The sequence below is a fragment of the Panthera tigris genome, chromosome A1 (assembly GCF_018350195.1).
Source record: "Panthera tigris isolate Pti1 chromosome A1, P.tigris_Pti1_mat1.1, whole genome shotgun sequence".
NCBI lineage: Eukaryota > Metazoa > Chordata > Mammalia > Carnivora > Felidae > Panthera > Panthera tigris.
In genome coordinates, this window is record NC_056660.1 from 234,172,952 (window position 1) to 234,233,899 (window position 60,948).

At 51.8% G+C, this 60,948-nt stretch overlaps 1 protein-coding gene across 2 annotated transcripts; it reads right to left on the reverse strand.

The window, feature by feature from the left end:
* Window positions 1-4,132: 4,132 nt before the first annotated feature.
* Window positions 4,133-60,254, reverse strand: ICE1 (interactor of little elongation complex ELL subunit 1). Of its 2 annotated transcripts, XM_042997861.1 has the most exons (19): window positions 59,963-60,254; window positions 47,624-47,682; window positions 46,913-46,947; window positions 44,701-44,719; window positions 43,846-43,957; window positions 42,263-42,339; window positions 41,278-41,315; window positions 39,070-39,152; window positions 38,808-38,847; window positions 38,666-38,722; window positions 31,041-31,127; window positions 27,859-28,271; window positions 20,823-25,589; window positions 19,506-19,674; window positions 16,748-16,908; window positions 13,636-13,826; window positions 11,268-11,374; window positions 5,433-5,531; window positions 4,133-4,408 (listed from the first exon to the last, which is right to left on the reverse strand). In XM_042997861.1, the coding sequence occupies exons 1-19, from the start codon at window positions 60,044-60,046 to the stop codon at window positions 4,227-4,229; spliced, it is 6,780 nt and encodes a 2,259-aa protein (XP_042853795.1). In that variant the 5' UTR covers window positions 60,047-60,254; the 3' UTR covers window positions 4,133-4,226. The 2 variants fall into 2 exon arrangements, with proteins under 2 accessions (XP_042853795.1, XP_042853799.1); XM_042997865.1 differs by lacking the exons at window positions 4,133-4,408; window positions 5,433-5,531 and adding an exon at window positions 9,784-10,607.
* Window positions 60,255-60,948: the final 694 nt, after the last annotated feature.

Consider the following 60,948-nt stretch of genomic DNA (forward strand, 5'->3'; position numbering starts at 1 on the left):
AAAAGAATAAAAAAGAAAGAAAAGAATATTCCTAACGATGCACCAATGACTTAGAACAGACCGTGGTTCCCGATGGCGGGAGGTTACCGGCCCCTCCTCTCCCGCTTCCCCTGAAGGGAATGGGGGGGGCCGTGCCCCTCGCGGGAGGCCTCTTACCCACGGCCCCAGACCCCCCACTCTGGCACTCGTGGGCGCAGGGGGGAGGCCGGGCCCTCCGAGAACCAGGGGTGGGGGGATGGGCCCGACGGGCCCCTGGCCCCCGAGCACAGAGCCCCCAACAGGGCAGCACCAGCCGCCAGGTATGGGCACCAGGGGCCCCAAGTCCTCCCCCAAGAGCCGGCAGACGCGGTGGCTCTCCCAAAACCAAAGTCACACCCTCCGCGCCATGTGAGTGCGCCGAACACAGGACCCGGCTCAGGAACCGCTCCTCACTTCAGACAGACCCAAGAAAGTCAGTCTCCCTCAGAACTCTCTTCGGAGGTACGAAAAGGAACTTTCTGTGTGTCACAACCACGCGCAGAATTCCTCCCACCAAGTATCCGGCAAACGGAAGGAAAGAAGCGAGGAAAGTGTATTTCAGTTAATGGCTCGGCCCTCCTTCTGAAACGCTTTCCCCTACGTTTCTAGAACGTTCCACACCGAACCCCTTCTCTTCAGTCTCCGGCAGGTGGATTAAACTTACCAGTCTGAGCTCCACGTGCGCCACTGACCGCCTACACAATGGTCCTGCGCGAGAGGACGTGTGAGGGACGGCATCTGAACAGGACCCAGCGTGTTCGGGGCGGGCAGGGGGGTCTCACCGCCGTGCACACAGGACCGGCTCGTCGGGCGAGGGGCCCACAGCCTTCCCAGCCACTATCGCTACGGCCTAGGCACCTGGCCACCTTATGCGTGTATCCGTTCGTGTCCAAGCCCTTTGCTCCAGGGTCGTTAAAAAACATCCAGGAGAGAATCTAACAGGCAAAGCGTGTGCATTTGTGTCTGGCGGGAGGGGTAGATATGCTCTCAGGTACCGCTGAGCTTTCGTGTGACCCTTTCCAAACATTCTCCCCATTTGCTGCTGGGGAGAATGGGCCGAGGCAGGGGAATCTCACTCGGGAACCAGGTGTCCCGGGGTGAGAGGCTCTGTGAGTGTGCACTGTCCTCATCAGACACATCCCAGGCAGGTGCCCTCTGTGGCCTGGCGGGAGTTGCTCACGGGCGAGGCTGCAGCGCCCTCTAATGGCCACGGTGCAATTCTTCCCATTCCCAAATTAATCCAGGCTCCTAATTCTTGCAGAAGTTCAATCTGTGAGTTACGCCACCACGTCTTGAAAAACGAAGCAAGCAGTGACCGAGTGCCATCAGGGTGGAAAATGGCAGCCTGAAGGGCCGCATGCGGGCTGATTTTCGGAACGAAGAGTGGGGACTTCCTGAGCAGTCCCTCCAGACAGGGCTCGGCAGTGAGTGACGATCACGGCCACACGGCTCACCGCCCCTGCTCACCGCCACTGTCCCAGGGACAGCTCCTCATCCTGTGCCCTTAGCGTTAGGGGGCCCAGCCCAGAGTGCGTGGCCTGGCCTGCCCCGGGCTGTAATCCTAAACTGTGTGGGGCCCGGCTTGGGCTGCCCAGACCCTGTGTGGTTCCTGGGCGCACAGGACCCCGCTCTAGCCTAACGCCCCATCCAACCCCAGGTTCAACTGCACATTCCCTTTGTTGTTTATTCGTTTCCCCTAAGTGATAAAACCTGCAACGGTGTTCTGCCTGGAGGCCAGCATTCTCCACCAATGACACCTACCGAGGTCCAAAAGCCGTTCTGAAGCCTATGACCAGTCCATTTACCAGGCAGATTCTCCCACAAGCCTGTCCGCGGACCCACTCTTCTCTCTCCCTTAACGCCCTCTCCTTCGGGAAAGGATCAGGGAGTCCCCGCCACTTGCGGGGGGCAAAATGCATCACCTCACCTGACCTCGCGGCTCCAGCACAGAGAGACGGCCACCTGCCTGCCTCCCTGCCTTCTTAGCCTTGGCCAGGAGACAGCCGCCAAGGGGCCACCCCACTGTCCCCGGCCCACACAGCCTCAAATGTCAGGAGGTACCGAAGCTGGCAGGTTCTCCTTCCCCGTGATCACACACACAGCTTCAAACAGCCTCCCTACACCATCGACTCCCCAACTTCTGCCCGATCTCATCCACCCCCAGACTTCTGCCCGTAAAGGCTGCCCCCTCCACTGCCATGTCTCGTGGTCCCCACATCCCAGACGCACACCTAGGACCCGTGATTCCAACCACCAGCCTCTGCACCTGTCCTCAGTCCCGGTGCCCGACTCTGTGACCCGGGGATCCCGATTCCGACCTGCCCCTCCCGCAATGCATAGTTCAGCAGTGACCTTACTTCCAAGGGGGACTTGAAACCATCCCACCCTTCGCCCCCTGCACTGCCGCCCCGTGCTCTCCCCCGACTTCCCGACAGGTCTCTGCTTCCCTCTTGCCCTCCTCCCATCATTTGCCACAGTGGAAGGTGACTTCGTGGGACACCTCGGTCAAACCTCCCTCTAAGCACGAACGCGCCCGGGGCCCCCGGGTGCCGGCGACGGGCCCTTGCCTGTGTGACTGACTGAACAAACAGCACGCGCTCCCTTCCACAGCGTGTCCGGGCCACACCGGCCTCCTTCCTGCACGCAGCGGGTTCTTCCCTCTCAGAGCCAGCCGCCTGCCCGGGAGGGTCGCTCGTCTCCTTTCAAGGCTCGCTCCCTCCGCCCAGCTCCCAGCTTGCCGGCCACGGCCTCAGAGGGACCGCTGCAGACAGAGTCTCCCCTGCTGTTCCGGCGCAAACCTCCACGTTGACCTCACTGCACCTGCTCCAATTTCAGACGGCTGATTCACTGGGGGGCCGGGTTTTTCTCTCCCGGCAGCTCACAGGTCTTTGAGAACACAGCCCGGGCTGTCCGCTCCCCAGCTCCTCCCAGGGAGGCCCCAGCACGGAGCCCACGCTCAGTAAATACTGGTAGAAAGAACAACCCGCCAACAAAAAGCTTCCAAAGGGCAGCGCAGAGTTATTCATAAACGTCAATTATGTTTGTTATAACTGTTTTAAAAACACGAGGCAGGAGTGACAAAAGAGTTGTCGGATGTGATTTTTTAAAGGGCAGCAATATTCGTAAGTAAACAGAGAGGGGCCATCAGCACGTAATTACGCGGGATCCAGTGACGCCAAGAGCATCTCGGAGAACACGCACGACCGGCTTGATAGCAGCACGTGGCGTATTTCTGTTTTGGAGCGGCCGTCTTCCCTTTGGTTAGAGTGGAGAATTTTCCATCTGTGGTGATAACACCCAGGGTCACCCTTCGCGGATCAGAACAACCACGCGCGTGGCTTACTTTTTATTTTTTATTATAAAAAACACATACAAGAGTTTTAAGAAATGATGAATATAAGACAAATCGGAACCACGGTGAGTTATTAAACCCATCTTCTATGTACAAATACTACAATTCCGAAAGTGGAATATCATCAAATGTGAAACACATTATAGCACTGTCCATATGTACACGGCACACACAGAGACCCACCCGCGCTGGCCTCTGAATCGTTTAGATACACCTCGCGGACACGACCCTGCAAGTGACCTTTGCTCGGAGGCGCTCCTGGTCCTCCTAGAGTGACAGGGTTTTAAGGAACTGCAGAGACAGGAAGAAGACGCGCTACGACGGGGCCGAAGGCTCTCCCCGGGTTCCCTCTCACCCGTGGCGCCCCCACCTGGAGAAACAATGGAACAGTCCGTTGCCAGCTAAGACCGCGGAAGAGTCTTCTAGCTCCTTCTTGGCCGATTTATTTTTGCCTAGTCAACCATTCCGGCGCAAAGTCCAAAATTAGCTCAGGAACCAAATCAATGCTTTTATATTAAATTCATTATAAAACGCCACTCAATTTTAAAAAGCGACTAAAAGGACACTTTCTGCAGCAAAAAAGGGCTAAGTTCAAGTTTTTGTTGTTTGACCGAGACACAATAATACAACCCACATGTCATGGAATCACAACAGCCTTAAGTGAAATGTATGCGGTTTGGGGGAGGGCGGCCCGGCCCCTGCTGGCTCCGGTGTCCTCGCCAGTGACGGGCGCGCCTGGACATCCTCTCCTCTGCGACGACGTTCCGAAGCCTCAGTCGGGACTCTGCGAGCTGACTCAACTGTCCGGACTCGGACACGCGAAGGCACTTCTCTAGACGCAGGGGCGCACGGCTTCTTAGCCCACCTCCTCGGCACACAGGCAGCTGACTTCCTCCAGGCAGCTGAGCACCGCGGAGGGAACGCTGTGAGAGGTCTCTCTGCGCCAGGCTTCCAGGATGCGGGAGATCTCCGCTGGGTTGCTGGGACTCAGATCGCAAAGCGCGTACACAGCTGCTAGCTGTATGCCCCACGGTATATCTGCAAAGAATTTTCCTATCAGTCGCTACGCGAGAAAATGCCTGTTATTCAGAATCTGAATGCCGTAATCTGCGGAAACACTCTTCAAACCCAGGACACTTTCTGCCAGCAGTGGAAAGTATCAGAGAAGAAACCCACAGTGAAAAAATTAATGAAGACCCATCCACACGTGGCAAGAAACACAACGGCAAGAGAGCCGTGTGCAGGCCGGCACCCAGGGCACGGCCGGGGTGTCCGGGCAGGAGGCTCCGGAAGGATCACGCTCCACATTTATGTCGCGATGGAAGGTGGATCCCGGAGCACCCCTCAGGTAAATGATTCCATTACACAGCCACTGCAAGTGCTTGTAAAAGGGCTACTCTGAAAACGAACACAGACACGAGAGGAGAAGAAAAGCCCTCCCCGGGCCGCACTGCCACCCCCCCCCCCCCATGTGCCTGAGAGAGGCAGAGGAAGGTAGGTTACAGCGAGGTCACAGACCACGTGTGCTAGGCTTCTTTCTCATTGAGCTTAAGTTTATTTACAAGTCCTTTAATGAAAATTTAATTTAGCTGAATTTCAGTTAAAACTACAATTCAAAGAACACAACATAAAACCCACATGTGCTCAAACGTCAGTTCTGAAACATAGCTTTAAAAATCACTCACCCCTCAAATAAACATTTTAAAAAGGCGGTGGGGGGGGGGGGTGGTGGCGCCTGGGTGACTCAGTCTGTTGTGTGTCTGACTCTTGATTTCGGCTCAGGTCACGGTCCCAGGATCTTGGGATCGAGCCCGGTGGCGGGCTCTGGGCTGTGCGTGGAACCTGTCTGGGAGTCTCTCTCCCGCTCTCTGTGCCCCCCCTCCCCCTCACGCGCATGCCTTCTCTCGAAAATAGACACACATTTAAAAACATGAAAACCACGCATCTCCCCCAGCCGCCCGGCAGCGAGAGGTGCTCAGAGCAGGGCGCACAGTGGGAACTCACAAGAGGCTTAACGGGGCCGCGAGGGACTCAGAACAATCTCAGCGGACCCGGGTCCTACCTTCGTCCTGGGCGTGCTGAATAAACATGCCGATGACGGAGCTGATGCTTTTCACAGCAGACGGGAACCCTTCCTTCAAGCCCAACTGGCCCAACCGACCTGGGGGGAAACAAACCGAAACGTAAACGGTCTTTGGTTACATGACAACTCTTCCCGGGAATGTAAAATTCACGTTTTCTCTCTTCTGCCGTTCCGCACATTAAGGTGAAGGATCCTCAAGCCGAAACGTCTCCCTGTCCCCACCCGAGAGCGGGCGGAACAGGAAAGCATCGGGACGCCTAAAGCACCCCTTGTCCCGCTGGGGGGCGGGGGCAACGGGGGCCAGGATGACTAACCGTCCCTTCTTCCGGTCACACGAGGGCGGCACGCACGTGCGGCTTTCTCCGCCGAGGGAGCCGAGAGGGAGCTCAGCGGGGCGCGTGGTCTGGCAGGCTCCGCGCGACAGGGCTGACTTGTGCTGGGTCGGGAGGACCCAGGCGAGGCCGCGACGCCGGCAGCCAGGTTCTGGACCAGCACCCTTCCGAGCGGCGCAGCCCTGGCCGTGCCGCAGCCCGGGGCGGGGGGGGGGGGGGGGGGGGGGGGGGGGCGCGCGGGCGTGGTTTGCACGGTCCCCAGGGTCCAAATGATTTTCACAGCGGAACAACGCGGACTAGGAGGCGACCTGCCTCCTTCCCGATGCTGAGATAAGACCCAGGCTCAACACCAGCGCAGATCGGACGACTGGGTCCGCGGCACCAGTCACGGCAGCGGCTGCAAGGGGGCCACTGCTGCCACCAGGAGCTCCCGGTGAAAACAGCTACTTTCACGGAACGATGCCCCCTCCGAAGCACCAGCAGTTAGTCTTGCCGCGGCCAGCAGCCCGTAAGCTGCTGTGGGTGTGGGGGGCACACGGCACACGGGGGGCCTGGCCAGGCTCGGGCCGGGGAAACGCACCGCGGGGGCTGCCTGAACCCGGAGGGAGGCGGTGCTCTTCCGAGACACGCCCACATTTCTCTGCCGAATGACTGACAACCTACAGCTATTCGGACCCAGACAGACCTGTCCTCAAAAACGAATAAAGCGAGGAAATTTATCACTGCTGTCACTGATAAAATGTGCGCTCTTAAGCCAAATTAGAATTTCGGAAAAACCCACCAGCCATCCTGCGCCTGACAGCTTCGAAATTTAAGACTTCTCTGATGAGATCAGTGATGATATTAATGTCTGTTTTCTGGATGTTGTTGACGGCTGGAAGATCTGTGCAAATCAGTATTTTCCGAGGGAGCGAGCAGCGCGCCTTATAAAGTCGCCCTGGAGCCCTCAGGACCCGTGACCAGCGGGTGATGCGGCAGGAAGGCCCCCTGGTGACGGTTCAGACCCCACTCCATCCGTTTAGGGAGTCGGCACTTGTGAATTTTTACGTGGTGTCCCAGCATATCCACAATGATCTAAAAGGGCTATTAAAACACTCAGGAGCTCCGTACAAAGCTGGATTTTCTTTACACACTTCAACCAAAAAACCCACTGCAAGAGCCCGGTGCAGCGCGGACAGGCCCTCGGATCCTGGCAGAAAAGAGGATCTGCCCCAAGATAACCTTCTCCTCGAGGTCGGTTTTGTTTGGCAACCACTTTCCACGGAGAATGTCATTTATGTTAACACCGGTTTATCATCACTGGCTTTAAGTGCTAAGGGAAGCTCTCCCCCAGTCAGTAGGACCTGCAGTGACAAGCCCTGGGGGTCCTCACCGGGGGGGGGGGGGGGGGGGGGGGGGGGGGGCACATCCCGCTGACGGCGGAGGAAGCATGATGATGCCACGCGCCCAGCCCCGCCCACCCGGATCCCTCCTGTGTTCCGCGGTCCGTGGAGGTGGGCTTGCTTCGAGGTGGAACCCCGTTCCCTCCCTCCAGGCGCGGCCTCGTGGTCTCCGCCCCTCCTCTCTCACAGGAAGGGGATTCCGGACGAACTTGGGTGCCCTTTTATCCACGTCCTTTTCCTGAGTTTTTAGCACATCGCCCTGTAATCTCACTCTTCTGTGTCAGCGTTTTCTCAACTCTACACACACCCTCCGCTGTATCTATGTACGAACCCAGGCCACCAGCTTCGCTGCCATTTTGAACACGGAGAAACCGAGACCTAGGACACTGAAGGAACCTTCATCACTTAGCATTTCCTACAGGAACCAACTCAGTACTGGCTGCGTGCAGCCCAAATGCTGTCACAGACAGCTCGATAAATTCCTACTGATGGATGGATGCCTGGAAAATTTCGAATCCAGGATGAAACTATAGACATCTGGATAATTCCCGGGAAATCTCTCACCGAGGTTGAAAAGTAATGTACTTTAGAGATGAGGAATTTCAATCAGTGATCACTCAGTTATCTGCTTCCAATTAGATCAAACTGCTGTCTGCCCCCATCTGTCCTCTGAGACAATCTACTAGGGGTGCTCAACATACACGCGACAGCTGAGCAGGGGAAGGGCGTGTGCCAAACACAGACACGGGCTCGCTCAGCCCAGGATGCGCATGTCTTCCCAGATAATATAATGGCCCCTTTTCTTTAAATTAAAAGTGCTTACTGAACTGGATTTTATAAGCTCTTTAAATTAATGGAACTTTCAAGGATCAAATGATCAGTAATCATGAGTCGGAGGTAGGTGGCTTGGGGGAAAGACCTTAATGCACGAGAACAAAGATGAGAGACAAATCTGCCCTACAGACGGGAGAAACGGTCCCCCCAGAAGGAACCTGAGTCCAGGGGATTCGGCCCCGTGAAAACACAGGTAAGAAACACGGAGTTCACCTCGCTGTCAAAGGTAACAACCCCCAGCACTCAGGGAAGCATAAGGGAGGCAGCTGGGGGCCTGCGGGGAAGGTGACCGAGTAGCCCCCAGGGTTCCCTCAAGTCTGCAGGTGCAGGCAGGCCACGGAAAACAGGAGTTGAGGCGACGTCAAAGAAAGGGTGAAAGAAAGGCCTGGCAAAAGGCTGGGTGGAAATGGACAAGCAGAGGCTACTTCAGCCTGGCCTGCAAACGCCTGATGTGGGCAGTGCTCCCCTGGCTTCTAGGCTAAATACCAGGTGGGCCCCGGAGGGTTCCTCAGCTCTTAGGGGCAAAGGTGGCGCTACACGGCTTTGCACTCGACCGAGTCCAGCAGCAGACAGACTTCTGTCTCCGCTCGGCCACCTTCAGCAAGACCTCAGACGAGGGCTTGACCTTCCCTAGCCTCACCACTGCCCTGAAATGAGCAGACTGAAGCAGGTTCTACCACTTCTCCACATCCCCCTTGATCTAGAACAACCCAAACACTCCCCAAAAGGCTCTAATACGCTATCACTCGAGCACGTCAGAAGAAACCCCACTTACTAATCATGTACGACCACCTGCGGACAGCACTGTTCATCCCCCCATCCAACGTTAGGTGACCCCGGGCTGTTCTGACAGAAAGCGTCGTGGGTTTCCCATGGAGTGAAAATTCATTTGGGATTTTGCCAGTTTGGAAATAAAAATAAAGACGACTCCTCTATTCTTTGAATGATGAGTGTGTCACTATTAGGAAAATCACGGCTCACCAGGTTGTGTGCCGAATTTTATAGCGTCAGCTTCAGAAACCGCAGGAAGGTTCTCTAATGGAGTTTCCTCTCGGAAACGGCTCAGACTCCAAATGGGACAGCCGTGCAGGGGGTCCGTGCACATCCGGCCGGGACACAACTTCTCAGAGCTCTGCAGCTCTAGAGAACAGGCCTCACCCGTCTCTGTCCCCACCCCCCGCCCCCATCGCCCAGCGCCACGGCTTCAGCGCCCACAGACGGCCAGAGCTGGCCAAGCTGAGCCGCCCTCTCTGGCACCGGCCTCTGCCCGCCGGCCCTCCCCACACCCGCCTCGGGCAGGGACGCCGCGGCGGCTACGCCGGGTGTCTGCAGACCCAAGGAGAATCCTCCAGGCCCGACCCTGCGCTTGTTTTCACCCTTAGCACATCCCAGCTATCCACCCTCTGAATCACACTCATGTGTTTATATATTACCATCTCCTCCCGTAACGCTGTTAAGTACGCGTCATCGTTTACTCCTAGCTTATGTAACTTCATTACATATGGCTGAATTATGTAAGTGTACACATATTCTTTAAGAAGCTTCTCAGGGAATCTGGACGCCCGGCCAAAGGTGGAAGGCACGGACTCCGGAGAGCCAGCCTCGGGGGCGAAGCACGTGTGGGGCCGACCCTCCACCACAGGTGCACGGGGACCGCACGGAAGCCACCAGAAGCGCAGCCCTCCGCTCTCCCACGCCCGCTTCCTCTCCCGTCACAACCACAAGTGTGTAAATGGACAACCTCCTGCAACAACAGTGGCAAAAATCACACAGTATTTTGTAAGCGTGACTTCAAAAAGTTTCGTGTTCGTTTCAAAATCCAAAGATACTTTATGGAGGTTGATATATGTATTTATAGACTTAACATCTTTTCCTAATTTTTTCTTCAAGAAGGTTTCTCGGTTTAAAATAAATCAGTTCAAACTATGAACATCTGTAAGAGAAGACGCTACCGAAAGGAGAATGTGCAGACACACACGCGGCCCGTCTGCCGTCCCCTGGCCCTCGTGTCCTTCCTGCTTCCTGCTGCCGCGGACTGTCCCGGGGGCCTGCAGGGAGGGGCTCTGCAGGGCCCGTGTGGCGGCAGCGCCCACGGAGCCGCTCGCCCCCTCCACCACCCACGCCTTATTCATCTCTGCAGGTGGCTCCCTTCCTCCACGGTCGCGGGCAATCACTCCGGGCTCGCACGCTTCACTCCAAGTGTATTTTCTGTCCTTTCCAGTGAAATTAGAGTCTTCCTTGAAAGCAGGTTGCCGTCTTGAACCATTTTACACATTTACTTAGCGCAAGGTTCTTAGGTTTGCATGTGAAGCAGATACAGAGCAGGAATCCTTCTTGCCGAGACGGTAACAAAAGCAGCCACAGACAGCTCTAAGTAGAAGACTTACTTAGACAAAGTAAATAATACTCTCAAACCTTCTTTTGAGCGGTACTGTCTTGAAGTTCTAAATAATTCAACCCTAGAGATACTTGAAAGTCGCAGGAAGTACCTTCAAGGATCTGAGGGGCTACAATGCAGGTTATCAGACGAACCTTGTTTGTTGTGTGTTGGGGGGCAATGCTACATGCTGCAGACAGAGAAGTCAGTTCCGAGTAAGGAGAGCCTTCTGAAAGGTAACAGATGTCATCACGTAAATCCCGCAGGGCTTAGAGAGCACCTCATCAGAGATGAGGCAAAGAGGAAAAAATGACTAACACTAAGAAATAAAAATCTGTGGGAGACAGGGAGGAGCAGAACCAAAAAGCCACTGAGGTCCTCCTTATCTGAGAGGCCTCATTTAAAATACGTTTAAACAACGATTTTCATTCCTACATATCAGCTTGGAGGAAAACAAAGTTGGTTCCCAGTCACGGCACCACAGGACGTGACCCTGCCGAGGCAAACAGGAAAGAACCCGGGTGCCTGGCGGGGAGGCAGCCGACTTTCAGGAACCAAATGAGACCAGAGTGTCCTTTAGAGCAACTCTGTGCCCCGGCTGGCATAGGGCAGTGTGTGCCTGTGCGGCTACAAACAGTACGAACTGAGAAGCACACGTTCAATCATACACAAAATATACTGGCACAAAAACTTCATCTCTGGCAGAGTGGGATAAAACAAGAATTTGTAAGAGTAGGAGTAAGGAGAGTAAGTGAGAAAATATCTCCTGTGATGGTAATAAAGTCACTCGTTATGGTCAAGTTTCCCCCAACGTATATTATTACACCTTTATTCCCCTACCAAGATACAATCAATAACAAGAAAAGGCTTAATAAAACAGACAACTCACCAATCAGCCTCAGAATTGATGCTATAATAATGTCGGGAGTATATGCAATGTTTGCATGTCCTTTTCGGTATTTTATCCACTTATCCATGACGGGCCACAGCTCTTTACTACAAAACAGTAACAGCACACGTGCGTGTTTATGTACATGTGCAGGAAAAGAACGTATGTGTGTCACCGCTCAGATATCAACAACTTGAAACTGGCCCATAAAAGACAGACAATCAGTCAAGAAAAGGGACTTCTTAAAAAAAATTTCATTTGTTTATTTATAAAAACAGGCTCCATGCCCAACGTGGGGCTCGAACTCACAACCCTGAGATCATGAGGCACACACTCTACCAAGTGAGCCAGCCAGGCGCCCGAGAAGAGGGATTTCTGAAGATGTAACTTTTTAGGTTAAAATGAGAACAGTGACGGGAGGCTCACACACTCTCCAACTATTCGGGGCGCCTCTGCCCACACTGGCTTCAAAGAGGCTACAAATAGCTATGTTTGCATCTTGATTCTGTTTCCGCCCTTTTCACAAGGCTTTGAGTGGAGAAGCTGAACGAGGTCTCCAGGTCCCAGAACTGGCGGCGGTGGGGGTCCGGATTTTCACTGGGACCCTCCAGACGTGCGCGTGGCCTCTGTGTCCTAGAAGCCTAGCATGTCCTCGGAGGAGCACAGAGCTCAAGAAAACCACGTTTTCGAAACTTTCTACTGACTGAAACACTGCCAATCCTCTTTGCTTTCTCTCCTTCCAAAACCCGATTTCCTTCTTACATAGCATTTGTAGTATTCGAAAAGCTGAGTGACAACACACAGGAGAATAATGTAACTTAAAAGTGCCCCAAATAGCACATTTGCAGAGAATGTTACTCCACTAATTCTGGATTTTTCTTTCCACATGCTTCTCCACGTGCACGTACGTAAAAACCTGGGGAGGGGGACCACAGCGCTTAGGGCTCCGGGACTGGAGCTGCTCAGGCAGAGATCCCGGCCTTCCACACCCTGTCCTCACGCCCAGCAGGGGGCACTGGCCAAAGGACCTCTGGTGAGAATCACTTCCAGTGGTCTCATCGGTCACCCTGCCCACTGGGCTCCCACCAAGAGCCAGGGGATGAGGCCCACAGGAGGTCCGCGTGCCTTTCCTGACAGCACTGGGCAGACGGCTGTCACTTCCTTACTTGTCAGCAAAGGACTGTGAGATGCCGTCATGTCACTACCCGAGCATCCGCTTGTAGCTGTGTATTTTAATACAGCCGTACCTCGTTATACAGAAGTACCATCGTTCAATTTCCTACTGTTTCACATTTACGAGTATAATCTTTCCCTAGTGTTAAGGAGAAAAAAAGGAGAGTACACTTTCCCACAGAATACATTCAAGTATCTCCAGGATACGGACTATCAATCCTTTGTGAATCCTTTTTCGTGTCATAAACTCCTTTAAACCAGCCTTTCTGGGGCGCCTGGGTGGCTCAGTTGGTTGAAGTGTCCAATTCTTGATTTTGGCTCGGGTCATGATCTCACGGTTCGTGGGAACAAGCCCTGCATTGGGCTCTGCACTGACAGGGCAGAGTCTGCTTGGGGTTCTCCCCCTCCCTCGGGCCCTCCCCGCCCCCACACGACCCCCCTATGCACGCACACGCACACACGCACACACACACACACACTCTCTCTCTCAAAAATAAATCACCTCAAATAGATAAATTAATTAATTAAATAAAATCAAAAGACCCCCCCAAACCCTTAGCCTTTCTAAGTCAGGTCCCCAGACAATTACGATCTAATAAGAACTGTTTGAGCAGCTATTTTCTCCTTTCCCCCACCTCCCGGTCTCCCAAAGATGGCACGCTGCCAGTGCCAGAATTCTCCAGGCCCAGAGAAAGGCAGATTCGTTACATAAAACAGACGCCTGGGACTCCGTTCTCTCCTGAAAGGCCAGGTGAGGAGAGCCACTAATCTGGGCTCTCACTCTGCCTGTTCGCGTGGGTTTTCCCAAGTATTTGAAAGTTAAGATGCCATCGTCACACTTCATCCTACGCTACTGGCTGAGCACTTCCCTCAGTGGACACTGCTCTGCATGCCGGCTTGTGCCAGTGAGCCCACACCCCTCCTCCAGGAGACTCCTTTCCCCTTGGGACAGAGGTGGTAATAAAACAATCTACGGGAAGAAGTCACAGGCACCACAAAAAAACAAAGCAGAGATGTGACGATAATACGAGTCCTTCAAGGGTAGTTTTGCCAACTCTTACCCAAATCAAGATGTCATTTGTACATGTTTCCGCTGCCTTCAACAGCAAAATCTGCTCCAACCAAATTCAGCAACCATTCAACAGACTACCTTCCAATCCAACACCCCAGCTCTGAGTCAGTGAAACGGCCGTACCTTATAATGTTATCATGTGTCCAAATCCATTTCTGGTGGCAGCACAGCAGGTCAATGGCAAATATGTACTCCCAAGTGTTATCACTCAAATCCTCACCAAATTTTTCACTGGACTGGAATTCTGTTTTTGGACACAGCTGTATGGTCAAAAGCAGCTTAGAAACCATGAAACCCACATCCACAGGAGCATTCTAGCAAACGAAAAAAGAAAAAAACAAAATACAATTTAGACTTTCAAATACAGCACCTTTCATTTGTAATCTTGAGTGTAACAAGCATCCCATGAATAATCATTTAATTTTAAGACACCTTTTGAAAGCTGTATTTGAATAAGGAACTACGTTTATCTTAGTCATAATACTTGTCCTAAGCTGATTATAAACCAGTGGTGGGTAGGCCACAAAAAAAGCTCCAGGCGGGATGCAGAATCCAGTTAGGTAGAAAACAGAGCAGCTGCAATCCAGATAGAAATGCAAATTGTCATTACCTCAAAGCAAACAATTAAAAAGTTATAATAAAAATTTTTTTTTAACTTCAAAAAAGTCCTTTAAGTTCTAACATCTTCTTGACTCTAGATATCAGTCTTGTTACAGAAACTGATAAAATTTAGTCACCCAGTACTGGACTCCTTGACCTGGCTTCATTCACACCTGCGCACATCTGTTGATATTTACCCACGTCCTTGTACCTATTGGCGGTCTGAACGCTCCTTGCTGCTGAACAGTTCTCCATTACATGACGGACCAGTGTGCTTATCCACTCACCTACTGACAGGCTTCTGGGCTATTCCGGCCTCAGGTGATGCGTGAGAATGCTGCTGTGAACACACATGTCTTCGTGTGGACGTTAATTCGACTTCTTGGATAAATACCTAACAGTGGACTTACAACTTTTTCTTTCTCGTCCTATTTTCTATTGGGTTTTGTTATCAACGGTAAATAGGAAGCTTTCAATCTTTTCTTATACTTGCAAAAGACTAGAATAACTTAGTTCTTTATAAGGTGAAGCAAAATTCAGGTGGAGCCTATACATGCTTTTTATGTTTTACATCAACTTTTCCAGCTCTTCTATAAACGTTAGCTGACAACACTGTCTCTTCAAGTGTTCTGCCCCAAAACCAAATCTGATACTGTTTACTTTGTTAGAAACCGTCCTTGGCTTCCAAATCTGCCGCCATAGTTGTGGCTAGTGGTCTTCTCACACTCTTTATCCTACGACCGTAGTTCTATTTTCTTTCTCGTTTTGAAATCTTCAATATTTTCCCTTTTCTCTTTTTTCATTAGTCCGACCTGAGAGCTATCTGTTTTGTTACTATTTTTTAAAGGCAATGTGTTTTTCTTCTATGTGTTTTCTTTTTGTTCACTGCTTCATACCTTTTAAGCTATATTCTTTTTTTTTTCAGATTGCTTCTCATATTTTTAATTTTTAAAATAATTATCAGCCACTTTATCAGTTTAATAATGAAAACACTCAAACTATGTTAGTGAGTGTAAGTTTTCCCAAAACTAGAGATCCTTGGTATGAAGGGTTTTCCTTTTCAATGATTTGCGAAACACTGACTTTACTTTTGAGTTCCTTATTCCCCAATTGTCCAGGATCATATATGCCAACTTTCAAGATGAGCGGGGGAGGGCACAGAGAAGGAGACACAGAATCGGAAGCAGGCTCCAGGCTCCGAGCTGGCAGCACAGAGCCCGACGCGAGGCTGGAACTCACAGACCGCGAGATCATGACCTGAGCCGAAGTCAGATGCTTAACCTACGGAGCCAGCCAGGTGCCCCGGGAATCTTCACTTTTTAAGAATTAAGGTTTTCACGTAACCAAATTCATGATGGGTCTGCACATGTGCTATAGGCAAACAGAAAAATTAATATTCTTCATTCAAGTTTACTTTACATATTAATGAATTCCAGTGCGTCTACTGCTTTTTGTCTCTCTGAGAGAGAAAATCTGCAAGTCTTGTACTATAATGGCATTCTTCCCCCAAGTATTACTCGTTTTTGTATACCTTGCACTTGATATTTTTATTTGATATATGGCAAACACATTTCTTAAAATTCTGCTTTTTTCATAAAGAATGTCTTTTATCATCAAATCACCCGTATCTGGTTTCATCCCGAACAGGCCAGAGGAGCAGGCTCCAGTGCACAAGCAGGGGGACCAGGCAGGGGCACGTGGCCCCGCAGGGGACCTGGGGGTGGAGGTGTGATGGTGGCCATCGCGGTCAATGGCTGGAGACGGAAGGGCCCTTCTGACTCAGTGACTGATGGGAATCTGATGATGCCTCCCAGGACTACACTCTGCTTTGTCTAGACAAGTTGCCAAACAGATAACAGACTTGCTTTTAAATATTTCCTTAACTTGTATCCACCAGTAGCCCTTTCCTGTACTTTCCATAAGAAAATAAAAGTCTAACGAATATTAATATCAAAAAGCACCAAAAAGGAAAGCAAAACGGCATATAAAATTCGACTACGTGCATGGGCCAGGATAATATTAAGAGGATATTAATACACAGTCATTTAAAAACAAACCAAAGTCAACCCCTCACTGAATTCGACATCTCTTCGAGTTTCCCACTGGCAATTCAACATCCAGAGATTCTCATTCGATAGAAGCTACACACAAAGGAATGCAAGCTAGATGCCATATTAGCACTCAGATACCAAATAAACACATAGGGACAAAGTACTGAAATAAAGAGAAATCCCATCGACCAAAAAGAAAAAGAGAGTACAGATTGAAAAAATTCAAAACGAGGACTTGAACTTTTTCACCTCACCATTTTTTTTGCCTCTCCAAGTGCCTACTGCAGACAGCCCCTCTGAGCCCTGCACACATACACGTGGACTTCACCAGCCGTAAACCAGTGGACAGAAGAAACTTTTGTTAAATTAACACAACACGTTAAGTCTACACTTCTTCCCAAGCTGGCCCGTGCACATTTCCCGAACTAAATGCATAAGCTTGGGCTAAAATGGTATTTTAAAGGATCTCATACAAAGAGGAATGTCTCTGAAATGCTGGTGAACGAGTACGACCCGAGTGAGTACATTCACGTAAGATCTACGAGACGAGCACGGTTATGAGAATAAGTAAAAGCCAGCCTCACCTTTTCCCAGTTGAGGAATGCTCTCAGACAGTTCCGAACCTCTCCTTTCGCACGCTGCCTGGCAACCAGCTGCATTGCTTTATTAATCACCGACTGGGAAATAAATATATCATGCCACATGTTTGCAATGAACAAAGTCAATTTTTCTGATTCCGGAAAATCTATGAGAAAGACAGACAGACAATAAACCTTTACATCTGATCAAGTGAATAAATTACAAGCTAAGAACAAATTTTAATAACTGTGCTTGTGCCTCGCAAGGCCTCCGTACAGTGAAGGGAGGGAGCCCGAAGAGGCCCCGGCCGCAGTTATTTCAAAATCTGCTTCCTTCTCCCGCAAACCCTTCGCTCTGGTAAACCTTCCTTAATTACATCTGAACCATGACAGCTCAGATACACCACTGAACCATGAAAAGAGCCACGGAATCCAAAACACGAAGCCAAGGCAAACCGCTCTCTCCAGATTCTCCAACCCTAGAACCTTCCCGTTTCTTAAGTGTCATTTCAGGCCAGTTTTTATGCATCTGTAAGACAGAACTCATCGGTACAACACTTTTATAAAAGGCTTTCGACTTGGAGAGATGTTTTTATACACTGCGGAGGACGATCTTCTATCGTGAATGCTCTTGCCCACGTCTGGCTTTGTTTAATCAACCTAAGCCACGTACAGCTCACACACAACAAAATGCACCCTTTTCAAGCAGACGGTTTGGTGAATGAATGGATCTGTGTGGCCCCCACCGCAATCAATTTAAGAACATTTCCGTCACCCCAAATTCCCATGGTCTGACCCTTTCCAGTGCGTCACTTAGTCCCAGACACAGACAACTCTGATCCGCTTACTGCCACTTTCAATGAGTTGCTTTTTCTCAAATACGTACGAACGGGTTCGGACGGCACGCACTCCTTTCCGTCCGGCTCCCTGACTCCACAGAATGTTTCTGCGGTTCACCCGTGTTGCCACGCACATCAGTGGTCCCTCGCTTTGCGTGGCCAAACAGTGGTCAACTGCTTGATATAGCACACTCGTTCCTTCACCTGCTGAGGGATGTGGGCTTCCAGCCACAGGCCCCTGCAGATGGAGACGCTACGAACAACCGCGGGCCGGTCCAGTGAGCGTAGGTCTCTACTTCTGTTAGGGAAGGACCTACGAGTGGGATTCCTGGGTCATTTGGTAAGTGAGTATTTGAATTCTATAAGAAACTGCCAGTGTTTTGCGACGCGGCTGAGCCAGCCAACAGACTTTTACCCTGTTTGGCAGGAAGCGCATCTCTCCCGTTTCCTGTTGTATCTCACCTAACGCTGCAACGTGTTGAAAGAGCAGACGACCAAAGCATGAACTCCCTGCACTCTCTTGATGTGTTCTTCCTGAAATCTTGGGTCCTGCCCCAGGACCTCTGCACATGCCGCTTCCTCTGCCTGGCGTTCTCTCCCTCGCTTTTCTTGGATACACTGCCTGGCATCTTGCCACCTCAAGCTCAAAGGTCACTCTGACAAGGAGAGCTTCGCTGACCCCACGGACACTCACAACTCCTCCCTCCACAGCACTATTCGTCCACTCATTCAACAGATACTCCGTGACTGTGGACAGCGCATTGCTCTGGGGTCGGAATAAATGGGGACAAGACGAAGTTCCTCCTTTACGGAGCATGCAATCTAGTGGAGGAGAAAGACAAACAGATTCAGACACGATGGAAGCGGGGGTGAGGGCCATGCAGAAAACGCCAGGAGAAAGACCGCAGGAGTCCGTGTGGGAGGTACCACGTGAGCCCCGAGAAAGCTAAAGGGAAAGCTTCCCAGGGGAGGAACCTGTGCCCACGAGCCTGAGGGGAGCGGGCTGAACCCCGGAGGGGGCTCAGCAGAGGGCACGCAGCTCGCCTCTCTCCTGCCCACCACTGACGATGCCCTGCGCGAGCCGGGGTCACGTTGGCTTGTGCGCATCTGGGTCGGGCTGTGGCCACCACCCAAGCCCGAGGCCTGGCACGCACCCCGTTACCACTGCTGAGGAAAGCAGGGCCTGAGAGAGTAAACAAGGCGAGGGAGAGGGCGACACACAGCAGTCTCACTCGCAGCCCCGCAGGCGGCGGACATGTCCCGTCACCCGATGCACACACCCCCCCAACCCCCCCCCCGGAAGATTAAAAGATTAAAGGTTAAAAATCTTCACGATCCAGGTCAGACTTTCTGGGCTGCAGTCAAATCACATTTATGCGCCGTGTCACCGTTCACAAACATTGCCACCGATGACGTGTGATCAGGAAGGGGGCTTCTGTGCCGACCCGTCCGTGGGGACGGAGGGAGCGGAGGGGCGACGGGGCCCAGGGGAGCCCTCCTAGGGTTCCACGTCTCTGGTCCTCGTCTTGTGGGCTTTACGGCTCCGTTTCAGACGCCGCCTCTTCCAGCCAGCGGCACGGCAGCACGCTTTGACACCCACCTTACAAAACCATCCTCCCGTCTCGTGTGGCCCACACCTGACTCTGGAGTGGCTACACTAGGAACAGACAGACACACGTCGTGACGACACTCTATGCACAAGCGGGAACGCAGCTGCTGCTACGAGCAGGTCAGCCACGGAAACTGCCCCCCGGGCAACGAGGCACGGCTTCACCCGGCCAAGGCTCTTCACGGCCTCGGGGAAACGCACCAACGTCCTGCGTATTTGCAAAGATACACAGCGATCCCTCGGCTGCAAGTACAGACCCAGTGTCGCGGGGAAAGTACACAGATGTCAACACAAAACGACCACCGTGTGAACGCACCTTCCTTCAGTAGGCTGTAGCAAAACAGGCGGGCTCGCTCCAAGTCTCCCAGTTGCCGGCATATGCCCACGTACACCCTGCAGAGGGCGTGGATGTAACTGCGCTCCAGGGAGATCTTCTGAATCTTCAGTTCTGAGAGGATGGAGTGAAGCAAGCACTCTGCTAGATGCTGGGTCGAGACACAAAGAGAAAACACAACGTGTGCCGACATTTCGTCTGCTTACTAAACAACGGCTACAACTTACAGATGAAGTCTGTCTGTCGGGACCACACAACGTGCCCCGGAGCAGCAAGCAGAGGAGAGCGGTGACTGCGGAGGACAACCCGCCTCGCTCGGCCCGGTGAGCCACGCGGCGCGGGGGTCAGGGGCCGCGGCCGCGGGCTGCCTGCAGGTGCCACAGGCCGCGCCCGAGCACGCCTGGGCCCCTGAAGCCGCCACCTCCCCACCAAAGTCCACTTCCTTGCTTTTCGCCGAAGTAACTCTCTGATCTACTCCAGTTCCTGTTTTCTGAACTCCTTTAGATCTTAAAAACACCGGGCAACGTTTGTCTCGCTTTGGAAGAAGGGCGTTAAATAATTTGATCCATTTGTTCGTTTCAAACGAACCTCCCGAAGTCACTCGCACTGCTCTCGCGCTTTCTGTAAGTACGCGACCCAGGAAAACTACGTGCGTGTTTCTACCACTCCACTGCGAAGAGGTGCGGGTAGGCAACACGGCAGGGGCACCGGAAGGAATCCGCACAAGGTGTCGACACGGGTACTCAGAAGACACAGCCCTGTGAAGGCCCCACTAAACCACCTGTCGGTCTACACGATGCTCCCATTTCTGTTCCCCCCATCTGGAAGCCAGCACATGGTCGGGCTTCGTGCGTGACGTACATCAAGGGAGGGACGGGAAACCCCGCGCTATCTTTGTGAAAGACGCTCACTCTCGGGTGTGTATATGGTGCAATTCATGGAAAAGAAAGGCTCCACCACAGGAGACAAAACTGCTGCTTTGAAACAAATCATTTTGAGCCTTTCAACAGGCCAGAATCGATGGAAAATGTGCAACGGTGGTCCTGACAGACACTTTTTTCCTTCCAAATTATCAGGTATTTGATAAATACAAATGATCAAATCTCCACTGCCTTATCACATCCCACGTGTATAAAATGCTGACTAGAAACCAAGTATGGGTCACAATGTGGACACGGGTAACTGTCCATCTCTGGAATAAAAGTCCTGTTCAGGGCCATCTGCCACCGGGCTGCGAGCAGACAGCCTGTCTCCGAGCACATGCAGTTCCTAACGCTCGTACAGAAAAGTTCCACGTACCTTTTTGGTCGTGCTGAATTCGTGAACAACTTCCTTCTCTTGATCTCTCATTACGGGCTTTTTGGAGATATTTCCCACATACACGTGACTCCGGATGACAGGCAGGAGATCAAAAGACGACTCTGCAATCTTCTTCAGCGCGTCAGCTATGGCTTTGTCGTGGGACTCTACAGTTTCTTTCGGGTTTGGAGGCAACTGTGAGGCTGTGCTGACGGTCAGAAGAGCACTTCTCTCCTCCTCTGTCGTCACGCCTTCAGCCTGAGGGAGGCTCCTCCGGACGGTCCTGTGGACTCCTTCTGCAGCGGCGCTCCCGGGTTCTGGTTCTGGGGACCCGCTGTCCAGCCGCAGTCTCTTAGCGCTCCTCAGCGTAGATGCAGACAACGTCCTTTTCCCACCTGAGTCCTGGTGAGTCCCCGTATCTTTGGACTTATCCTGACTGCAGTCACTCCCAGAGCTGCCCCCCGTTTTCACAAAGGCGGTTGACGTTGACGTGATTGCTTTGAATCCTGTGATGGCGCCGACGGGCCCTGCTAAGTTCTTACAGTCAGCAGGTGGGCCCCGGGCGAGCTGAATGTTCCCTTTGAGGATGTTGAGGGTGCGGGCCCTGGCAGACAACTCCGGGTACATGCTGTCAAGGATTTTGACGGAATTCTCCTGGGGTCCGGCCACAGCCGCATGGGCGGAAGCAAAGGGGGGGAGGCGGCCCGGCACAGGGAGGGCATGCTTTGGCGTCGCAGCACAGAACTGCAGGGGAGACGACAGGATCCTCTCGCCGGCTGCTGCGGTGGATGGGGACGGGGACGTGCGCGGGGGCGAGGGGCATCCGGGCTCTTCCGGCAAAGGAGACATCGCAGGAGGCACCGGGATTTCACACAAGGGAGAAATGGGGCCGATGGGAGAGGCGGGGGAGGAAGGAGTGGAAGTGGCTATCAGAGGAGACACCGGCCGGGAAGTCCGGGGAGGGGTGGCAACCAAAGGAGCAAGCAAGGGTGGCAGAGGGGGCCCCACCTCCTGCCGTATTTTACTCAGGGTGTCAGAACAGTCCGTGGGGGTTGACGTGTCCGCATTGGCTAGGATGGTCTGAGTTTGATTTCTCTGGGTTTTTGCGTTCTCTCTTTCCCCTAAAAATGACTGGGAGCCTTCACTCTGATTAGCTTCAACTCTGCTTGCCGCTGAGGTCTTTGCTGGCTTGTTTGACTGATCTTTGTTGGTCACCTTGGATCGATTCTTATTCTTGCCAAACGGCTCTAGTTTTGAGTTAAAATACGTGTGATCGGACGCAACCACCTGAGACTCGAAGTTCTGGTCGTAGATTTCGGAGCTAAGCCTCACACTAGGTTTGACCGGCCTGTTGCGCAAGCGACTTTTATCGAAGTTGGTGCTCTGACTACTGCTGGAGATTTCTTCCTGGGCACCCGGGAGGCTGCCGCCCTGGGGCTCCGGAAACGCAAGGCCAGGGTGACCGGTCTCTGGAGACTTGTCCACAGCAGTGACGGAGATGAAACCGGCTCCCGGGCCTCCCGGCTCCGGGGAGACAGCGATGTCCTCCGGAGTGTCGCACAGTATAACCTGGTCCACGTTTGGCATGAGAGCCACCCCGTTGATGATGGTCCAGTGGTCCCCCTTTTCAATGACTAGATTCTGATCCTTGTTGATCAGCACATTGATGACCTCGGAGGTCACCGTAGAGATCTGGCACTGGAATGTCGTTTCTGCCTCCCCTTCGGCACCGCGTTCCGCCGTCTGCCCCGCTCCCGAGTCGGCGTGCAGGGCTGAGGGCTCCGCCGCTTCTGACAGGCCCTCCTCCCCACCACAGTTCGGGCTGGTGACGTGGGAAGCAGCCTCGGGTCCTCCGGGGGCGCTTCCGTTCCCCGCGGGACCGCCGCCGGGAGAGCCGCCCTCGCCGGCCAGGCCGGCTGCTGGAGGGGGCGTACCCGTGGGCAGTGGCGAGGGGTCCCCCGCTTCCTGAGGTGGGCCGTGCTCTCGGACGGGCCCGGCGGTCACGGCGTCGTGCACGTTGAAGAGCACGAAATCGGCAGCATCCTCTCCGGCGGGGCCCTCGCAGCTGGCCTGAAGCTCCTGTCCGATCTTGGTGAGGACCTCTGACAGCGTTTCCAGAGAGCGCCGAGAGAGCCGCCGCGTGCCCCGCAGGGGCCCGTCCTCCTCCTCGGACTCGAGCCACTCTTCCGGGGTTTCGAGCGCTTCTTCTTCTTCACACAGCTGCTTCCTGTACTTTTCTCCTGATGGCTCACCTGGCTTTAACTCTTTGTTCATGTCCTTACTCAGGGTTCCTTTGCTAGAACATTCTGAAACAGAGTCCCCGGAACTATAATCTCTCAACTGACAACTTTCGAGAAACATGACGACCTCGGACGTAGAAAGTCCGTCTATCTCCGAGAGAGTACTGATGTTGAAGTCCTGCAGGGCCGAGGTCAGACACCCCACCTCCACGGAGGGCTTGCTCTCGGCCGCGCCGGCCCCCAGGGCTCCCCCACCTTCCCCGGAGGCGCTGGCGGCCCCGTGCTGGGCGGCCCCCGTCACGGCCTCGGGCTCGCTCTCGCCCTCGCTGCAGCTGGGCGCCTCGCTCTCTTCCACCTCCGTGTCGCCGCCTCCCGCCTCCCGGATGCCCGTGTAACAACACGGGGCCGCGGCCAGGGCACCCGGAGGGACGCCGCGCGTCTCTTCATCTTTTCCGAGACCCGCCGACGGGAGCGCCGTCCCGGAGGTGCCTGGGTCTCCGGGAGAAGCGTCGCCCGGGGTCGGCGACGGCAGCTCCAGAGACCCCCTCAGGCTCTGCCGCCCGCCAGGAGGGTCCTCGGGCACGGCCAGGGCCCCCCCGCCAGATCTGCCCGAGCCCCCACACGGTGCTCCTGCACCAGGAAAGCTTCTCGACACGGGTGCCGGCGTGGCCGGAAGGCGTCCATCCACAGGCAGCCCGGACGAGTCCAGATTCGGGGCACGGAGGAGCAGACCTTGCTCCTGTACTGCTTCCGGTGCCGAGGCTCCCGTCAGGACATCCTGGTTCGGGACTGGGATCTTTTCACAAGAGAAAGACAGTTTGCTACCTGTGGAACAGTGAGGATTTTCTACAGGTAAAGAACCGCTGGGAAAACTGAAATCTAATTTTCTCCTTGAGGCAGAAACTTGTGGCGAGGTCCCCCCCGTAGCAGCCGCCCCCGGCATATTCCAGGCCGGGTCCTCTCTCTCTCCACCACGTCCCGCTCCAGACGCCGTCACGAAGGCAGGCTCAGTCCTCTGCGGCCCCCAGTGCTCTGACCTAGCCCCGTGTGCCGTTTCGGGTCTGGCCTGCTTGGTGATCACCGAAACTTGGTTAGGCAACAGTGACGGAGCGGCCCTGAGCCCCGCGGGGTTATTTCCTCTGGCAAGTTCAGGCCTGGACGCGGGTCCCCTGTTTTCTAAGGCTGGCACTGCCTTTTGTAACTGACGGTCAGTCTTGTGTTCGTGTTCTGATTTAGCTCTCAGCCTTTCCTCGCTACCTCTCCTTAACAGGTCACTCTGGTGCCAGGAAGGGCTTTTCCCGAAGCCAAACCCACTCTTGGTCAAGCCGCACTGAGACTCCACCAACGGCATGGAATCCGCCCTGGTCAGGGAGGGCTCAGTTCTCGGACCCTGACTTCGACACTGTGCCTCTTTCGCAGCGTTTACAAACACCGACTGCGGAAGCGAACAGACTCTGGGCATGCCTTTCCCAACGTCTGTGCCCTCGACCTCACTGCTACTTAGGTTACTAAAATGTGATGGTCCCAACTCGGGGCTCAAAGCATACAAGCTGTTTTCCAGATGGTTCTCTCCGGCAGGACACTCTGGGGGCTCGGGCTGCAGGTCCAGCAAGGTGAAGGCCTCAGCTCGTAGCTTCTGTTCTGAGCGCTGCAGCTCGGTGGGGGCGGAGTCAGGAGGAGGGTGTGCATCAGAGGAAGGCTGGGAGTCACTGCACACGGATGATGCCCCCGAGGTAGGAGAGGAAGAAAGCCTGGCGTCAACACCGAGCCCCGTGGTGCCCACTGTGTGACCTGCGTCGTCTGCTGGTTCAGGCGAGGCTCCTAAAATGAACCTCCGAACATCTCTGTCTTTTCCCAATACCCTACACATTCCCTGAAAGTGGTCAGAAATGGATACATGATCCGATTCAAAAGGGACTTCGTTTGTCAGTGTCCACGTGGTAAACTGTGGTTTGGGCGATCCTATCATTTCGGACAGCAGGCTCTTTCCTTCAGATTCCACGAGGTCACCGAACGGTCTGCTGCCGAGGGGAGGGTGATGCACGTCAGCCCTCCAGGGGGCCGCCGCCCCATCCTGGACCTGGCGGCCAGACGTCCCCCCACACACGCTTCCTGCCGTGTCATCGAGCGTGTTCTCCGTCTGCACCGACTTGTCCACCTCGCGACCCTCTCTCGGTCTCTGCGCCTCATCTAAAATGCCTCTTTCCCTGTCACTCGTGGCTTCCGAGGACACTGCCCAGGGTTGCTCGCGAGCTAAAGCGCGTGTGGCTGAAGGCTCTCTCAGGGCCGCTGTGACTGTCCCAAACCCAACCGCTGTCACTCCGTTTACTTCCAGTGCAGTCAGAGTTCTGGAGGCTTCATGCGATGTGAGCTTTTCCTCCCGCGTATCCCTCCTTCCATCACTTCTCCTGGATGAGCCAAAGTAATGCGATTCAGACGTCTCATCTTCTGAAACAGACGCGGCAGAATTTCTAGGTTGGGACGACTCATCGTCACTGGAATCCGTATACTCTCCGAAGTAGGTTTCCTGAAAAACGAAGGAGTTGTTCCCGTTAGTTAAGACTAACTGAACCGAGTGAACACAACTTACCAATTGCATGCATCACAGAACACACTCCTGCTTCCTGAAGAACCCGTAACACCCATCTGCAGAAGGAGCATCTCCTCGTGTGCAGCCCACAGGCGACGGGCGAGTGGCAGCGGGACACAGACAGCACTGCCTCGCCTCCACCCTGACCCTGTCCCAGAGCCCCACCCCCACCGCCGGCTCCTCCCACAACTCACAGCCCCCCACGTGGCCTGCGGTCTGTTCTCCTAAGGCCGGAACAGTCCCTCTCTCCAGCTCTTCCCCTCCGTTTCCTGGCACAACGGTGTCCAACTCGGGACGCACTGCCCTCTAGTCCCCGGCCTCCGGGTCACTCTGGCCCAGGCGCCCAGCTCCGGCCCAGCGCCACCAGTGTGGGCGGTGCACCTGGCCCCCGCTCTGGTGATGCCACGTAGACCTCTCGTGCCAACAGCCCCTCTCACCAGGCTGCACCCGGGGTGCCACTAACAAGCGGACGGGCTCCACTCTTTCAACGGTGCGCACACAACACTGCTCCTTCCCACACAACCCGCTCTCCGCCTCCGTTCCAGAAGCCCTCCACCACCCCTGGGCAGCCCCGCGGCCCGGGTGAACCGGCCCCCATCACACAGCACCTCCGGGAGAGCTACCTCCTCAACCGCGGGAACTCATTCCACAAGGGAGACTACGGACCGGCGAAGAACAGCACGGACGTACGCTTGCCCCACCAAGCCAATCCTTTCCTCCCCCGAAATCTTAGGCACTTTTATCTGGTTCTCTTCCTGTCCTGCCACTCGTCCTCAACCTCCTCTCCTCTTCGATGTGGTCACCTACAGGCAGATGCGCTCCTGGGACCCCAGCCTCTGCTGCTACCCACCCACACCGAACAACCTCCCAGTCCCACGGCTTCTGTGACACCCCGAGGCTGGGGAGCCCCGACGTCTGGGCCCGCCGCAGCCTCCTCCCGGGCCCCACGCCCGTGGGCCTAACGTCGCAACGCACGTGTCGCCTGGAAACCCACGCACACCTCTATCCGCACCTGACACCGCGCCTTCCCACCCACGCAGGGTTTCTTCCTTCCTCTCCTTTCCAGCATCGCTGACTCCTGAGCCTCCCTTTCCACCACGTGGAAAACCTCGCCAGAGGCCGCTCGTTCACCTCCTACCATTTCTCAAGCCACCCCACCTTGAACCCCAGTGCCGCTGCAGGGATATGACCTGTGGAGAAGGCCGGCAACGGCTGAGTCGGTCAGTGACGTCCCCGTCCACGCTCCCACCTCCCTCCGGACTCTCCCCACCGCCTACACTCTGCCACACAGCGGCTAAGCGGAACCTTCCAGCTGAAACCCTACCAGCCGATCCGCCTCCCGGGATCCACCGCCTCCCAATGCCCCCACGATCAACTGGAAAGTCCCGAGGCCCCAGACGGCCCTTGCACGCCTGGTCGACGTGAGCATCCTCTGGCACGGGATCACCTTCAGTCCCACAGGTGTGTAAAGAGCTCCAGCACCGGACACACCCTGCCCTCTTGAACACTCAGCGGGCTCCTGTCCTCCCAGAGCTTCTCTGCCCGCCCTGGCCTCCCTGAGGGCCGAGCCTCCGGCCCGGGTCCACTCCAGCCCCACGGTGTCCCTCATGGCCGCGCAATCGCCTGCGCCCTTCCCCACCCCACTGCCAGGCGCGACCACGTCACCTCGCGTTCCCAGTGCCGAGCACGGCCTCCGGAACAGAACGGACACGCGCTGCTTCCCAAATGAAGGGAGCGACTCAGAGGAGCAATGCTTTTACCTGCTCCTTAAGCCAAAAAGCATACAAGTCTGCTTTATCCAGACTGGCTTCCTAAGAAATTACAACAAACCTTCGTGCAAACACACAAAAAGATGACGAATTCATCAAGCGAAGGTGGGGAATTGGGCAAACGCGGGTTAACGGGCATGTGTGCTACAAACAGGGATGCCCCATCTCTGAAAACAACTCCGTGCCTACACACATTGTTTGTAGGGACTCAGGATTTGGTTGTGAATAAAGACAAACAGAACACGACCCTAACACAAACCACCAGTGTCACGGCAGCCACGCTGGTCCCAAGAACACGGGCACGCCTTACGCAGTTCTCACTTCGTCCCCAATAAAATCTGGCCCGAGTATCACCGAGCACCTCCCACCGAGCATGGCTAAGTGCCAGGATGGGCAACGTGCCCACTGGATAACTCAAATCCAAAGCGCAAACTCACAGGTGCGAGCGAAGAAGGTAACGTGCTCAGGTGTGGTAAGGACACCAGAGGCGGGGACGGCACCGGAGACAAAAGAGGAGGGGGAAGTCTGAAGAAGTCGACTGCAGCCTGGAGATCTTCATCAAAAAAGCGATCACGATCAGAGAAGTCAGCGCTGTCCTGCTCACTCCTGTGCAGCAGGACCTCAGGATTCCGGCCCTCGGGAGACACGCATTCGGGACGGTGAGCAGCGGCACCGGGCCCCTCTGTTCCCACACTCTTACAGGCAGGGAAGTCGCCCTCTATCTCCATGGACAGTTCCGTCAGGCACGTCTGCACGGCTGCGGCTCTGAGGGGACCGCCTCCCGCCGGAGGGGGTGCGCCAGCATCTTGGGACTCTCTGGGTGCGGGGGGGTTTTCTTTGGCGGGTTTTTCTGTGGGAGACAAAAGCTAATACTAAACATCTATAATATCAAGAAAACTTACAAAAAATATGCTAAACGTTCAAAATGCTTGTACTATTGAGTAAATTCGAATCAACAGAAACCTCCTTTAAAAGGCAACCTGCCAATCCCTCCCCACAGATCACCCTAGAAGACCCGAGCACATTTCCCATAAGCACAGTTCCCTAGCAACAAGCAAGCCAAGAGGGCCGGCAGGCAGAGGGAGGGGATGCCCCCCGCCCACCAGCAGCACGGTGCCTGGGCGGAAGGCACCACGACGGCGGGTAATGGGCCTGGACGGCACGTGCCTTCTCTCAGTAAATCTTCCACACAGTGAGTAGTACTGGGGAGGAACGGCTCTGTGCATAGAGGCTGACGGGGAACATGATCTTCAGGTCTGAAAAGCAATCAAAAATCAGCCAACATCAAGCCTATCCCGTGGTCATATTTATACAACGCTCTAATTAAGGGACTCGGCTAGGTCACATAAATGCTTTGTATCACAGCGCACCGGGAAAATTACAGTAAAAAGCCAATGGTTTGGGGGTCTTGGTTTTGGTGAACTGTAGCAAACTGTCAAGGAAGATGTTTGTGTCCTGGGAAGTAACTGGAAACAACCATCTGTCATCTATGAAAGTTGTAAACATATGTTTTACACAAGGACTCAAGGCTGCCTGGAGAAGTGACTGACTGACTGGAGGGCTGGGGGGGGGGGGGGGGGGGAGGGGGGGGTACCTGAACATCTCACAGAGCCAGAAAGAAATTCTCCAAACAGGCTGGGGGTGCCTCAAGGGCCCCGGAGCCGACCTGAAGATGGACCCAATCACCAAGTGGGAAAAATCTGAACAATGAAATGATATGAGTTATGATGTAAATACAGAATTCCGATTAATGTGTGTAGAAGGGATGAGAGAAATGCAAAATCGCTAACAAACTAAGTAGTAATTGTAGCACAGGGGCTTTGCCAGTGGGCTCGACTGGGAGAGAAACAGACTGTCTGCACAGCATCCCAGTGTCCCCCTCCAGGCGAGTCACGGCGACTTGCGGTGGAAAACCCTGGTGGACGCCACCTTAAAGCAGCAGCCCTGCCCCCCCCCCCCCCCCCCCGTACGTGCCCCCTCCCCTGCAACGGCCCGAGCACAGCGCCAGGCGCTACTGGGGACCTCCTGCCATAAACACGGTCTTCACCTAGCACGACAAGACAGTACACAGACGAAACTGATGGGTTTCCTCCCTCCCCGAAGACGTCAAAGACAAGAGACAAGGCGAGATGGATGGACCGCGGACTGGGGCCGAGATGCGGGCTGGGGGCGCTGCGAGGGGCAACGTGGGCTCGGGGATGGAAACGCCTGGAATGGAACTGGAGGCGTCCGTGTGAGGCCCAGCTCGGCTCAGAGACCCGCCCTGAGGGCGACATTCAGCGGAATCTGGATGAGGAGCCTGAGGGGGATTCTCTGCCTCATTTTTATGAATTTTCTCATAGAAAAACAAAAAATTCGAAAGAAAAAGAAGATGTTTTAGGATTTAAGATTCCAAAGATCCCATGTTTTCCTTTTTACTTGAAAAAGTTACCATTAAGCCATAGACTTACCCCTCAAAATAGTTCGCTTTTAAATAAAAACATCGGATTATTAAACAGAAAGCCCTTTTAATAACACCTTTAACGACAAGAAGTCGCGTGCTCATAATAAAACATGACTACTGCCTGCTGAGGCAGGCGGAAGTGTCCCAGGGTGCTTCTGGCTGAAGGCACGAAGAGAGCGATTCGGGACCGCAAAGACGGACTCACGAGACGCAGGCCCCACCGGCCCGTTGGCGGTGCGTCTACCCAGAATGTGACAATCTGCTTAAAAGCACCCCATCACCGTGCCTCTCTTCGCCTCACAAAACCTCACGAGTTCCGAATCGAGCACTGATGAGAACCAGGAACTTGTCTAGCAACCTTTTTCTGCAGGAACTTTGCCTGCAGAGCTGGGGAGTAAAAACTAGGTCCACGTTTCTACAGATTTAGATCCTCAATGATCTGGCAATTCAGAGCAGCTAACCACAAGAAACTAGTTACACCGAAACAAAAACGGCCGAGAAACGCTTTCCTCTAACGCGAGACCACTAACTTCTCCCCATCCCCGCTGGTACGACCAACCCCGATTTCCAAATCCTAAATCCTGGGTCGGGTGCACGTGGGCACGTGGGAGAACGCCTCCGCAGCTTTCCCCTGCAAATCGGGGTGTCCCGCAGATTAGGTCAAACCTCCGAAAACGCATTAGGGGTGGCGCTGCGCAGTGACCACGTGACGTGACGGCGTGAAAGGAAACGGGCTCTCGTCTGACCACAGCGGTCCTCTAAAGGAGCCGATGCGAGTACGGCAGGTGGAGGCGACAAGGTCAACCAAAGGCACCGGGTAAGCTGCAGGGAAACTGCACACGGCTGGGCTGCTACTGGATTCAGAAAGGGCCGTGGCCCCCGGCGTCCCGCCGGCTCCCGCCACACACGCTCCGTCGTGTGTCCGTCCACTTTCTCTGCACGTTCTCTGCTGGAAGCCGCCATTTAAACGGTAAAAGCCGAAGGCGCTTTTAATTTTCTTTTGATTTGAATTTCAGGCCCCGCTGAAGGGAAAGGAGCTCCGTGTAACGAGAAGGACCCACGCCAGCCCATCTCGCTCTCGTAACGGGAGATGTCACAGACTAAAGGCGTACGACACCCCGGGCAAACGCTGCTACTTCCACGTGTGAGAAGTGCTTGCGGAAGCTGCGCTCTCACCTGGGACACACCTGCTGCCTTCACCAGGTAGTCTGTGTGTTGTGTTGATACAGAGCCAGAGTTCCTTCAGAAGCAGTTTTACTTTTCCTGCGAAAAAGAGCAAAGTATTAAAGACAGGTCACTTGGCCCAGTCCACCCAAGGCCAAACACACTCGTAGGAAATCGAGAGCTCCAAGACTAGGTTCCCGCAACATCGCCCCCCGAGCGCAAGCACTGCGCGTAACACGCTCAGCTGCAGACGGGAAGGCCTGCGATGCTTCAGCTCAACACCGAAGGCTGAATGCACGCTTGGTTTTGTTCGAGGGGTGGGGGAATGAGAGGGCACGGGATTCGAAGGACCAAATCTACTTGCTGTTGAAGGTCTCTATCGTCTTTGTATATGCGTGGGCCAAACACATCTCTGGCCTTGTCACAGAAGGCGGTGAGAGATGAGGGACGGAAGCACGGCCAGAATGACCGATGTCGGAGATGCCGGCTCCCCGTATACGACAGACAATGTCAGAGAGGCACCCTCGGTCACAACAGGGTGTCAGAGAACCCGTGAGAACTGACCACGCTGTAACTGACCCGGGGGCTTCGTGGATAATTGAAAGATCCATTAATGGTTTTCAGGGGTGACAGGGTGGGTGACAGGGTGGGAGACAAAAATACGTGTGTATAAACACTTGGAAAGGAAGGGATCATCACACACACAAACAGACACACAGAGAAGCGTATGCTTTTATAAGGAAAAGTGAAAGTCTCTGAATTTGTATGAATTTTCAAAAGGGTCTGAATTCCTCAAATAGTTCAGAACCATCGGTTCAGGTTGAAAGGTAAGTATTTCTATAGATTTAGATCCTTGATGATCTGTGAATTCAGACTTTTGTAACTAAGACAGGCCTAACGAAATTCGTGTAACATTAAGAATACGACACTATGGTTTTTAAGTGAGTTTAGCATTAATGTGTACATACGTTCCAAAAAACTCCCAGAACAAAAAATATTCTTAAAAACTTAAGTATGAACGAAGAGCCTGTGGTCAAATGTGCATCAAAAAACCAACCACGCTAAGGAAAGTTCAATTAAAAATGCGCTTTAAGTGTTAGGTAATTTGAGGCCATCTCAAGCTCTATTATAGTTTCCCTGAAGCTCTTAAATTAGCCGGAAGCACTTATTGAAAATACTGAAATCTTTAATCCGGTTCTAGAGAGGATAAAAGACCAACCTTTTAAACCAAAATATCTGCAAGAACTCACACTTTGAAATAGGTCGGCCTACGGAAGCTGGTGGACTGCACGGCCCCAGAAAGGGGACCAGGATAAGTGGTGAGAACACAGTAACAGGCAAGTTTAAAAGTCGGACGTTTCCAACCTCTCCTGAGCCAGGTCAGCTTCCGACTTGCACTGTGTGTGAGCCACATCCATTCTTGAGTTCCAAAATTCTTCAACAAGCAACTTATCTACATGGCCATTTAACCTACCCCGAAGCCTCCTTCCAAACACTGTAATGCCCTTTGCTTAAATGACCTGACCGGGATCCCTGCTTATTACGTATACCCAAAGCAGCAAACAAGGAACCTTAAAAAAAAAGAAACAGAGTTACTTTTCTATCCTTACGGAGCTACTGCCCACAACTACGCCTGTTCTGAGCATTCATTACTTCTCATCGGACAAACACAAAAGTCGCCCTTCCCAGTAAAGCAGGAAAAAATCCACCCTGTGCTTTCCTTACTCAGCTGTGAAGAGGAAACCTCATTGGGTCCAACTGCACACCTTCCCCCACGCCTGTAAAGTCCTCCCTGAATCAGAATCTAAGGCGTCGACGAGCATCTCTGAACCTGTCTGCTCCACGGATTTGTCAGTTACACCACATGAACACCACGCTTCCTTCATCATGATGAGCTCGCAGTTACGTTTTGATGTCTGGGTGGGCGTGGGCTTTGCTCAGGTTCTTCCTTCCCAAACAGTCGATTATTCTGAATACCTATTCTTCCTAATAAGCCTCGACCGCCTGCTTGTCCTTCCCCATATGAAACGGCAGCGGGGTCTGCGTAAGACGGGAAAACTCACATCTTTACACAGCGAGTCTCTGATCCAGGAACGCAACGTTCCCTTACACGTTCTGGTCTTTAACGCTCTCCACGGGGTTTATGGATTTCCCCGCTGAGGCCCGGCGCACACCGTTTATAGGTTTTCTCTTCCTAGACGGCTGACGGTCCCGCGGCCTTTGGAGGATGGGCTGTTCCTGTCCCGTCCCTATTCTGACAGGTCACCGTCGGGCACCGCACATCACACTCTGCCAGCAGAGTCCACAAGACAGTCTTACCATCTGCAATGATGACAACTCTGAGCCTCCCTCATCGGACCTACAGCTCGCCCTCGTCTGTGCTGGCCCTGCTCCACTGCTGACGGCCTCCAGCCCACACAGAGTAGACGGCACAGAAAGCACGCGCGTCCGCGTCTCACGGTAGTGACAAGGCTCCTCCGTTTCACCTTTCTCGATTTCAAAATGTGTTGTTCTCGGGGCGCCTGGGTGGCTCAGTCGGTGAAGCGTCCGACTTCGGCTCAGGTCACGATCTCGCATTTCATGAATTCAAGCCCCACATCGGGCTCTGTGCTGACATCTTAGAGGCTGGAGCGGGCTTCCCATTCTGTGTCTCCCTCTTTCTCTGCCCCACCCCACTTGTGCGCCCGGTCTCTCTCTCAATAATAAATAAACATTTAGGGGGTGCCTGGGTGGCTCAGTCGGTTAAGCGTCCGACTTCAGCTCAGGTCACGATCTCGCGGTCCGCGAGTTCGAGCCCCGCGTCCGCTCTGGGCTGATGGCTCAGAGCCTGGAGCCTGCTTCCGATTCTGTGTTTCCCTCTGCCTCTGCCCCTCCCCCTTTCATAATCTGTCTCTCTCTGTCTCAAAAATAAATAAATGTTAAAAAAAAAAAATTAAAAACAAAACAAAACAAAATGTGTTGTTCTATTATTACCTCACCACGTATTGTTCCCTGAGGAACGGGTACTTTTTCTCTTCGGCAGCTGTTGTGGCATTCCTGAGACAAATCTGTGAGTCGTAACTTGTGTGTGTTCTCTGCTACTACTAAACTGGAGTCCCCAAAACTTCATCTAGCGTCTTGCAGCCCCGTTCCTGAGTGACCGCGCTTGGAGTCTTGAGGATGTGAGCACGGGATTCTCAGCCGCCTTTGGTACTGGCCTATTTGAGTTCGAGAGAATGACATGGAAAGCGGTCCGTGTTTTTCTAAGTTCTAAAATGAATACATAACAATAAAGACATTCGTCTCATCCACTGGCGCCTTTACAGAGCTCCCTTATAAGTCATCTGGATCTTCGACGGTGTTAGATCTTTATTTTATTTTAATTTCTTCTGGGTTATTTTTCCTGTTCAGGTTTACAACTATCCCGACTCAATCTGAGCATGCTTTCCTTGAAAATGGCCCATTTCACAAACACGATCAAATCTGAATATAAATCTGTGAACTAAGTAATTCTCTAACTGCAGTTTTGTTCCAGTTTTCCCAGTCCTCGTGCTTTTGTCCCTTCCTGTCTCGGTCCCACCTGCCGAAAGGAGCTGTGGGCTCCACCAGCCTTGCAAAGATCCAGCTGTTCCATTTAAAGGTCCCAATCAATTGCTTTGTTTCCTATTTCATTAACTTAGGTCCTTCCTTCCATTTTCCTTAGTTTCTGTTTTCCGTTGCATTTTCTTACTTTGTTATTCATCTTCTGTAGGTCTTGCTTTCTAGCATAATCACACAGGCCCATTCGTTCCTGTGAATGCCACACTGGCAGGATCGCAGAGACTTCAACGCTGCCCTACTGTTTACTTCCAAAAGGGCTTAGTATTTCAGTTATTTTCTGTTATCCAAGAGGTGGTTTGTGTCTATGCACATTTAGTTACCAGACAGGTTTGGTAAGTAATTTTCCCCCCTTTGGGTGAGGGCAGGATTTTTGTTAATATCTTATTAAATATCAGCATCTTAATAATATATTAGGCTATAGTTCCTGTTGTCTAGTAGTCAACCTTCATATATGTTTGAAAAGTATTTTAAAGAATTCTACGTTTGTGGTTTAAAAGGATTAGATGGAAATCACCAATCTGCAATTATGAAATCAACTCTACCTCCTACTTTGTCTGCTTTTACAAAATCAACTGTTTCTGAGAAGAATACTAAGGCCTCTTATGGAAACAATGTGACTATTCCCTCTAGAATTTCCAGGCATTTTTACTTGATGCAGTTTCGTGATTTTAGGTCTATGACCGTAGCATTTGCTTGGCGAACTGATCAATCACCAACTGATCAATCAATTTAATCAACCTGGATATTCCCTTTTAATTCATGTAAACTCATTTCCAGGCTGGAATTACTTTTTGCCTGATTACGGCTTCAAGTTAGCATTTGTTTGAAACTTCTTTATCCATCCCTCTATATTCAACTCCGTTTGATTTTACAAATACTTCCTACGACATGCCAAAAACAAAGGTCATGCACAAGAAATCACACCCAACACCTGAAAGGCCTTTCTAACATAAATATCACGTGTGTGTCCTGCTCCTGAGTTTCCTTCAACTACTTCTTGCCGACCTTCTGTCCCGAGGGCTCTGTCCTCCCCTCGCAGAGGTCCCGCTGGAGGACCATGGGGACATCGCCGATCTGGCTTTCCACAGTCGAGAGCCCCACTGGCTCAATTTCGCAGCCGCAGCCGACGGGTATGCTCTTAGACTTTCTCTCACGACATTACCTCTATTTTTAACATGTTCTCCTCGTTCATGATTTAATCCTGTTTCTTCAGGGTTCTTCTCCTCGAGTGTGGTGGCTTCCTTTCACGACTGCTGCCTCTCAGTTTTAAATGAAAATCGAGGCAGGACATCTTTGAGAGCCAGTGTGTACTTCTTCAGCCTCCACTTCCCTGGCAATAAACGAAGGGTCTCATTTCACGGACCTACAGGTCTCTACCTTCGGACGGAAGGGATGCAGAGTGAACCAGTTATGAGGATTTACCCGGAGAATGTAAGTAGCCCATTTTCTGCGAACCTGAGTGGCTACCCTTCAAAGCAGCCATAATTCCTCAATTTCCTGATTTCCTTACATCCACACCCACTCCGAGTGCCTCCTGTGCCATAAATGACACTTCACAGACCCGAACTCTGGGCCACAGCGTGTGGACAAGTTCCAGAAACGGCTTCTGACATGGAAAGGCTACAAAATGTTCACCCTTGAATCAATTACCTGGCAAACCTCTCCTGTCCTGCTCTTTCTCCCACTCCCCGTGCCCCTGCGTGGAACCAACACAGGGCTTCTGCAATAAAACTTGCTTTTCGAGGGCTGCCGTTTTCTCTGTCGTTTTGGGTTTCATCGCCAACTGACGCCACCTGCTTTACATCTTCCTCCACTGCATACTTTTTTTTTTTTTTACATTTATTTATTTTTGAGAAACAGAGACAAAGCGTGAGTGGGGGAGGGGCAGAGAGTGAAGGAGACACAGAATCTGAAGCAGGCTCCAGGCTCTGAGCAAGCGGTCAGCACAGAGCCTGATGCGGGGCTTGAACCCACGAACTGTGAGATCATGACCTGAGCCAAAGTCGGACGCTCAACCGACTGAGCCACCCAGGTGCCCCCACTTTTTAACTCCAAAGGAGAGTTTTGTGTTATTTTTCCTTTCCCTGCCATTTTTAATGGAACCTAGAAGGAATAAAAGAGAAATGTGGCATTCAGGCAGACTTTTTAAAAATGAAGTCAACCCAATACTCTAACTTATGAATTCTTTCATAAGTATAGATGGCCCTTGAATGACATGGGGGTCAGGGGCACCAAGCCCCGGCAGTTGAAAATGCACATGTAACTGTGACTCCCCTAAAACCTAATTACTAATAGCCCACTATTAACCTGAAACCTTCCTGATAACATAACAGGCAATAACACATATTTTATGTTATACACATTATATGCTGTAGTCTTACAGTAAAGTAGGCTAGAAGAAAGAATACGTTGTTAAAAACTCAGAAGAAACATTCACAGTGCTGTACTGTAGTTACAGGAAAAAAGAATACCCACATATAAGCAGGTACGTGTGTAAATCAAACAGGTGTGAAGGGCCAGAAGAGTGTATTAAGAGAAAAAGTGTTACTTGGGAATTAAATCCACCAAGGTCCTCAGTGAAATAATTCACAGATTCCCAAAGACTTCACTTACTTAGAAGAAGTAAAACGTACAGCAGACAATATGCTCAGCATCACGGTGAGGGGAGGCAAAAGACCAAAGAAAACACAAAGCCGGGCTAGAGAGCAGCCAAGGGGATGGGGTGGGAGGGTTCGGTCTGAGACGGCGAGGCCTGAGCACATCAGATCCTCAACCACCCGTCAGCGCAGAAGAGAAGACGGGGACACCGGCAGCCGGCAGGTGGCTGCGAGAGGCCAGCCCAGCGTGCCCGCTGCTTCCCTGGGCAGCACGTCTGCCCAAAGCCTGGCTTCCCGCATGTAAAGGCAGGAAGAGCAGGGTCAGAGCACACGGAACGTAGCGAGAGCAGTGAACGGCCAACCGGGGTCCAGGCAACTGCAAGGCGTCAACTATTAAAGCCTCAAGCCCAGGGAAAGCTGGTCCTATGCTCGGAATTAAAAGAAAAAAAAAGGAAGCAGAGACAAGGTAAAGGAGACTTCCGAAGAGACACTATCTACACGCCCAGAACGACACGAGTGGTTTTAGTAATTTCCGTTTGGATGAGAAATAACACGCTGGTGAATGAAAATACCATTAGTTACTTATTCACCATTTTCAATCCATCCCTTCCCGAGAAAATGTGAGACAGGTAGAGCAGAAATTCACAATCTAGGTTTTAAAAGTGCAAAACAAGGGCGCCTGGGTGGCTCGGTCGGTTGAGCTTCCGACTTCAGCTCAGGTCATGATCTCACAGCTCATGGGTTTGAGCCCCGCGTTGGGCTCTGCACTGATGGTGCAGAGCCTGCTTGGGATTCTCTCTCCCTCTCTCTCTGCCCCTCCTGTCTCACTTTCTCTCTCAAGAAAAATAAAAGTGAAGAAAAAAGAAGGAAAGTAAATGGCCAAAGATCAAACAATAAAGAGGAAGATTAAAGCAAAAACTCCCAATTTCTCAACTTCCAGAGTTAGACCTTCTTGCCTACAAGATAACACACCGAACGACAAATGCACACGGACGCAACCCCTCGCTCCCCCACGACTGCCCTTTTACTTTCCTGTATAAATGCTGGCCTCCCCCAAATGCTTCTGTCCTCCAAAAATACAGCAGAGGGCTTTGACTCCAGTTTTCCTGCCTGACTTTAATAATCATTACACATCTGGCACCTAAGAAAGTTTATAAATTAACTTGAGAAACTTCGTAAGAAAACTATACTTATTTATTGACAAGTATGGAAATTATATCTCTGACAGTTTCCTTTTCCAAACAATATTGCTTTCTGAGTCTTTCATTCGCTATTTTATTTGATCAGACAGCAAGGTGGTAACAGGTGCAGACCTGAGGGAGACGTAAAACAGGACAGGACGCCTCGCACATGAACACCCGCTAAACCTCAGAATCTTCCTAATTACAGGTGAGAGCAGCGAGCCACCTCCGAAACCACTGAAATCACGCACAAGTAAAAAGAAATCTGTAATATACTCACTTTTATCTATGCTTCCGTAAGAATCGCTTGAAATTTGTGTTCCAATATGTCTCAACTCTAAAATCATGGAGGAGAAGACTGTTAATAAAGAACACTGCATGTCGAGCCAGGATTTTTAAGTAGGCATGAAGTGAATACTCACCCTTTGCAGTCTTCTGTTTAGAGAATTCATCCAGCCGTTCCTGTGAAAACAAAAGGCTGCCAGTGTCTGTAGGGCACAGAGGGGGACACAGAGCGCAGGCGCCCCACACCCAATGTGAGACGGGGAGCTGAGCGGGTCCTGCGGACTCTTTCGTGGGGTGGCCCCGCTCCTGACTCCCGTGGGACCAGGACCCGCTGGGCTGACGGACAGGACGAAGCCCCGAGGCTGGCAGTTCCCACGTGTGTGTGCTATTATCTGTTACCTGTGTCTTCCTAAATTCCTTCTCGAGTATCTTCTTCTCAGTCCTCAGTTGCTTGAAGTCCTGAGTTTGCTTAACAGCAGCCTCTTTCAAGAGTGCAACGGAGAGAGAGAACGATAATTTACCAACTTTACAACTACCGTCAGCATAATACTCAAAATATAATCTGAGTTTTCCTTATTTCACAGAACTTTAACACAAACTTCGTAAGTCGCTGCTCCCTCAGCGTGTTATTGGTCAGGGATAAATGTAGGAACGCTTCGCATTTACACTGTTATCTGTGAAACCACAGACTTGGCTCAGACCCTAAGACTCCTTTCCGATCCCAGCACAAGCCAGCCCGTGCCCTCTGGTCAGGCAAGAACCCGATACACATGAGCCTTCCAGAAGGAGGGGCACTGCTCCCCCTTGCTCTTCAGCAAGAAGCAACGTTCACGCTTCAGACGTGTCAGAAGCGTGGCTTCATCTCGGAAGAGTTCCTACCACCTCTGTATTGGGGAGGGGGGCAATCTTTGCCATGCTTCTTCTATGTTATGCCTTCCTGGAGTTCCCTTCAAGTACATACTTCTAGCGAGTGCCTTTGCTCTAGATGTACTTTTAAGGAATTGTTACAGTTCTTCCCTGGATCTTCAGCAAATTCTTCAATCTGGCTTTTGGTTCTGAAGCACACGCTCCAAATACATTAATCAAGAATTTAGGGGAGCCTGAGTGGCTCAGTCGGTTGAGCGTCCGACTTCAGCTCAGGTCATGATCTCGTGGTTCATGTGTTCAAGCCCCACATTGGGCTCTGTGCTGACAGCTGGGAGCCTGGAGCCTGCTTCGGATTCTGTGTCTCCCTCTCTCCCTGGCCCTCCCCCGCTCATGCTCTGTCTCTCTCTCTCTCTCTCAAAAATAAACATTAAAAAAAATTAAAAAAAAAAAAAAAAAGGATCTAACCAGCATTGACTTCATCTGAGTATGTTCAGACACAGCTGCCATGAAAACTAAACTCCCATAAACCACTGCAGTAACGATCCACCCCTGACTGCTCCGACAAGCCTGAGTATTTCCTTACCTGATTATTATGCCACATCACTTACGAGGAAAAAATATTTTTGTCACACGGGAAATAAAGACTACACTTTCGCTTCAAAGGAAATCTGTTCTAAGAGCTATACACAGTCTCCCAGGCATTTCAGATGTCTTTGAAACGTTTCCTAAAATAGACACTTCTCTCCACACACTAGGAAGATAAAGCAACACTTAACAAACACAGTCATATCGTGTTTACTACCATATTGTCAGTGTTTGTGCAAAAACCCAATCAGAGGAAAACTTGTTAAAATATTTATAGAGTTTCAATCTAAAAATGTAGGCTCAGTCTAGGTAAATTAATGATGAGAAATATTTTCAGCTAAGTCTCTTCTCTGTGCCCGATCCAACTACGTTGAAATTCTTACTCCTCACTACATGAAAAATGAACCACGCTCTGAAGGAAGGTGGGATCCATTTGATGAAACAGCCCACGCAGGAATGAAAGGGGGACGCGGAGACCCGCAAAGCCCCACTGGTCTCTCCCTGATGTATTTCCGTGTCCCAACCACGTAACGAAAGGGGAAAGAACCCAAAGGAAAGATCCTGAGATCAGTTTCTGAAAGGGCTATTAGCCGTCCCGTGAGGACTCAGCTGACCCTCTCACGGTCCCTCTGTGTTCTGCCTACTCAGCGTAGACCAGGAGCCCGAATCCAAACGCTGGGGCGGGGAGGGGGTCAGAGACAAAGGGATGATACCCAGGGCAGGCAATTTCTCGGAACCTTTCCACGGATGTATCAAAACTGTCTAAAAACATCAAGTTTCCTGGCACCAGAAGTAGTATTTTCTTTCTACTAACCTCTTATTTCAGGGAACAATGAGAAAGACTCCTCAAACTCAACTTCCCGAATTAAATCCTTTTCCTGACTGCTGCTTTTTAAGGTAAAAACCCGGGCCGCTCCTAGTTTGGGCTACGTTTCAGACATTTGCCACACAGTATGCTCATATTCCTATTCCTCCCCCGGAAGGGAGCGTTGCCGCCGACCCTCCCGCTAATTGTGCCCTCGGCGCGGCCACTCAGGGCCCGCCCTCGAGAACCACGCAGCCACCGGGCCAAGCACCACAACCCTGTGAAGTCACCGGTGGGACTGGTGAGAAGAGCAGTGACCCCACCAGCGAGGTGACAACAGTGCCCATTACCTTCCAGCTTCTTCACCTTGGCTTCTAGCTTCTTCTTCCTATTGAGACAATTTTATAAGTTAAAAAGGTAAAAACGGTCAGCTCCAGAAACACGTACGTTACAATTCACGGTACATAGATTTTCTTAAATCGCTACAATTTACACAACAAAGGCACGTCGGTCATGATCGGTCATGACGAGCCTCGCGCCTCGACCACTGAAATCACCGGCAACTGTTCTGAAGGCAGAGGAAACCCGAGAGAGCGCTACGCGGCTTAGCGTGCCCTGGTTCTAAAAAAACTCTCTTTCCGCCAAGTCCGGGGTTTCCCGGAACTGCAGCGGCCTCGCCGCCAGGCCGGGCCGAGGTGCGCAGACGGGCTCCTGCGAGCGGTGCGGCACGGATGCGGGCGGGGGCACGTCTGGGGCGCACGTGCCGGCAGTGCTCACGGCCCCACGGCCCAGGAGGCAGGGGCCGCCGAGCTGCACCGGTTTTCAGGCAGACTTTGGAGTCGGAGCGAGTGGGAAACTCCGAGAAACCGTCTCTGAGTAACCACCGCGTCGGATCGACGTCACCGCACTGCGTGTGTGGCTCCCAAGCTTTGTGAGGAGCGGGGAAGTGACCAACCGGGTGCCTTCAGACGGCTCTTTTTATTAATGGTAACAAAGACCCCACCGCACAGGGCACAGGGCAAGGAGCTGACGGTCGTGTCCGAAGGCACACGGAGACGCGTGCGTGCGCGCGCAGGCAGACATAAAAACTCTGGAGTTCTTTCTCTGTGCAGCTCTTCAACGCGCCCAGGCTTCTCAGTCCTTCTTATAACCTTCACGCGAGGTGTGACCTCCGTCTTACAGATGTGGAGACTAAGGCCGAAGGACCGACTCGTTTACAACCACAAGGTTAGTTACAGGCAAGAACCCAAAGACAGGGAGACAAATGGGACGGATGGAAGCATCAGCTCTTTTGGAAAAGGAAAACCGGATTTGCACAGTTATCTTAACACTTACTGAGCATCTGTTTTCAAGCATTCTTCTTTCACACGAGCATACTCCTGATGAGTGTCCTGGTACAACTTCAGAGAACTCTGGAAAAAGATAACATATCTTATCTTATCACCATCAGTGATAACTTATTTTGACCTTGACCAGCAAAATTATTATCACTTAACAGTAAGAAGTTAACCAGATGAATACATACATTAGGCAGGAAACCACCATATAATTCTTTGAACATTTTAATAAAGATAACCAGATCCTTAACGTAAATTTAACACGATTAATAGTCTCATCAAAGAAAGCTACTAAGAATGTGAAAATGTACTAATTTCAGGGCAACTCCAAATCTCTGTAATACGGATTAGCAAATATTTTGGTCTCAACCAGTTAAAATTCAACAAAATCTGAGGAAATTTTAGAGCTTAATAAATATAAGCTATCATTTTTACCATACAAAAATATAAACAAACCATTATACTTAACGATAACTGGGAAGAATGTGTTAACACCCATTAACGTGTATGTCCTGATGGCCAGCACAGAACGGGAAAGACTGTCACCGAGCACCGTCTCCTACTACGTGCACATGCGGGGTCTCTAACTGCCACAGCTCCGAGAGGGGTTTCACGACCCCCTTGTACACGAGGGGTCTGAGGATCCACAGCTGACTTATTCCTCTAGAGCCACAGAGAACGAGTGACGAATGAGGGCTTGTCACTGGGGTCTGACGCCAGTGTTCCTGCTTCCTCTCGGCTGTGGCTGCCGACATGATTATGTGTCAGAGGCAGCCAAGATTCAACGTCGCGGCTGTTTCCGTTTCACCTTCTTCGCATCGTTCGACACAGAATAAAGACTTTCTACAAAAGTATCACGACCGGTCACTGTCGAAGCAGGTCAGACGACCGATCGGTGCACGGCATTGCTAGAACAGCACAGGGTGAAGACTGGGAGGCACAGACACTATGGTGACAAGGGCTTGGAGAACAGGCTGAGAAGACCAGCGTTGTCCCAGCTTAGCTACGACATGTCTCAAGCAAACCAAGCAAGCGACTCTACTGGCCTCTGACTTACGGTACCTGTAAAAGCCATAAATTCTCTCCCAAGACTCCTGGGAAGAGTAAGCCGAAATTCATACTGAAGTGCAAGTTTACAGCACTTTTTTTCCCCCACCCCCCAGGTTTACGGAATTTTAAATCAACTGCAACTTGATTTTGAAACAGAGAACATGATCTCTCTACCTTTTAAGTTTGAATGTTTGCTTTTCATTTTATAACTAAAGCAAGACCAACGTGAATAGGCAATCAACGCAGGACACGCAATAGCCCTAAAAACCCACAGTTAGCAGGTTCCTCCGGAGAACCTCAAAGAACACAGAAGCGATGAACACAGCATTATAGGGCTAGCAATGACCATGAGGACCAAGCCATGAATCAACCCGTGCGACCTTCTCTAAAAATAGTAATACGCTTAATGCTTCTTGACTAGCACCTGTTTCCTTTGTGAAGACGTAAAATGCCCCCTCGTTCCAACGACAGTGAATAAGCAGACCTTCGTTTACGGAAGGTGAAGCTTTGTGGGAAAATCCCTTCAGGTACCTTCTTCTCCTCTAGCTCTGCTTTTAAAGATCCCAGCTCTTCCTGACATTTCTGCAGAGGAGAGATCTTCTGAAGCATCTGTTCCACTTGGTGATGCAGAGTGCTGTTCTCTCTAAAAACGGACAATGCGTTAGCGTCAGTCGACAAAAGTACCTCCAGCATGTTACTAAACAGACCTACTGATGATTTCCTGGTTTCTCTAACTTGGACCAGAAAAGAAACAAGAGAATGTCTCATTTGAAATGCCTTCTCTCTATTTACATCAACATGACCGTCATGCTGCCCTTTGTTCCTTTGACATGATAGTCTATTTCTAACAAAAAGCATATGAAACAGCTACCTGAGACGCTCTCAGTCTGACGGAGAATATATTAAAGAACAATCTGTCAGATACTCTGGCTTTTCCGATCTGGAAGTCATCTCCATTTACTCAAACTAAGTGACGGGCAATTTTGTGATCCAGGTCATAACAATGTTTTGCCTTCTTCTAGGTGACGAATGTATTCAGAGCATGAGACACTGCTAAATGTTAAGTCCGTTTAAAACTGTTTAAGATGCACAAGATAACCGCACTTAACAGTCCAATTCATACAGACCACAATTTGATTAACAGTAAACTTCATTTCAATGGCAATGCCATGGGTTCAAGTATTGAAAAGTCAAATGCCAGGCTGTAATTTAAGACCTTGATAAGAAATTGATTTGGATAAAAATGTAAATCTTCTTCTATTATGACCATCAAAGCAACACTGTATACAATGGATCAATCCTATGTGACACTTTGATTGAGTCTGTTTAAAAAATCTAGTCTTTTAAATGTCTACCCCAAAACAACGATGAAAACAGGTAGCTTACCTTCTTGCAAACTGCAGCTGTGAAACTTGTTAAAGAAAACTCTTGAGAGTTTTATCTACTGACACTTGTCTGAAGATTAAACTCACTTTAAAAGTATCTGTAATAATCTCTGTTCAATATACATACAGGCAAGATCACAATTCCTAGAAAACAATTATTTCACGTGCCATTTATAACACAGCAATAAAAATTTTTACTACGTTATTCTATTTACCATACCATGTACCTAAAGTCAAAACACCTACTTCTCTAAATTGAAACAAGGTATTCAATTTAATACAGATTAATATGAAATTCCAAGAATAAACACAAGGTAATATTCAACCAACGAGCAACACCTCCAATCCTGTAAGTAACAAAATCCTGAAACAACCTACCCTGGATTTCTCAGATGGTCCCCAGCATAACTGCAGCAAACAAGAGTTTAGGTTCTTGCACAAACCATCTACCACTACACTTAATGAGCAAGGAGAAGAGAAACACAGGGAGAACAGGAAATCTAGACGACCTTACTCTGACAGCGTCCATGGTATGATCACTTCACCCCCATCTCACGCTGCCAGGAAAACGTGCTAAAAGAACAAAACAATTATCCCTTTAAATTTCACCTCCTGGAAGTTTCCACGTTTACAGCACAATGTGGCAAATGTCTACAACATCACACCTCCATCCTCCTCCCAGAATACAGACTGCTCCAGATCAAGGACTATATTCACTCTTACCAGTCTTTGCAAGAAAGCAAAGTTCAAAAATATCGAAAGGAAAAATAAAATATACTCTCTGTCCTTCAGAAAAAGGAAATAAACTTAACACAACAACCAGAATTACACAAAAAAGTAGGAAATGAAGTTACAAAATAAAGTCATTTAAACCTGCACCACGAGCACCGTGGGCTGCGAGAGCAAGCTACTGCCCACGCGAGGTACAGAAGTCGGTACTTGGGACCAACGCCAAGTACGCAGCTAGGCCGCAGAGGATCAGAGCACAGAACGCGCATTCGAGAATTAAGCCCGAGGCTTACCAGGTTTTAATAAACTATTCTAACAATTTTGACTTTAAAATTTGACAAATTTTTGAAAAGTGAATCAGTTTTCCTGCTAGATTACATGTGTTAATTACCTCAAAAATTTATGCCAAAAAAGGATATAATGGAAGTATATACTCTTCTAATACTGGAATCGCCTATTTCCCTATTCAGCTAATTAAAAGTATTTCTATTAATTGTTTCTGCTCAGCTTTCATGATCAAAGATATAAAAGATATTATTACTATCAAAGATATCATTGCTCTTACCATAATATACATTTAGTTAAACAGACTGCGAATTTCAACAAATAAAGCACAAGGGGCTTTCACTGACCTATTGTTTTTAACATAAAAATCCAGTACTAAAAATAAGTCTAAAGCTTATGCCTTCATTTTATTACTCGAATCACACAAGTTAGGTACGGTAGCACCAACACAAACAATCAGTGATCACACACAAGCTCAGGAAAGTCAGAAAGAGTATCGAAGCAGGCCTCAGGTTCCCGACAAAGCTGAACAGCAGAATGTGTCCCGAGACTGAAGCTGAACTTCAGCGAATCCTCACAAATACACCTGTGCTATTTTTTACGGGGGAGATTCCCTTCGTGATGAATGTTTTCACCACAAAATGCAGAAAAATGAATCACACACACCATCTGCACCCTCGCAACAAAATACTTCGACGGTTACTGAACAAATGCTGACCACGAGTCCACGCCTGTCTTGTCAACACAAGTCACCCTGATGAGGGATAACATCTATGTAATTCTCTACAAATCAGAAAGCTAATTAATAAAAGTCAATTTTCCAACATTCTGACTATTCCTACAGGGCAAGTCTTTCAGAAATTCCGGAACATTCTCACATTCAGCTTCACGCCATTCCTAAACCCGCAGAACATACGTCACACCTCCTCAGGACAAATGAAAGAGACCCACGCGTTCGAAAGTTAGGAAACCTGAAGAAAACCGAAGCCAGGGACAAGACCAGACTGTTCTAAAACGGACCCTCACAGTCTTTGTCATTCCACGCGGTCACAGGAAGAGACTCACGTCCACACTGTGTTCCTCCCTTAGAGGCTGTAAATCCCACCTCCCGAAAGATAACTGAAAATCCCCACGGTTCATTAAGAAACTATAAAGATCTAAATGTTAAAATTCGAAGGAAAAAGCTGGTAAAAGGATATCATCACATTTCTTCTGATATTCTGTTAATAAATTACTGCAACAAAGAAAAGAATTACGTTACCTTTTTGATCTGGAAAATACATTGTTAAAATCACATTTCAAAATATGCCAGGCACCCTTGTTCCTAGGTTTCTGGCAACAAATTTATGCTTAATATGTATGCGTGCGTGCGTGCGTGCGTGCGTGCGTGTGTGTGCATATATATCGCAACTGTATCATATATCGAATATATATGTATATTATACGTACACATCACCTTCAATTCCTTAGAAGCAGCGCTGCACTGATACATGAACTTTTAATTTAAATCCCTTTGACTGGAGTAACATCCTAGCCTATAAATCCATGTGACTTTTAGAATATTAAAAAAAAAAAAAAAAAAAAAAAGACTAAATCTCATCCCATGACTATGAAATACTTACTGTTAGGAAACCTGAGGTCCAGTCCTAAAGCTAAGAGGGCTTTAAAGACAGAAAACAGCTTGAAACAAAATGTCCACTCTGTCTAGCACAGATCACTTCCCAAGCTGTAAGGCTGGCTGTGAAGGGCTGTGGGCCAGTAACGCAATGTGAGTTGCACTGTGACCCTCAGCACGCGGGCCCCAGGTGACAGACTCAAGGTCTCTTTGGCCCAGGGGTCTAACACACCACCTGCTCCGGCTCATCCGTTGGGTTTATGAAGTTCAACCAAACACTTGAAAACATACTCACTCTGTATTAATAATTTTTTGCTTCAAGGTAATTAATGCTTCAACATACTCGTTTAAATTCTGAAAGACAAAAACAGCTACAGTCAGCTACTTGTTTCATAAGTTACTCTACACAGATTCTCTGTGTAACATTGTGAAACACAAACATGCTGTTCATTCACTCTGTGACATAAAAGCAGAAATGAAGACGCTACTCACTTTACCTATAAACACAGACCCACACACTCCGGGTGATCTTGAACCCATGCTGTATCTCTCTGAATTTTTACGCGAATGACACTCTCTTCCCGACAGCAAGGGAGCCGTGCAGAGGCCGTGACTTGTGCTCTCAACGACAGAGTCTGGTGAGTGAGTAGTCACTACCTTAGCTCACCAACTACCAGTAATCATCAGTCTACAACTTACTCTGCCTTGTTTCTGAAGGGACTGAAGACAACCAAAAAGACACAGAAGTTACAAACACACACACACACACACACACACACACACACTAAAAATTAAAAAAAACCACAGGAAGGACAAGTAGGAATATTAAAATAGGGACAAGATTCAATAAAAAAAATTTCATTTTATAAGGATCTGTAGATTTTAGGGACTAACTACAAATCCGGCTCTACATTGCTACTATCGACAGGGAAAACATCATTAATTACACTGCTCAAAGTGTTTCTAAGATTTAAAAGCAAAAATTTTTTTCCTTAAGTGACTTTTTTCCCCTTCACGTCTGCACATTTCATTAGCAAATATTTCAGAAATAAGTACTTATTTTCACTGATTATACCAAAACACCTTTTTCTAGATAATCCAAATGATTTTGAGAATTAAAGAAACCTCTCCCTCTACAGTGCCACGTGCACCTTCTTCAGTCCTACGCGTAACGTGATCGTTAAAATAAAAACCGTATACACTGAAAGACAAAGAAAAAATCTTAGCTCTCCTCTGGCCCCACCCCCAATGAAAGACCTGGATTCCACGTCGCCCATCTCCCTCCGGAACCGCTCCCACACACGACACTGGGTGTGCTCAGGGCACCAGGGGCCACTGCGGGCCACGCGGGTTCTCCTCAGCCTTCACCCGCGCCCCACGAGCGTCCCTGCCCATCCCCTGTGAGACGCTGCTCCCCGTCCTTAGGATCAAGCGCAGACAGGCTCCTGCAGCAGGGACAGTTACGGGCAATGCAAATCTCAGGGCCCTTTTTTTTTTTTTTTTTTTAACGTTTTATTTAGTTTTGAGACAGAGAGAGACAGAGCATGAACGGCGGAGGGGCAGACAGAGAGGGAGACACAGAATCGGAAGCAGGCTCCAGGCTCTGAGCCATCAGCCCAGAGCCCGACGCGGGGCTCGAACTCACGGACCGCGAGATCGCGACCGGAGCTGAAGTCGGACGCCCAACCCACTGAGCCCCCCAGGCGCCCCATCAGGGCCCTTATTTTTTCATCTGTGTTTCTCTAGGAGCGTGACTGACAAATCTCTGCCGGCTACTCACAGTTCTTCTCCTCTTAGTTAACAGCTCCTTCCTACTGTTTGCTCACTGGGAAGTTGCCCTTTCCGAGGGGCTGCCACATCTAAGGCACGGTGACATTTCATTAAATGTTACAAATGCACATACGGTATGTCGGGTGACCGCTGAAATACACCCACGTAGGCATGTATACGTTTTAAATACTCAGAGTTGAATCCGTCACTTTTTACAAAATTTCCGTTTCCTGATGTATTTAGAAAGTTCTATCCCACCCATGACGCCAAAATAAAAGGATTCTCCTCTATGCTATCCTAGTACTTTCATGCTTTCGTATTTTGTATTTCTAGCTTTAACCGCTCTGGTGCTGGGTACAATCCAGACTCTCAAGGCTGAAGGTCAAAAGGGCAACAGGGGGCCCATTCATTTTTGTATTCAATGTATACTTGGCCTCCCACGTTGAAGAAACAATCTTTCATTAACAAATTTGGGGTGTAGCAACAGACTTCCGGGCCCAGAGGGTAAGGAATGCATCTGCTTTTACGCCCTCCCTAAAAACCAGCTGAAACTGAAGTCAAGGAACTTTCCGCCAAAGGCAAGACCCACAAAGAGGAGGGCAGAAGAAGAGACCAATGGCAACTGGAAAGCAGATTCAAGAACACGGATTCAGGGGGCTCAAGAGAGCAGGGGGGTGGGGGTGGGGAACGGGGACACCAGGTTCCTCTGAGACCAGAGGCCGGCAGACGGCGCTAACGTGAGAACTGGTCGCAAGCTCTCTTGCAAGCATTTAATCCTCAAATTCCTACCTCTCTGCCACCATCCGGGAAAAGGTCTGCTGTGAGGAATTCTCTGCCCGGGACACTGAACGCAGTGCCAGAAACAAAGGGACGAGCCGCTCCTAAACACAGAGGGGACGCTGACCACCTCCGGGCCCCACGAAGCTCCCAGACACTGGCAGCCAGTCCTTTTGCCCTCCGGGCAGGAGACTGACCACACTTGGTCGGAGGAAGTGTAACCAGCCTGCAGATGAGATCTAAAGGCACTGACAGGAGATCTGCTTCAAATAAACGGCCCGCGAGACCTTCTGCGTGAAGCCCGGGGTCCTGAAGCCCCACACTCAGCATTTCCCGCCAGCACCTTAGCCAACAGTTTTAACACGAACAAATAATCAAGGATTTCCGCACATCAGAGAGAACCCTGAACGTGAGCGAGAGAGACCAAAAGAAGACAAAGCAACTTGGAGTAAATAAAAACTGAGACGAAAACTGCAAGAACGGTAATATGAGCGGAGGTTAAGTGATGTTACATTCACGAAACAGTATTTTTAAAAGGAATATACAGAGTTCCTAGGAACTTTATTATAGCTCTCAAAAATTAAAAACATATACACGCACGAGGACGGCTAAACAACTCAAAATGACAGACAACAGCAAGTGCTGGTGAGGATGCAGAGACCGGAACCCTCCGAGTCGGGGGTGGGGGGCAGGAAACGGTGCAGCTGCGTCGAACAGCTGGGCAAGGGCTCACATGTTAATCACCTGACCATCCAGCAATTCCACTCCTAGGTCCGTGCCCCGAGGAACCGAAAACACACGTCCCTGCCAACCCCGCACACTGTGGTTCACAGCATTAGTCACGCTAGACAAAGAAGTAAAAAATAAGCTAATGAAACGGATAAACAAAATGTCACACAGCCACATAACGTGATTACTCGGCAATGAAACGGATGAATGCCACCCGCTACCACAGGGGTAAACCCTGCAAACATCACGCTACCCACACGAGCTCACAGAAGGCTGTATGACTCCATTCATGTGAATTGCCCATAACAGGCAGATCCAGAGACAGAAAGTAGATTAGCGCTTGCCAGGGACGGGGGCGGGGGAGACAGGGAATGACCGCTAATGCCTAAGAGGTTCCTGGCAGGGGCGAGGTGGGGGACTCGGGTGGAGAGGAACGTGTTTTACAAAGTGGTGACAGGGTTGCAAAACTGCGACCGAACTAAAAACCACTGAATCGCACACATAAAAAGGATGAATTTTATGGTATGTGAATTGTATCTCAATAAAACTGTCAGAACTAAATTAAAAACAGGAAAGCAAAATAAAAACCTTAAAAGAGTTGAGGATAAAGTTGAAAATAAAAGTTCCCCAGATAAAACGAAACACAGACCTAAGAACAAAGTAAAATAAAAAGCAATTAAAGTTATCAGTGCAAGATCCCACATGCCCAACAAATAAGAGTTCTAGACACAGTAATTGGAAAGATGGACAGATGATCAAAGTCATTCTGATATTCAAGGAAAACAAGTCTCAGAACCAAAGCCAGACATTTCCAAACTGAAAGGTCCCAGCACATAAATAGAAACAGAATCCAAACCAGGAAACATCAGCACCAGGTTTCAGGGCATCGGAGACACAGCAAAGACCCTACAGGAATCCTGAGAGAAAAATGAAACCAGCCAAGTCGCATGCAGAGAATCTGGAACCAGAATGGCTTCAGCCTTCACAACAATCTGGAAACCTAGAACCCTGCAAAGTTTTGAAGGAAAAGTGAATTCCAAGGTAAAATTCTGTGCAAGCTAGCAATCAGCTGGGGTGGTAAAACTGACATTCTTGGTTTTTTCTTCCAACAAGATTTTACATAAATTCAAGTTAGTTGAAAGTAGACTCTTCCCAGTCAGAAGTTCTACAAAAGTTCTACTTCGCAGACATCCTTACTGAGGGAGGTACTGCAGGTCATGACCACACGTGACCCCCCCCAAACTCCTGGAGTAAAGCCAGAGAAGGCGACGTGGCACAAAAGACAGAGGTGACGAGAATCGAGAAGGCGGCTGCGCCCCGGAAAGGAGCAGGCCCCAAGGCTCTGCACGGAATTTCCCCCTTAAGGAGAAAACGACAGAGCATCTGGCGGAATGAATGCCCTGAGGATTTTCTGCCCTAACTGGCAGAGAGCTGCAAGTAAATGTGGTTGGTTCGCACCATGCATTTAAATTATGACTTTTTAAGCACAAGTGATCCTTCCTTTTTTCCCATCCTCTTTCCAGTTCTTTGCCAGTGGATTTCATCTTCCCCACCTTGCTTCCAGATGCCGTTCTACAGTGCTAAGTACCATGCAAGAGACATTCCAGAAACCTCTAGAGTCCCACACAGCTGGATTCGAATTCCTGCCCCACCTCCTTCCAGCCCGGGAACCTTGGGCAGATTTATTTAGCCTCCCTTTGCCTCAGGACCCTTTCCAATCCTATAGATAAGCAGACAGAGCACTGGGAGGGACAGAGCTGGCCTGCTATAGGAAGTAAACAGGATGAGCCAGGAAAGGGTCAACCCGTCCCTGGCATACAGCAAAGAGTCCTTAACATGTTCAAGATGAGCAAGCTGAATAAAGGCTAGAATCACTCATCCGGGGAAACAAACAAAAAAACACAAGAAAGGAAAAGTAATCATGATTTACTCGAGTACAGCTCTGAAGACCATACAGTCAGAATAACATCCGCTCGGAGCAGGGACGGCACCGAAATTACACACGGGCTGAGAAGGCAGGGGAGCAGAGGGAGGGCAGGGGCCTCAGGGGCAGCAGGGTCCCGGCTGCAAGGAGAGCTCAGCGTGCACCTGCCGAGGTCAGCCATCCGACAGGACGCCTGACACCGAAGACCGAGAAGCAGCAACACAAGTCTGTCACTTCACGCTATTCAGGTTCGTTACAAAACACACTGCGAACAACTCAAAGCGGGACGGGAGGGAGGTGGGGCTGGGGGCTGCTGGCTCTTGCCCATCCGTGGACACATCTTGTCCATCTGGCCACCTCTCTAACCTGTGTTCACCCACATTCGCTACGGGTAAGAAATGAAAACCACAAAACACAGCACCACACGGGGGAAAAGCAGACGAAGCAAAGACCAAACCACAGCACTCGAGGCCCTGACTTTTCCCTCTGAGCCCGCCTTCACGGCAGCTCAAATCCGGGCAGATCCTGCAGCACCCTGACGAGTCTTCCGTGTCTCTCCAATCTGGTCCGAACCGTCTCTAACCAGCACATCTCGGGGCTGTGAGTGTGCAGCGGGCTGTGTCTAAGTGACTTTCGCTCATTTACGAGTGCACACGGCCCTACGCCGCCCAGCCTCGGGAAGCAGGCAGGTGTGGGAGCTCCCCTCCAGGACAGGCCGACGTGACGGGGTTCCCGGGACCGCGGCTTCTCTCCCAGCCGTCTGGCGCTTCTGGAAGTCGCGCTGCAACGTCTGCCGGAAGGCTCGGGCTTCCTCCCGGTGGTCCCCCATCGCTAACCCCACCTTGTGTCCCCCTCCAGCCCTACGTCGCACTGACTCACTCGTCCACCAATACGGCTCCCAGACCAGCACGTCCTGTCACCCCGACTTACTCCCCACGTACTCCTCTTCAACAGCACGCTGTTTCAATCTTATCCACGAAGAACCTCTGGACGGGCACTGCGCACGTCTAGCACTTGACGGAAGTAAAGGGCACCACCGTTTGCTTACCTTCCCTCCCTTCTCCCAGAGACGTGGAACGGGAGCGGAGCGGTGGCGGAGGGCACAGGGCGAGGAGGGGCGGGACAACCTGGCAGGGGGCCTGGGGCAGGTGAGATGCCGCCGGTGCGGTTAGGAAACCGGCACCGCCACCAAAGGGGTCAGCAGACGTGCAGACAGACAGCAAGTCAGTTAGCAGAGGTGGCGACAGGAGAAGTACGGTGCCCAGGTCGACCTCCACGCTCCCACCCGGGCTGGCAGATTCTTGTCTGCGGCGGCTGTGCCGTGCACTGTGCGATGTTCGCGGCGTCTCTGGCCTCGGCTCACGAGGTGGCGGGAGCACCCCCTCGGCCCCCCCGGGGCACGTGTGGGAACAAAGGACACGGCAGGTCTGAGACTGTCCCCAGCAAGGCCTGCTACAAGGGTGCCCGCGGTGGTGTGTGGGGAATTGGGATCCTAGAGGGTTCCCACCCTTCGCTCGATGCTAAGAGTGGCTCCCTGTGCTGACCTGCAGTGTGGTTTCCGCCGAAACTTGCTTTCCTTCTGGAATCTGAGCGTGTATCCGCCCGACCAGCCCCCAGCAGACACTCCGTGTGTGTCACTGAGCACTGCTGGGTAACGTCCCTTGAGTCCAGTCACCCTCGCTGGGCTGCCTCAGGGCCCCACCCCAGGGCCTTTCCGCCCGGCAGACTCTGCTTTGTGCGCTCCGGCCGTAAGGCCCCGGGCGAGGAGGACGGCGCGCTCACGTGCATGCTCCTGGCCAACCCCTGACCCCGGGTGTGGGCTCGCGGAGCCCTGACACAGCGTGGCCCCCACAACGTCTGCAGACCCCGCCAACGAGAACACAGGCTATGCTCCTGAAGCTTTCAGGGACACGAAATTCAGAGAGAGACTCCACGGAGGAGGCTGAAGAGACACGAGTGCTCTACAACACGTTTTCCTGAGCGGGCCTCGAACCAGCGAGAGGCAGAAGCTCCTCCTTGGCCCGGAAGCAAACTGCGAGGGGCCCAGGGACTGGGCGAGCGGCTGCACCGATGCTCGCGTCAGGACTGGAGGGCAGCGGGCTCACCATGCTGAAGGGTGCTCGGATTTCAGCGCAACACAGCCCGAAGCGTGCAGGGAAGGCGCGTGTGCACAGCAGGGACGAGGCCCACGAGCAAACCCCTGGACAATCGGCGAGTGGGGTGAAGAGAATGCCGGAGTTCCGTGTGCTATTCTGGCGACTTTCTTGTACGTTCTAAGTTAAGTCGTTTTTTTTTTTTTTTTTTTTCCCCCAAAAGAAATTATTTTTAAAAATCACAGTAATCCATTAACCCCTAGGCTGGGGGTGATGTGGCTCGCTGCTCGCCTTGAATCCTCTCCAGGGTGCCACATCTCCGCCTCCTCGTCCTGGTCAACTTTTTATCAACTGCAATCATTTAAAGTCCACACTGATCTCCACCAGAGCGGAGCGTGTCTCCTGAGCGGTGAACGAGGACCCCCCTGTGGACTCCTTGGCGTCGAGTGGCCGGGAACACGGCAGGAAGGTAGGGACGCCCCCCTCCAGCGCTGCTCCGGGTACTTCCCCGCCAGACCAGCTGAGGGGCTCCGCTTCCCGGGAAGGCAGGACAACGTGGCCCCCCTTCGGGCCACGACACTCTCCCTTCACTCTTCCTCCTTACTCAGCTAAGAATCATCCTCAGACCTCAGTTCAGATTCACTTCCTGTAGGAAGCCGCCTTCCGCTGCCCCGGCCCTCGGTGCTCTCGGGGTACCCCGTGCATCCCCCAACGTGGTACCTGTTTCCTACACTTGCTCTGTGGTTTTCTCGCCATCTGTAACCTGAACTAGAACACGAGCCTCAAGCCCCTTCTGTCCGTGACTGTATTCCAAACTCATACCATGACGTGACACGCACACACATTTGCTAAGCGACCAACAATGCTGGGAGTGTCCCTTGTAACACAACCACTTACAAACCACTTACAGTATGTCTAGGAGAGAACAGGTTTCAGGTTCTAAACCACAGGCAATTATCAGTGGCAGTCCAACACAAGTTTACATAAATCACAGGCTCGATTCTGCTCTGAGGACGGCCAGAGAGCTTCTGTCCCGCATCCAGTCCAGTGACACGAGCGCAAAAGGATCATCATGTGCTTCGGCCTCTCATCAGGGTTCCCAGGGTTAAATGGTTTTGCTCCGCAGGGAGTGGAACCGGTGGCAAGGGGGCCTCGCCTCCACCAGAACACAGCAGCCTGTGCCAGACCTAAAACAACCAGCTCAAGAAAGGTCACTGGCAACAGAGTAAGGACCCACACTGGATCACGTGGCGTCTCACACTCAGGAACCCATACGCACCTTGGGCCAGAGCTCAGTGACAAACCATTATCACCACTGAGGGTGACAAGAGACAGGAGAGGAGGCACGAGACTACAAAACACAGAGGATGCAGAAGATGTGGTTAATCCGCACCCTGCGGGACGCAGCGCCGACCGCAGGGTACCACGAAAGAGAGACGGAGTGGGCAGGAGGAGGGGGGCAGGAGGGAAGATTTCCAGTGCAAGGACAGGACCGCGGGACTTAGGACAGACAGCCAGCTTCCCGCCACGGTCCGGAACCAAGGCCTAGCACCCGCCTCCCGCAGGGATGACACCTGCCTGCTTGCCCACGGTGTGCGAGATGCGGGGAGCGGTGCGACACTACACAGCAGGCCACCCTCTCTGTGCAGGGCACCCCCTTAGCTTCTCTGGCACAAGGCGGCCTCAAGTGTGGAACCCGCTGCGGTCCTGAGGCGCTTCTCCAAAAGGTGACCCCGCTCAGGGTGTCAGATCCCTGCTCCCTGTTCTCCACGTTCCCCACCCTGACTTCGCGGGCTCCCATTTCCCTGTGTCCTTCTGTCCCCTTCGGTCCACACTTGCCTTCCGTCAGCAGCTTTCCCTTCATGGACCCCTCACGACAGCACCTCGTCTCATGATTGCCGCAGAAGTTTCCAAAGTTTCCGTAAGTGACAGAGCGTACCCCTCCGGGCCACTTCTGTTTTCCTAGAAGTCCCCTGGGCACCTGGGGGCACCGTGTACCACACAAATCGCCACACACACCACGTGTGACTGCAGCTGGGCATCCCCAATCCCGCGGTCGTTCCAGAACCTCACTCCCACGTTTCCAATGTCTCTTCCGGCCGCGTTTCTACTTCCCTTCCCTCCACCAGTGCTCAGCTGCTCAGGTTTTACTCTCTGGTCTTCTAGCTCCCAGACCTGGGACCCGTCTCCTCTTTGTAGATTCTCACATTTAGACCTTTTTCTTCTTTGTTCCCATCCCTGGGAAGCTTCAGTTCCCCCAGGCTTTTGTTATCACTAATGTACCACAGCTGGTGGCACCCCCTCCAATCCAAGCAGCACATCACCACCTGCTATTTTTAGGGAAGACACGGCTACTACGCGGCAATCGTGCAAGACCTCGCTCTAGTCCCTAAGCTGAGAAAACTAACGCAGAACTGTAAGGTGGTGACCAACGAGATCTTCAATCACCTGCCACAAACCTATTTTCCCAGCCTCACTTTGCAAAATTAAAGACTTGCTCGAGGCTCTACGCGTATCTGATCCTCCTCTTCCCCTAAAAAGATGTTCCAGGCAAAAACCCAAATGCAATGGAGTGTCCGGATTTAGGGAAGAGGTCTCCAAACGCAGGCCCTGCTTTTGTGAATCAAGTTTCCCTGGAGCCCAAGCATGCCCGCTCCTTGCCTGCTGCCCCCACGGCACGTGCCCTGCAATGGCCAGGGGAGGTGCTGCCAACAGCCTGGATCCCGATGACCTTGCCCCCCACGGAACCAGTCTGCAGGCCCCTGGATTGAAGAGACTTCACAGGTCTCCTACTGCTGTTCTGAGACCCAAGTCTGGGAACGCGGCAAGGGCGGGAGAGGGGGAGTCCTCGGCAAGATTCAGCGAGAATCTCCAGGCCAGAGATCGCGTTGGGTCACACAGGCTGGCAGCCGCGGGGAAGAGCAAGGAGTGGGGGGAAACGAACGCGCTGGGTCAAGGGAATGGGTTGATAGACTGGATGCAGAATGCGAGAGAAAGACAGGAACCAAGGATGACACTTAGTTTCCGGCCGACACGATGAGAAAGCTACAGTTGCTACTTTCAACTACCAGAGGACCGGGAACCACGCTCCTGAAGGAGGACCAAATCCACAGCTGAAAAGTGGAATTCACACCAGTTCTGCACAGAAGCCTCCAACAGCTCACTGTTCTTTCAGAGTAAAAGCCAAAATCCTTACGGTGGTCCAGAAGAGCCCCACAATCAGGCCCTCCTCATTCTGCCTTCATCAGACTCCCTGACTGCTAATAAACTCCACCCAAAACTCTCAGGTTGAAATCTGATCCCCAATGTGACAGCGTTTGGAGGTGGGGTCTTGGGAGGTGTTTAGGTCATGAGGGCAGAGCCCTCAGGAATGGGATTAGTGCCCTTTCCAAAAGACCCCAGAAAGCTCCCTTCCCTTTACACGGGGTGAGGACACGGCGAGAAGACAGACACAAACCAGGAACCAGAACCACGCCCCGCCCCCCCCCGCCCTGAGCCCTAAATCTGCCTGTGCTTTGATCTAAGACCTCCCAGTCAACAGAACCATGAGGAATGAACTCCCATTGTATTTTACGGCGTTTTGTTACGCAGCCTAGAAGGGGTATGACATCCACGTTCACTCCACTGCAGCGACACTGGCCTTCTCTTCCCAAGCACATCCAGCATGCTCCTGTGTCGGGCGTCCACACCTGATCTGCCTGCTGGACGGGACGCTCTCCTCCCAAGATGTCGACGGGGTTCGTTCTCTCACTCCCTTTGCTCAAATAGAACCTTCTCAGAGAGGCCTTCCCAGGGCTTCCTACGTAAATTCCACCAGCCAGTGGCCCCTTCCTGGCCCATTTGTTCTTTCTACCTCTTTTGCTTAATTTATCTCCAACGTATTTATTATTTTCTCATGTAACTTGTTTCATCTGTTCCCTCCCCCCACCTCCTAAAACAGAAGCTCAAGAAATCAAGAATGTTTGCCTTTTTCCTCCTGCTGCCTAAAACACAGCAGGTTACCTATAAATAGTTTTGGATGAAACTGGCCCAAAGAATGCGGTTTATGAAAGATCCAAGAGACCTTCACTCAAGTTCCTGGGGTTTTGAGGGAAAATAAAAGTACATTATAGACACCTATCCAGCGCAGCAGCTGAGCTCAGAAACGATTTTCCTGCCAGTGCAGGACTCCCTTTCTCTCTCCCCTGCTCTCAACACTTAACATTTGGGATCATTTCACAGATAGCGCCCTCAAAAAAAAAGAAAAGGAACAAAAAAACACCTTATCTTGATGGCCTATCTGGCCTACATTCTTCTCCGGTCTCATCCCGGCAGCCACTCTCCCCTCCACACTGTGCTCATGCCAAGCAGACACTGTTCTGCTCCCCAAAGACCCACTGCTCCCTCCCACCTCCGAACATCCCACCTGTTGACTCCTCCATGTTGACCCCTCCACGCAGGAAGGTCCTCTCCCGCTCTTCGGCTCAACATTCAGGTCTCCCTACCTCACCCCCTCAAAAGCCCTCTGCCCCCACCACCGCCAAGAGGCAAGACCACCATTCCAACTCCTCCTTTGTCTTCCTCCCAATCCTTAAAATCCTGCGAAGTCTTACTTGCACACACGAGTCTTACTTATAAAGGCAGATCGTGTGTTCTGCTCACTATGTCCCTGGTGCCTAGAACACCAGGCAGAAGGCGTGACAACTTCATGACATCTAGTAGGTAGGGCAGGGAGGGGCCCCACTTTACCACTAATGGTGCTGACAGAAGTTAAGAGACCCTCGATATCAGACAGCTAAGAGGATCGGGTCGGACACAAGTGCCTGGGACCGTTTCTACTACCTCACAAGACTTGGGGCCAGACACTAGTAACTCCTCTCCTGTCACCGTAGAGAACAGTCCCTCCTGCTGTTAGAAACTTCCAGTACGTGCACACGCCTTTGATGAATGACCCTCCCCGCCAACCAGCACGGCCTGCCTCCGGGCAAGAGATATTTCAAGATGAGCCAGAGCAGCCCCAAACCTCGTCCTCGGAGAGGCAGCGGCCCCGAGCATTTCGCCCATCACCCGTCGGCCCCGGGGAAGCCCTGAGACTGGGGGAGTGAAGCAAGGGGCCCCGCCAGCGCTCGCTCACGCTGCCCCCCGCTACCACCACCGCATCCCGGCCAACGAGTGCCGGGTTGCAAGCCTAAATAAAGCAAAGGAGGCGGTTCCCAATACAACTGCAGTAGAAAGGGGGGCGGGCAGGGGAGGAGGGGGAGCTTCCGCCGTGGAGCGGGCGCAGCGCGCGCGGCGGGACCCCCAGCCCCACGCCCCGGCCGGCCGAGCTCCTCCGCGCCCCCGGCCCGGGAAGGCGCCGCACCTGCTGCAGGGAGGCGCAGCCCTGACACCGCGAGAGGTCCGCCGCCGTCCCGGGCGCCGCCGAATGGGTCTCGCCCGGCATCATGGTGCCAACGCCGGGCCCGGTGGGCCCGCGCGCCTCAGGGACCCGCGGCCCGGGCCCTGTCCTCCCTCTGCTGACGCCGCCGGGGCCGCCGCCTGCCAGGCCGCTTCCCGCCGGGTCCGGGCGGGTCCATCCGTGCACAGAGGTCCCCGTGGAGCTGGCGAAGGGCTCTCCCAACCGGAGCCGCCTCGGGCACTAGAGAGAAACGCGACCCGGCGCGGCCCCCGAGCGCGACAGCGCCCAGCCAGGACCCCGCCCCGCCCTAGCTCGCCCCGCCCCTCTCCGCGGCTTGGGGCTGCCCGCGGCGCCGCCTGAGCAAAATAGGGAGCGGAGCCGAGCCGAGGCGGCGGGAGAGGCGCCCACAAAGGAAAAGTCAGGGAGAGCAGAGGCATCGGAGGTGCACCCCTTGCGCTGAGTAGGGGGTTAATCTTTTATTGCCTGCTGGCTGTGTGGCAGGTTCCCGTAGACACCTACAGCCCTCAGCGAGGGGGCGGTGACCCCCTTGATGACGTCACTCAGGCGCCTGCAGCAATGGCAGGTCCCGCGCCGGGACGGGCAGGTGTGCGATTTGGAACTGGAGGGAACCGCTCTGTCCGAGCCCGGCCGGGTACCCGGAGGGGAAGGACGGACTACGCTTCCCGACGCCCCGTGCGGCGGACGACCCCGGGCGAGTCCTCCCGCCGTGGCGCGGCCTTCGCGACAGCGGCCGCTCCTTCCTGCGGGACCGTCGTTCTTCCCGGCAGCTGGCCGCGCTTGCGGCGGTCGGTCGGTCTCTCTGCCAGGCCCTCCCTGCGGCCCGAAGCCCTGGCTGGGGCGCAGCCGGTGACCCCAGTCACGGACGGTGGCAGGCCGCTCCCAAATCTCAAGTCTATACCCCTTGAGAGGGGAAAAAACAAAACTCCTCC

Excerpts from the sequence above, each read along its gene's own strand:
- ICE1 (XM_042997861.1), bottom strand. The coding sequence starts at position 60,046 with ATGATGCCGGGCGAGACCCATTCGGCGGCGCCCGGGACGGCGGCGGAC. Across the intron at positions 46,948-47,623 it reads CAAAAAATTATTAATACAGA|TAATTTATTAACAGAATATC; the intron begins GTGAGTATGTTT and ends TCTTTGTTGCAG. Across the intron at positions 39,153-41,277 it reads CAAGGTGAAGAAGCTGGAAG|AGGCTGCTGTTAAGCAAACT; the intron begins GTAATGGGCACT and ends CACTCTTGAAAG.